At 41.4% G+C, this 70,063-nt stretch overlaps 12 protein-coding genes and 1 pseudogene across 13 annotated transcripts in view; all 13 read left to right on the top strand.

Annotated features, from left to right (window-relative positions):
* The first annotated feature begins 2,242 nt into the window (after positions 1 to 2,242).
* On the top strand, positions 2,243 to 2,752 carry LOC126062379 (keratin-associated protein 4-11-like). Its single transcript, XM_049859885.1, has one exon. The coding sequence runs from the start codon at positions 2,243 to 2,245 to the stop codon at positions 2,750 to 2,752; it is 510 nt and encodes a 169-aa protein (XP_049715842.1).
* Positions 2,753 to 7,059: 4,307 nt separating this feature from the next.
* On the top strand, positions 7,060 to 7,644 carry LOC126063168 (keratin-associated protein 4-7-like). The gene has a single exon (XM_049861354.1). The coding sequence runs from the start codon at positions 7,060 to 7,062 to the stop codon at positions 7,642 to 7,644; it is 585 nt and encodes a 194-aa protein (XP_049717311.1).
* A 4,556-nt stretch (positions 7,645 to 12,200) lies between these two features.
* Positions 12,201 to 12,680, top strand: LOC126062382 (keratin-associated protein 4-11-like). Of its 2 annotated transcripts, XM_049859889.1 has the most exons (2): positions 12,201 to 12,490; positions 12,551 to 12,680. In XM_049859889.1, the coding sequence occupies exons 1-2, from the start codon at positions 12,201 to 12,203 to the stop codon at positions 12,678 to 12,680; spliced, it is 420 nt and encodes a 139-aa protein (XP_049715846.1). The 2 variants fall into 2 exon arrangements, with proteins under 2 accessions (XP_049715846.1, XP_049715845.1); XM_049859888.1 differs by having other exon boundaries at positions 12,201 to 12,680.
* A 5,226-nt stretch (positions 12,681 to 17,906) lies between these two features.
* On the top strand, positions 17,907 to 18,293 carry LOC126062388 (keratin-associated protein 2-1-like). The gene has a single exon (XM_049859895.1). It carries the CDS (start codon positions 17,907 to 17,909, stop codon positions 18,291 to 18,293), a length of 387 nt encoding a protein of 128 aa, XP_049715852.1.
* A 5,192-nt stretch (positions 18,294 to 23,485) lies between these two features.
* On the top strand, positions 23,486 to 23,872 carry LOC126062387 (keratin-associated protein 2-1-like). Its single transcript, XM_049859894.1, has one exon. It carries the CDS (start codon positions 23,486 to 23,488, stop codon positions 23,870 to 23,872), a length of 387 nt encoding a protein of 128 aa, XP_049715851.1.
* A 4,220-nt stretch (positions 23,873 to 28,092) lies between these two features.
* Positions 28,093 to 28,479, top strand: LOC126062386 (keratin-associated protein 2-1-like). Its single transcript, XM_049859893.1, has one exon. The coding sequence runs from the start codon at positions 28,093 to 28,095 to the stop codon at positions 28,477 to 28,479; it is 387 nt and encodes a 128-aa protein (XP_049715850.1).
* Positions 28,480 to 34,185: 5,706 nt separating this feature from the next.
* LOC126062389 (keratin-associated protein 2-1-like) lies at positions 34,186 to 34,572 on the top strand. Its single transcript, XM_049859896.1, has one exon. It carries the CDS (start codon positions 34,186 to 34,188, stop codon positions 34,570 to 34,572), a length of 387 nt encoding a protein of 128 aa, XP_049715853.1.
* Positions 34,573 to 38,138: 3,566 nt separating this feature from the next.
* On the top strand, positions 38,139 to 38,597 carry LOC126062384 (keratin, high-sulfur matrix protein, B2A-like). Its single transcript, XM_049859892.1, has one exon. It carries the CDS (start codon positions 38,139 to 38,141, stop codon positions 38,595 to 38,597), a length of 459 nt encoding a protein of 152 aa, XP_049715849.1.
* Positions 38,598 to 39,909: 1,312 nt separating this feature from the next.
* Positions 39,910 to 40,317, top strand: LOC126062385 (pre-mRNA-splicing regulator WTAP-like; annotated as a pseudogene).
* Positions 40,318 to 47,463: 7,146 nt separating this feature from the next.
* On the top strand, positions 47,464 to 48,030 carry LOC126062378 (keratin-associated protein 1-1-like). Its single transcript, XM_049859884.1, has one exon. The coding sequence runs from the start codon at positions 47,464 to 47,466 to the stop codon at positions 48,028 to 48,030; it is 567 nt and encodes a 188-aa protein (XP_049715841.1).
* Positions 48,031 to 51,595: 3,565 nt separating this feature from the next.
* On the top strand, positions 51,596 to 52,054 carry LOC126062383 (keratin, high-sulfur matrix protein, B2A-like). The gene has a single exon (XM_049859890.1). It carries the CDS (start codon positions 51,596 to 51,598, stop codon positions 52,052 to 52,054), a length of 459 nt encoding a protein of 152 aa, XP_049715847.1.
* A 2,179-nt stretch (positions 52,055 to 54,233) lies between these two features.
* Positions 54,234 to 54,605, top strand: LOC126063167 (keratin-associated protein 1-1-like). Its single transcript, XM_049861353.1, has one exon. The coding sequence runs from the start codon at positions 54,234 to 54,236 to the stop codon at positions 54,603 to 54,605; it is 372 nt and encodes a 123-aa protein (XP_049717310.1).
* A 15,394-nt stretch (positions 54,606 to 69,999) lies between these two features.
* Positions 70,000 to 70,063, top strand: part of LOC126062390 (keratin-associated protein 3-1) — a 303-nt gene continuing 239 nt past the window's right edge. The window contains exon 1 of the mRNA XM_049859897.1: positions 70,000 to 70,063. This exon is cut by the window's right edge and continues 239 nt beyond it. Within this exon, the coding sequence (XP_049715854.1) occupies positions 70,000 to 70,063 (64 nt within the window).

Raw genomic sequence — 70,063 nt, 5'->3', positions numbered from 1 at the left:
AAAATCGAAAAGTGTCTCCCAAAACTTCCCACACAATTGATGCTTCATGTCACATGTTACCTTCCACATAACATAAATAATAGGCATGGTTTTCCTCTTAACATGATCCCTTTGTTTAAAATATTTTGTCCTCTTGTTTCCATCTGCTTAAAGACATGTACCGTTGAAAGGTCATCGCATGACCCTAATGTGTCAAAAAGCCATCACTCAACTCAATAAGCATTTATTGTCAGCGTCCTCTTCTCCAACTCTGTGCCTGTCACCATGGCAACAAGAATACAGAAGTGATGGCACATGCCTTCAGGGTATAAGCATTGCAGCTGGGCCAAGGACAGAAGACATAACTGCGGTACAGTCGAGTGTGCTCGGTTAGGAGCTCAGTACAGGGAAGAATTATATTTGAATAGTGTAGATGGTCAGGAAAGACATCACTAAGTAGAAAGCATGTCAGCTGAGCCTTGACATATGAGTTGGAGTTCACCGAGCTGACCAGAAAGAAGCAACATTTCAGGAAGATAAAACAGCTTCAACGATGGCCTTTAAGTTTCCTTAATCATTCTTCCTTGGCTATTCTAAACATAATGAGCTTACTTCCTGTTTCATTTTGGGAAAGTTTTTATTTTTAACCTGTCTATACTTTTTTTGACTCTTCTACCAAGAGAGTAGTAGGAATGCACACCACCTCATAGGGCGGAATTAAAGATTAAAAGCAAAATGAATACAGAATTTTCAGCACAATGCCTGAAGTCCCCACTTCACAAATGATAGCTGTTAGTATTTTCTCACCATTCACTGAGAGTGGGAAGAATTATATTTGAATAGTGTAGATGGTCAGGAAAGACATCACTAAGTAGAAAGCATGTCAGCTGGGCCTTGACATATGAGTTGGAGTTCACCGAGCTGACCAGAAAGAAGCAACATTTCAGGAAGATAAAACAGCTTCAACGATGGCCTTTAAGTTTCCTTAATCATTCTTCCTTGGCTATTCTAAACATAATGAGCTTACTTCCTGTTTCATTTTGGGAAAGTTTTTATTTTTAACCTGTCTATACTTTTTTTGACTCTTCTACCAAGAGAGTAGTAGGAATGCACACCACCTCATAGGGCGGAATTAAAGATTAAAAGCAAAATGAATACAGAATTTTCAGCACAATGCTTGAAGTCCCCACTTCACAAATGATAGCTGTTAGTATTTTCTCACCATTCACTGAGAGTATATGGACTTAACCACAGTTGATACTTGGGTTTTATTTTTTTAATTGCAATAATTGTAATTCTTTTAGTAGTTACTAAACTCTGTATCCTATGTATGTGTTTTATTCAAGTACCTACAGAAAAAAGATGAAGGCTTATCTGTTATAGTTCCATGGTACCCCACAGAATATCTTAGATACATGTTGTTGAATGCCATCATAATTCTAAATATAGTTATATATAATAAAAGCTTTTATAATTAAAAACATCCACCGTAAAATTTGACAATCAAAAGATTAACCAAAACTTCCCACTGTTAATGTCTATCCTAGAAGACATTCTTACAGTCAAAAATGTGATTTTACTATTTAAAAGCACAGAGTCATTGCCAAGTTCTTCAGCTTGAGACAGTGAAATAAGATCTGGCACAGAGCTTGGCATTTCCGTGGGGTCCCATCATGTCTCTGATCATCCGAGATGCCCACACAGGATCACAGTCAACTTCATTACAGATAGGGAGGCCATCCTCCCCATCATGGGCCTTTCCTTCTCTTTCCCCATCAGCATTCCATCTGATCAGGACACCCCGCCCCATCTTTGGCAACAGAATGTTTCTTAGCATCATGCGAGCCATTCTCCAGAATTTTCAGAGAACCATGTACAGATAGGAGGGAAGGTCACATTCAAAACCAAAGTGGCAGGAAGTCATGTGACAAATATGTATAGAACATACTGCATAGGCCAGTGACTGAGGTGACAGTGACTAAGGAAGAAGAGTGAGATATGTTTTAATTGGAAACACAGGAGCACACCAGGAAGAGGAAAACATAGCATTTTCTCCATTTTGGAGTGTTTAACTAGAAAAACATGATTATGTAATTAAATGATTAAGTTTTCCAGAAGAATAAATAACAACAAGGAAAAATGCTTGACATGGTGACAAAAGCCCCTCAGCAGGGTATAAAAGGGGACATGGGGTAAGGACACTTCCATATTTGGGAACTTCACTCTCCTATAGACACAGCCAGAACCTCCACCCTCTGACACCATGGTCAACTCCTGTCGTGGCTCCGTCTGCTCTGACCAGGGCTGTGGCCAAGACCTCTGCCAGGAGACTTGCTGCCACCCCAGCTGCTGCCAGACTACCTGCAGCAGGACCACATGCTGCCGCCCCAGCTGCTGTGTGTCTAGCTGCTGCCACCCCAGCAGCTGTGTGTCCAGCTGTTGCCGCCCAGTCTGCTGCCAGACCATCTGCCGCCCCAACTGCTGTGTGTCCAGCTGTTGCAAGCCCCAGTGCTGTCAGTCCCTGTGCAGCCAGCCCACCTGCTGCTGCCCCAGCTGTTGCATCTCCAGCTGCTGCCGCCCCTCCAGCTGTGGCTCCAGCTGTTGCCGCCCCTCCTGCTGTGGTTCTAGCTCCTGTGGCTCCAGCTGCTGCCGCCCCTGCTGCTGCTTCCGCCCAGTCTCTGGCCAAGTCTCCTGCCACACCACTTGCTATCGCCCAACCTGTGTCATCTCCACCTGTCCCCGCCCCACCTGCTGTACCTCTTCCTGTTGCTGAATCTCTGCTGTGAGCACACCACTTTTTCATCACCTCTCTCCCCACAGATGTAGACCCTCCTTTTTAAAAATATGGAGTGCTCAAGAGAATTGAGCTTCTGAGTCCCACAAGGAAACCCAGTCCCACTAATTCTGTGTTCGCATCTAGCTGCTGTCCAAACTCTCTCCCTTCCAAAAGAATTCGTTCAGAACCCGCAAATAAATTAACAAGTTCCCCCTAAATTTCTCCATTTGTCTATTGAACACCCATTCATCATGCCTAAGGAATTTGAAGATTGTCTCCATCCCGTCAGCCAGCGATTGTTAAGTCTGCTGATCTGAAAATCCAGTCCTTCTGACACTCCTTCTCAAAGATCTCTTGTAACTTCTAATCTCCATGTACCAAAATAAATTTCTATTTTACTGACACTGAAATTTGAATTGGATTGTGATTATTTTTTAAAAATGGGTTTTATATTTTGTCCTCGGTAACTGCATTTTGCCTACACCTGGAGAGTAGACAACACAATCCCTCAATAGAAGTCAAATGTCGTTGGACACTACCCAGTTTTCTTTAGCAAGTCTTTTTAGACTTAGGCAAATCAACTAACTCTTTTCTAGTCTTCAGAAAACAAAGAGTGAACCAGAAGTCGTGGCACATCCATGAATGTAGTAGCAGGAGAAAATTTTTCAAAAGATTGAAAACAACTCACGATCCTTTAAAGACAGCATCTTTCAGTTTTTTCCCCACCAACAAAAACAACCAGTAGATAGTTTAGCAAAGTCCATGTATTTTTACTCAGAGTCATACGCAGTGTACGAGCGTTATCCGTTTTCCCTCCTGCACGTGGTGTTCCTTCATTCTGACTGGTAGAGCTTTAGCGGGGATTTACTAGGCCACAAAGGAGGGTTGCCTTCAAGGCCAGGCAGGAGATATAAATGTATGAAGCCAACCTGGTGGAAGTTCATAGGTATTTGAGGGGACTATGATTTTTTTTGTCCAAGTTCATGTCCCCTTCCCAAGATGGACAGATAAAGATTCACATTTCTCTTCCAACTGGGAATGCCTCTGAAGGGTCACCCTTCTTCAGAACTCCCCATAGGTCAGCTGAGGCTTCCGCTGAGGCCACCTCACAACTTGATTTCTCCTGATTCTGCTTCTTTCTCTTCCCCTCCTCTAGTGTTAATCCCAAAAAGCCCTCCTCAATAGGCCTCCTCCCTGCTAATGTTCCTTCCAGAGTCTGCTTCCTGGCAAGTCCAACCTGCCATAAAATCTCATTTGGAATTCAAGATAACTAATTTGAGACAGCTGGAAAGGTTGACTGAAATATACTTTTAGTGCATGATGAGACAGGGTTCTAAACACTATAGCAGAGAAAATATTTAACTTAATCTATAGAGAAAATTATAGATTTTAAATAAATCGCATTTATTCCTTTCTAAGGATTTTTGTATGATTTGAACACAAATATATTACTTTTTAAAAACGTAAACAATGCAAAAGAACATGGCCTTTCATTAGTTGTTGTTAACCCCATTCAAGACCCACCGTTGCAAGCTGAGATACATGCTTCTTGAACGCATTTGTACCTCACGTATATTTAGTCGCAAACCTGGCTTTAGTTGTACATTTCTGCTTCTGATACTTATGCAAATATTATTTTATGTTCTCCAGAAAATGTTAATAGTTTCCTACATATACAAAAAAAATCATACGACGCCCATTGTCATCAAGTTGATTCCGACTCATAGTAACCCTACAGGATAGACTAGAACTGCCTCATAGAGTCTCCAAGGTGGATTTGAACTACTGACCTTTTGGTTAGCAGCTGTAGCACTTAACCACTACACCACCAGGGTTTCCTTCCTCCATACTGGCCAAGTATATTACTTGAAAGTTATATTTACTTATATATTTATTGTTCAGAATTGTATTTTTTTATCACTTTATGGAGGATTACTGCTACTGTATAAGAAACCTATCAGTATTTAAGTTAGTCTTTTACCTGACCTTGCTGTTAATTCTGATAATCACTTGTTTCTGTAGGATTTTCTGGGCATCCAGTTATGGTGGCTAACTGCCACAAGCCTGAGACATGTCCCCATGGATTCTCAGAGAGTCTCCTGAAGAATTGTTTTCCAGTCATCCACAATGGGGACCCGATCACTAACACACACTTTTTGAGTTTTTCTTCCTCTCCTGTCTTACTTTCCCAACTTGTTCACATGTGTCTCCTGGGATTACCTACCAAATAAACCATCTGCCCTCATGTCCTCATCTCCGGGTCTGCTTTGAGGGTAATTCAAGCTAAGACAGTAGATATTCAGCAAATATTTTTGGCTGACTGACAAAAAACTGATAATGCTGGTTATTTTTAACCACAAGAGTAAAATTGGGGAGTCAGAGGTGAGGGAAACCGGTGTTAGCACTGGGCGTGCACTATCTTCCTGTCTTTTTTTCAGTGAGAATATAGGCATGTGTGTTAAGCACACTATTCATGATTATTTCTAAAAACATCTCATTGTAAAAATTGCAACTTATCTTCCAAACTTCCTGCATAATCTGTGTTTCATGTCATGTGTTACCTACTACATGACATAAATAGGCATGGTTTTCTTCATAACATGATCTTTTTGTTTAGAATGTTTTTCCCCTTCTTTCAATTCATCTAAAAGATATGTGTTGTTGAAAGTCCATTGCATGTCCCCAAGGTGTCAAAAAGCCGTCACTCACTCAAAGAGCATTTATTGTCAGTGTCCTCTGTTCCAACTCTGCATCTGCCACCAGGGTAACAAGAAAACAGAAGTGATGGCACATGACTTCAGGGTATAAGCATTGCAGCTGGGGCAAGGACAGAAGACATAACGGTGATACAGTCGAGTGTGCTAGGTTAGGAGCACAGTACAGGGAAGAATTATATTTGAACGGTATAGTTGGTCAGGAAAGACATCACTGCAGAGAAAGCATGACAGCTAGGCCTTGACATATGAGCTGACAAGAAAGAAGAAACATTTCAGAAGGATACAATCTCTTCCACAAAGGCTTTTAAGTTTACTTATTCATTCTTCCTTGGTAATTCTAAACATATTGAGCTTACTTTCCGTTTACCTTGGAAAAGTTTTTGTTGTTAACCTGTCTATGCTTTTGTTGCCTCTTCTACTAAAGGAGTAGTAAGAATACACACTACCTCATAAGGCTGCACTAAAGATTAAAAAGAGAATGTTGAGCACAATGCCTGATACATGGTCAACACTGCACAAATGGTAGCTGTTAGTATTTTCTCTCCTTTCACTGAGGGTGTATGGACTTACCCACATACTACATATTTTGGTTGTATTTTTTTAATTAAAGTAATCATAAATATCTTCATGATTACCAAACTCTGTATCTTATATGTGTCTTACTCAAATGCCTGGAGGAAAGACATGAAGGCTTATCTGTCATACCCCCATAGTACCCAACAGAATGTCTTGGAGAGATGTCATTGAAAGGCTTGCTAATTCTAAAGATTCTTACATACAATAAAATCTTTTATAATTAAAAAAAAATCAGTAGTCATAAAAATTTGACACTCATAAGATTAACGAAAACTTCCCACTCTTAATGGCTATCCTAGAAGACATTCTTACAGTCAGAAATGTGATTTTACTATTTGAAAGCACCAAGTCATTGCCCAGTTCTTCAGCTTGAGACAGTGAAATAAGATCTGGCACAGAGCTTGGCACTTCCGTGGGGTCCCATCATCTCTCTGACCATCCAAGATGCCCACACAGGATCACGGTCATCTTCATTACAGTTGGAACATCCTCCCCATCATGGGTCTTTCCTTCTATTTCCCTATCAGCATCCCATCTGACCAGAACACCCTGCCCCATCTTTGACAACAAAAGGTTTCTTAGCATCATGAGAGACATTCTCCAGGGTTTTCAGAGAACAATATACAGATAGAAGGGAATGTCATATTCAAAAACAAAGTGGCAGAAAGTCACGTGACAAATATGTATAGAACATACTGTATTGGCCAGTGACTGAGGTGGTGTCTTCCAAGGAAGAAGAGGGAGAAATGTTTTAATTGGAAACACAGGATCACACCAGGAAGAGGAAAACATGGCATTTTCTCCATTTTGGAGTTCTTAACTAGAAAAACACAAGTATGTAATTAAATGATTAAGTTTTCCAGAAGGATGAATAATAACAAGGAAAAAATGCTTGACATGGTGACAGCAGCCCCTCAGCAGGGTATAAAAGGAGACATGGGGTAAGGAGACTTCCATATTTGGGAACTTCACTCTCCTGTAGCCACAGCCAGAACTCCACCCTCCGACACCATGGTCAACTCCTGTTGTGGCTCCGTCTGTTCTGACCAGGGCTGTGGCCAAGATCTCTGCCAGGAGACTTGCTGCCACCCCAGCTGCTGCCAGACCACCTGCTACAGGACCACCTGCTGCCGCCCTAGCTGCTGTGTGTCCAGCTGCTGCAGGCCACAGTGCTGCCAGTCCGTGTGCTGCCAGCCTACCTGCTGCAGGCCCAATTGCTGCATTTCTAGCTGCTGCCGCCCCAGTTGTTGCATTTCTAGCTGCCGCTCCAGCTGTTGTGTGTCCAGCTGTTGCCGCCCCAGCTGCTCTGTGTCCAGCTGCTACAGGCCCCAGTGCTGCCAGTCCACCTGCTGCCAGCCCACCTGCTGCCAACCCACCTGCTGCATCTCCAGCTGCTGCCACCCCTCCAGCTGTGGCTCCAGCTGTTGCCGCCCCTCCTGCTGTGGTTCTAGCTCCTGTGGCTCCAGCTGCTGCCGCCCCTGCTGCTGCTTCCGCCCAGTCTCTGGCCAAGTCTCCTGCCACACCACTTGCTATCGCCCAACCTGTGTCATCTCCACCTGCCCCCGTCCCACCTGCTGTGCCTCTTCCTGTGGCTGAATCTCTGCTGTCAGCACACAACTTCTTCATTGCCTCACTCCCCAGAGATGTAGACCCTCCTTTTGCAAAATGTGGAATACTGAAGAGAATTGAGCTTCTGAGTCCCACAAGGAAGCCCAGTCCCACTAATTCTGTGTCCACATCTAGCTGGTTTCCAAACTCTCTCCCTTCCAAAAGAGTTCATTGATAACCTGCGAATAAATTATCAAGTTACCCCCAAATTTCTCCATTTGTCTATAGGACACCCATTTATCATACCTAAGGATTCGCAGATTGTCTCCATCCCTTCAGGCTACCAATTTTTAACCCCGCTGACCTGAAAATCCAATCTCTGGCACTCCTTTTCAATGATCTTTTGTAACTTCTAATCCGTGTACTAAAATAAATTTCTATTCTACTGACACTGAAAATTGAATGTGATTGTGACTCTTTTTTTAAAAATGGGTTTTGTATTTTGTGCTTGGTAACTGTATTTTGCCTACACCTGTAGGATAGAAGACACAGTTTGGTTAACCTTCCAATAGAAGTCAAATTTCATTGGATACTACCCAGTGTTCTTGAGCAAGTCTTTTTCAACCCCAAAAAACCAAACCCATTGCCGTCGAGTCAATTCTAACTCATAGCGACCTTATAGGACAGAGTAGAACTGCCCCATAGGGTTTCCAAGGAGCACCTGGTGGATTCAAACTGCCAGCCTCTTGGTTAAGAGCCAGAACACTTAACAACAAAGCCACCAGGGTTATAGGCTTTGCCAAACCACCTAATCCTTTTCTAGTCTTCAGAAAATAAAGAGTAAAACAGAAGTCATAGCACATCCATGAATGTAATAGCAGGAGAAATTTTTTGAGAACCTTGAACACAACTCATGATCTTTTAAAAATACCATCTTTACGATTTTTTTTCCCACCAACAAAAGCAACTAATAGATAGTTTAGCAAAGTCCATGTATTTTTTACTCAGAGTCATATGCAATGTATGAAGGAAAGCGGAGCCATCCGTTTTCCTTCTGCACAGGTACAATGGTGTTCCTTCATTCTGACTGGCAGAGCTTTAGTGGGGATTCACTCTGCCACATAGGAGGGTTGCCTTCAAGGCGGGGCAGGTGATGAAGCCAACCTAATGGAAGTTCATAGGTATTTGCAGAGATGGTGATCTTTTTTTTGTCCAAGGTCATATCCCCTTCCCAAGATGGATAAATAAAGGTTCACATTTCTCTCCCAACTGGGGATGCCTCTGAAGGGTCACCCTTCTTCAGAAGTCCTCATAGGGTCAGCTGAGCCTTCCACTGAGACTGCCTCACAACTTGATTTTTCCCAATCCTGCTTCTCTCTCTTCCCTTCCTCAAGTGTTAATCCCAAAATCCCCCTCAATAGGCCTCCTGCATGCTAATCTCCATCTCAGCATCTGCTTCCTGGGGAGCCCAACCTGCCAGAAAATCCCATTTGGAATTCGCGATTCTTAGAGACAGTTGAAGTGGTTGGCTGAAATACACTTTTAGTGCGTGATGAGATAGGATTATAAACATTATAGTGGAGAAAATATTTAACTTAATCTATAGAGAAAATTATAAATTTTATATAAATCACATTTATTCCTTTCTAAGGATTTTTGTATAATTTGAACACAAATATATTGCTTTTTAAAAATTGAAGCAACACAAAAGAACATGGCCAGAAGCGAGTTTCCTCTCATTAGTTGTTCATCCCATTCAAGATCGAGTGTTACAAATTGAGATACATCTTCTCGAATCATTTGTATCTCATGTATAGTTATTCACAAACCTGGCTTTAGTTGTACATTTCTTCTTCTGATATTTGTGTCAATGCTATTTTGTGTTCTCCAGTAAATGTTAATACTTTCCTCCACATGCCAAAAAAAAAAAAACTAACTAAACCCATTTCCATCAAGTCAATTTCAACTCATAGCGACCCTATAGGACAGAGTAGAACCGCCCCACAGGGTTTCCATGGAGCAGCTGGAGGATTCAAACCGCCAACTTTTTGGTTAGCAACTGAGCTCTTAACCACTACACCATCAGAGTTTCCTTCCTCCATATATGCCACGTATATTCCTTGGAAGATTTATTTACGTATATATTTATTGTTGAGAATTACATTTTTTCTTTCATTGCGTTATGGAGGATTATTGCCAGTGTTCAAGAAATCTATCGATATTTATGTTAGACTTTTATCTGACCTCATTGTTCATTCTAATAATCACTCGTTTTGGTAGGATTTTCTGGACATCCGATTAAGGTGGCTAAAAGCCACCAGCCTGAGGCATGTCCCCATGGATTCTCAGAGGGTCTCCTGAGGAATTGTTTTCCTGTCACGCACAATGGTACCCTGCCATTGACACAGACTTTCTGGGCTTTTCTTCCTCTCCTGTCTTACTTTCCCCACTTGCTCACATGTGTCTCCTGGGACCACCTCCCAAATAAACCATCTGCCCTCATGTCCTCATCTCAGGGTCTGCTTTGGGGGCAATTCAAGCTAAGACAGTGGATGTTCAGCAAATATTTTTGGCTGACTGACAAAAAACTGGTAATGGTGGTTATTCTGAGCAACAAGAGTAAAACTGGGGAGTCAGAGGTGACGGAAATCAGTGTTAGCATTTGGTGATCACTGCGTTCCTGTCTTTTTTCTGTGAGAATATAAGCATATGTGTTAAGCACACTATTCATGATTATTTCTAAACACATCTCATTGTAAAAATTGTAATGTATGTTCCAAAACTTCCCACATAATTCATGCTTCATGTCACACGTTACCTTCCACATAATGTAAATAGGTGTGGTTTTTCTCCAAACACGATCCCTTTGTTTAAAATATTTTGTCCTCTTGTTTCCATCTGCCTAAAAGACATGTACTGTTGAAAGGTCAACGCATAACCCTAACGTGTCAAAAAGCCATCACTCAACTCAATAAGCATTTATTGTCAGCGTCCTCTCTTCCAGCTCTGTGCCTGCCACCATGGCAACAAGAATACAGAAGTGATAGCACATGCCTTCAGGGTATAAGCATTGCAGCTGGGCCAAGGACAGAAGACATAACTGTGATACAGTCAAGTGTGCTAGGTTAGGAGCTCAGTACGGGGAGGAATTATATTTGAATGTGTAGTTGGTCAGGAAAGACATCACTAAGTAGAAAGCATGTCAGCTGAGCCTTGACATATGAGTTGGAGTTCACCGAGCTGACCAAGAAAGAAGCAACATTTCAGGAAGATAAAATAGCTTCAGCAATGGCTTTTAAGTTTTCTTAATCATTCTTCCTTGGCTATTCTAAACATATTGAGCTTACTTCCTGTTACATTTTGGGAAAGTTTTTATTTTTAACCTGTCTATACTTTTTTTTGACTCTTCTACCAAGAGAGTGGTAAGAATTCACATCACCTCACAGACCGAATTAAAGATTAAAAGCAAAATAAATACAGAATTTTCAGCACAATGTTTGAAGTCCACGCTTCACAAGTGATAACTGTTAGTATTTTCACATCATTTACTGAGGGCGTATGGACTTAACCACAGTCGATATTTGGGTTTTATTTTTTTTAATTACAGTAATTGTAATTCTTTTAGTAGTTACTAAACTCTGTATCCTATGTATGTGTTTTATTCAAGTACCTACAGAAAAAAGATGAAGGCTTATCTCTTATACCCCCATAGTGCCCAACAGAATGTCTTAGATACATGTTGTTGAATGCCGTCATAATTCTAAATATCATTATATGTAATAAAAGCTTTTATAATTAAAAACATCCATCGTAAAAGTTTGACAATCAAAAGATTAACCAAAACTTCCCACCTTTAATGCCTATCCTAGAAGACATTCTTACAGCCAAAAATGTGATTTTACTATTTAAAAGCACTGAGTCATTGCCAAGTTCTTCAGCTTGAGACAGTGAAATAAGATCTGGCACAGAGCTTGGCACTTCCTTGGGGTTCCATTATCTCTGACCATCCGAGATGCCCACACAGGATCACGGTCATCATCATTACAGATGGGCCATCCTCCCCATAGTGGGTCTTTCCTTCTCTTTCCCCATCAGCATCCCATCTGACGAGGATACTCCATGCCATCTTTGACAACAGAATGTTTCTTAGCATCATGAGAGCCATTCTCCAGAATTTTCAGAGAACAACGTACGGATAGGAGGGAAGGTCACATTCAAAACCAAAGTGGCAGAAAGTCATGTGACAAATATGTATAGAACATACTGCATAGGCCAATGACTGAAGTGGCACCGTCTAAGGAAGAAGAGTGAGATATGTTTTAATTGGAAACACAGGAGCACACCAGGAAGAGGAAAACATAGCATTTTCTCCATTTTGGTGTGTTTAACTAGAAAAACATGATTATGTTTAACTACAAAAACATGATTATGTAATTAAATGATTAAGTTTTCCAGAAGAATAAATAACAACAAGGAAAAAATGCTTGACATTGTGACAGAAGCCCTTCAGCAGGGTATAAAAGGGGACCTGGGATAAGGAGATTTCCATACTTGGGAACTTCACTCTCCTATAGACACAGCCAGAACCTCCACCCTCTGACACCATGGTCAACTCCTGTTGTGGCTCCGTCTGCTCTGACCAGGGCTGTGGCCAAGACCTCTGCCAAGAGACCTGCTGCCACCCCAGCTGCTGCCAGACTACCTGCAGCAGGACCACATGCTGCCGCCCCAGCTGCTGTGTGTCTAGCTGCTGCCGCCCCAGTTGCTGTGTGTCCAGCTGCTGCCGCCCCAGTTGCTGTGTGTCCAGCTGTTGCCACCCAGTCTGCTGCCAGACCACCTGCCGTCCCAACTGCTGTGTGCCCAGCTGTTGCAAGCCCCAGTGCTGTCAGTCTGTGTGCAGCCAACCCACCTGCTGCCATCCCAGCTGCTGCCACCCCTCCAGCTGTGGCTCCAGCTGTTGCCGCCCCTCCTGTTGCTTCCGCCCAGTCTGCGGCCAAGTCTCCTGCCACACCACTTGCTATCGCCCAACCTGTGTCATCTCCACCTGCCCCCGTCCCACCTGCTGTGCCTCTTCCTGTTGCTGAGTCCCTGCCCCGTATCCTTTTACCTCTGTCCCCACAGAGGTAAATCCTTTTTGTGCTGAGCTTTAGGATCTACAGATGCTGGCTGACATAGCTCACTGGAGATGAGCTCATGATTCCGGTGAGCCAGCCTCTCATCCACTGACTGTGTGAGCACATTCTGGTTCAGTCTGAACTCTCCCTTGTTACCTTTTTCCTTCCATGGTATCACCAAATACAAATTAATTCGCCATCCACTAGCTAAGAAATTATCCCTATCCTTCACATTTCTCATTCTTCCTTTTTACTTCTGGGCTGTAGATTTTCTTTCTCAATGGATGGAAGTTGCCTGTAGGGTCACTGATTTTACTCCCTGGATCTCAGGGCCCAGTTATATCCCATATTTTATCCTAGAGTGAATTTCTCATGTTTTGTTGCTTCTCTGCTTTCTAATAAAATTTTCCTCACGAAGGAATTCATTGGTATGGTTCTCTGTGAATTTTATAATTATTTTACTCAGTAAGCAGGCAATTATATTTTATATGAAGATACAGGAAAAACTTCAAAGTGTTTGCCATTTTGAAAATAAATGTTATATCAAATATAGATAATTGAAGAAATTCTCTGCTCTGAGAAAATTAATTTCTCCCTTTGGGATTCTCACACGACTAGAAGTCTAAAATTGGATTCCAAACCCATTTATGTTGTAAGCTTTCAGTTCTGAATGTAGGCATTTGTTTTGTTTTGTTTCCATCAACATTCCCCAAAGAAGAAGATTCACTGGGGTTCTTTTGGTCAGTAGGCTAAAATTTCCAAGTTCCGTCTCAGAGAGGAAATCCCTTCCAGGGTCTCAGCTTTTCATGGTCCCAAACAATGTCTTTTGGCCCTGCGAGGGCATTAAAATCATAACCCCGAGCCATTAACCTATATCTCCAACAAGATGCAGCATATCCACTCAAAGACTAACCATCTGATCTTGAGTTTCCACTGCACTCTGGCACCTGGGGATTTTAATTTTCTTTCTTTTAAGCTCAAAAATATGTTACTTCAAAAAACTCTATCCCCCCAGAGGGAGAAATTCATATTAGCTTAGTATCTAAGTTGCTGAAGTCCCTCAATTATATTTTTCCCAATATAGAATTTCACCAGTCACTGGAATAATCTATATTTACATCAGGCAATGATTAGAATTTCTAATGAAATAGTTAATTATATCAATAGCTACTTTCATAAAATTAATGCTATTCCCAGGAGGTTTTTTTTTTTTTTTTTTTTTTTCTCTTTGAACACCTAATCAAATATCAATGTATAGGAGACAGTGGCATTTCCTGTTTAAAAGCAGCAATGACACTTTTTGGTTAACCAGGAAAAGGAGGAGGAAGGGGAGTAGAGTTACCCATTTGAATGAAGGAGACCCAGTGGATATAATCTAATTTGATGTTCTAAAAGTCTTAGTCCAAGCTTCACAAATAAAATTATTAAAATAATAGATTCCCTACACTGATAGATTAGATCATTTCTCATTAATATTTACTTACTTTCTCCCCTCCTACCTCCCTGGGAGAAGTATCCTCTCCTACCCCACGACTTTGGGCTTCGCCATGTGACTTGCTTTGGCCAGTGGGATGTTTGAGGACATGACCCAAGCAAAGATGTGAAATGTGTTTCTGTGATTGGAATTGCTCCCTTGCGCATCTATCATCAGAACTAGGGTTGCCAGCTAAAATACAGGACATATGCAATATTTGGAATATATCGCTATGGACTGAATGGTATCCCCCCAAAAATGTGTGTCAACTTGGCTAGGCAATGATTCCCAGGATTGTGTGATTGTTCACCATTTTGTCATCTGATGTGATCTTCCTATGTGTTGTAAATCCTACCTCTATGATGTTAATGAGACAGGATTACAGGCAGTTATTTTAATGAGGCAGGATTCAATCTACAAAATTAGGTTGTATCTTGAGTCAATCTCTTTTGAGATATAAAAGAGAGAAGCAAACAGAGAGGCAGGGGGACCTCATACTATCAAGAAAGTAGTGCCAGGAGCACAGCATGTCCTTTGGACCCAGGGTCCCTGCACTGAGAATCTCCTATACCAGGAGAAGATTGATGACAAGGATCTTTCCCTAGAACTGACTGAGAGAGAAGGCCTTCCCCTGGAGCTGGTGCCCTGAATTTGGACTTCCACCATCCTAAAATGTGACAGAATAATTTTATCTTTGGTAAAACCATCCACTTGTGGTATTTCTGTTTTAGCAGTACTAGATAACTAAGACACATACTTACACTAAAAAATTATTGGTTGTTTATCTGAATTCAAATTTAACTGGGTGACATGGGCTCGCCATGAGTCAGAATCAATTCTATACCAACAGGTTTGGGCTTTTCTTGTTGTTGTTCTTTTGAACGGTAATTTTATTTGCTAAATCTGGCAGCCCACATTCAGAAGGAACCACAAACTAATCCATGGCCAGAAGCTAGTCCCAGCCTTAATCAGTCAAATCCCAACTGACCTACAGACACATGATGAAGAACGAAATGCTTCTTGTGGTATGCCATTGATAGCTTGTGGTTGCTTGTTATGCAACAATAGCTGACTTATTCATCCAGGTGGCAATGAGGAACTAGCTTAAGATACTAATTAGTGCACAAAGGTACGCATATAGTTTTCTACAAAGAAAAGAAAAATAGGAGTACCCAAGAGTTTGTGCCAGGGTTGGATTTATTTTAAAATTTTAAAAAAATTTCCAGAAGCTATAGGTTTATAGATAAAATTAAGCTTTTGTGGATAATATACAAAGTCAACCTGTTTGTGTTAAAATGAAGGAGGATTTCACCAGGTTTTGTAAGCACAGTTGTTATAAACACAGGCTTCAGAGTCAGACATGCTTGAGTTTGAATCCTGATTTTATTATTTAAGAGCTGTGAGACCTTGGCAAATTACTTAACGTCTCTAAGCTTCAGATTCCTCATCTATAAAATGGGGAGAATATTAACTACCTCAACTGATTGCTATGATGGTTAATAAAATAAGGTAGGTAAAGTACCCATCTTGGAATGCATCGCATTTAATAAAAGCTAACTTAAAGTTCTTACGTAGAAGTAAAAAAAAAAAAGGGCAGCTGAGATCCAGCACCAACAACTAATGAGATAATACATTCAGAAGGAATTATTATAAACTGTTCTTAGAGAAAAAATGGGTATAAGCTTCCAGTAAGAGCTAGTTAGAAAAGAAGCTAGGATTCATTATGAAGCTATGATATAGAACATCAGCTCAAAGGACTGCTTAGATCAAAAATGTCCACAGAAAGTTGGCCACAAATAAAAAGGCTCTTTGTAAACAAATGAGAAATAATACATTTATACCAAATCATAATATGACTTTGCCTAGAATGTTGCATATAATTCTAGCGACGTTATCTCAGGGGATGATTTAGTCTTTACAGTAAAAATCAACTAAAATTATGAAGGAGCCAAGTAAGAATCTTGGCATGAAGAATGATGAAGAATAAATTTGATAAAATTCACATCTATGGAATCTTCTACGTTATCTGCAAAGCAAAAAAATGGGATTAATTCCCCTGCGATAACAACAAAAATTTGTCTTTTTGACAAACTTTTTGTTTGTCTTTCAAGATTACCTGTCATTAGGTGTCTTAGTTATCTAGTGCTGCTATAACAGAAATAACACAGTGGATGGCTTTAACAAAGAGAAGTTAATTCTCTCACAGTCCAGTAGGCTAGAAGTCTGAATTCAGGGCGCTGGATCCAGGAGAAGTCTTTCTTCTGCTGTCGGCTCTGTAGGAAGGTCCTTGTCATCAGTCTTTCCTTCCTCTGGGAGCATCTCAGCGCAGGAGCCTCAGGTCCAAAGGATACACTCTGCTCCTGGCACTGCTTTCTTGGTGGTATGAGCTCCCCTACTCCTTGCCTCCATCCTTTGCGGGCCATACCCCAGGAAAATTCCCTTTACATTGGGTCAGGGATATGACCTGGTAAGGGTGTTACAATCCCACCCTAATGCTCTTTAACATAAAATTACAATCACAAAATGGAGGACAGCCACAGAATACTGGGAATCATTGCCTAACCAAGTTGATATACACATTTTTGGGGGGACATAATTTAATCCATGGCATTGTGGTAAACAGTTCCCCTAATTCTCTCTCAGTATCACTTCTAATGATGCTGTTGAAATTAAAGAAACAATTTGCTACTTGCTTTAAGACTTCAGACATTCTCTCCCCTACCTAAAGAACATGGCTTACTGAGCCAGATAAACTCATAGTAGAAGCTGCTTGCTGATAAAAGAGAAGACCTGGACCCCACACCTCATTCTGTTACCTCAGTATGTGACCATGGGAACCCATATGTCCCTTTCTGTAAAATGAGAGGAAAGGACTATGTATTCTCTAGAGTCCCTTCCCAGATGCCACAAGTGCAATGACTAATCCCCCCCAAAATTACAAAGATAAAAATTGCAATGGATTCTTGAGGAGGGCTTTACAATCAAAGTATAAGTGGAATTTGGCTTGGAAGGATGAGGAGGGCATTCCCGGTGAGTGGGGAGATATAAACAATCAGGTCAGGAAAGCCCAGGTCCTCTTCAAGGGATAGTGACTAAACCAGTTTGGCAGGGAGACAGGGTTCCCATGTGGTCCCTCCTCACATGAAAAACCACAAACCTGCCTTTGAATGAGTCCTTGAAGGAGACTTCTGGAAAGCAAATGATTATTGGTCCACAATAGTGTGAAGCTATTAACATGTTACTGTCACGTACATGTATGTGTATGAATAAGGGGAGTCATTGCTTGGGGGTAATTACAAAAGTCTTTGAAGTCAAGGCATAAAAGTCTAACTTCAGGGCCAAAGGGCAGAATGATTAAATACTATTCTATTTTAGAAGACGCATTCTTTTCTCCTTCATAGGTTAGAAATATTTCAGGGATAAATTCATCAGAATCCAATCCAATGCCTAAATTTTGGTGAAAATGAACAATATAAGAAAAGGAAGGGATATTTGTGGTGTGTATGCTTATAAGTGTAGGAGGGGCGGTAATCAAAACACCATTAGTCAATGTGAAATCCTCACTTAATTGGCCAGATGTCGAACAAGGAATGGCCTGTCTTCTGGGTTGATCAGCCCCTGGCCAGGGTATATAAAGGACCCAGAGGGAGAGGAAGACATTCACACCTCAGAAAACCCACCTGCTCTCAACAGCCCTACTCAGACCAGCCCCACACTCCACCATGACCGGCTCCTGCTGTGGCTCCACCTTCTCCTCCCTGGGCTGTGGGGGAGGCAGCTGCCAGCCCTGCTGTCCCCAAGACCCCTGCTGCTGTCGCCCTGTGTCCTACCAGACCACCGTGTGCCGCCCCGTGACCTGCGTGCCACGCTACACACGTGCCATCTGTGAGCCCTGCCACAGGCCCGTCTGCTGTGACCCGTGCAGCCAGCAGGAAGGCTGCTGCCGGCCCATCACCTGCTGCCCCACGTCCTCCACGGCCGTGGTCTGCCGGCCCTGCTGCTGGGTCTCCACCTGCTGCCAGCCCATCTCTGTGCAGTCCCCCTGCTGCCGGACCCCCAGCTGCCAGCCTGCCCCCTGCAGCACCATCTGCAGGTCCTCCTGCTGCTGAGTCTCCACTGTCCCCACAGAGCAACATACTAGAGCTGAAGCACCTTTTCTGCATCATCGGGGGACAGTAGTCATTTTTACATTCTCCCATCTGGATACAGTCTAGCACCTAAGCAGATGGTCATCACCATCCTCAGACAAATTCCCTAGTGTCTACATCAGCAGAAATCATCATCAGTAGTAAGTCTACCTTTAGAAGTCCTTGGAGTGGACTTTGCCAACCCATCCTGAATTCCAGAGGCCACTCAAACCCTCACCATCATCCTTTGTAATCAGTTGCTCTCTTGTTTTCAATAAACTGATTTTTATTGGCATAGCAAACTACCCTCCTACCTGATTCATTCATCAGTGTGTATATATCGGTGTACACAGATGAGCAGGTTTTTAGAATGTGCACAAGGGAACCAAAGCTTATCCATAGACCTGGTGAAATTCCATTCATTCAGTAACTATATCTCAAGGGACCTTCAATGGACAGACTCTGCCTGATGACTTCTGGATAGGCCATGTCCCTTGCATGCAAGTAGCACACGGTCTAATTGGCTAGGCAAGTAAGTCAACACAGAATTAGTGAAGAGGGGGAAAGGGGTGGGAGTAGCATATGCCAAGCCCAGAAGAGAGAGTGTGGCCTCTGGTGGTAAGCAGGCAATGACAGTGCTTCTCTTGTCTTTTTACCTCATTTCCTAGAGCATCGTTTTTCGAAGTGTGGTCCACAGATCACCCATATCAGAGTCTCCTGGAATCCCTATTAAAAATACAAACTCTTAAGCCCCAACCCAAACCTGCTGAATCAAAATCTCCATGGTGAGGCCTAGGAATGTGCCTGTTTTGATATCACTTCCAGGAGTTTCTCATGCACACTAGAGTTTCAGAATCACTATCTTGGTGGAAGATATGGATCTGAGTTCCTTTGGGGCTTAACAAGCAGGGTCCTGAGAGCTGTCTCAGCATATAGGATACTGAATTTCATGTGTAAATCAGTACTTTTTCTTCCTGCCTCTACAGCAAGAATGGAAGGAATAACATTCACCCTAACAAGCCATCCTCCTGCCCTTTTTCCCTCAACTTTCCCCATTTCCATCTTTGACTCACCATTTAAGGATATTTCTAAAATCATTTCAGAGAATAAGTTATCCAGGGAATGCACATTGTGTTTTTAGAAGATTTTTGTATTTTCTGGAGCTGTGGTGGCACAGTGGTTAAGCGTTCGACTGCTAACCAAAAGGTCAGCAGTTTGAATCCAACAGCTGCTCCTTGGAAAGCCTGTGGGGCCGTTCTACTCTGTCCTGTAGGGTTGCTATGAGTTGAAATCAACTTGATGGCAATGGGTTGGGCTTTCTGGTTTAACATTCAGTGGTTCCCAGGCTGGTTCCTAACCAAACATGAAACTGTTGATGAGTGCATACCATGGCTCACCATCACAAGAGGTCACTATGTTCTTTTTCAATCTAACTGCAAAAATCCCACAATTTCTCACCACAAATGGTTTACTTTTATTTGTTCCCACTCTGGCGATTATGTTCTTACAGCACTTTTAGAATCTGAATAATATGACTAAAAATAAGCATGTGATAAAGACCAGGGGCAAACATCTAGTCCAACAAGCTCAGGTCTATTAATGTGCAACAGCAAGGGAAACCATACAGCAGAGGAATCATGGGACATCCCACCAAACAAGGGAAGAGAAAGGGTAGTCATAGGATTTTGAGAAATAATGGAATTTAGGCAAAATTACACCACATGGTATTTTGATAGGATGAAAGCAACACAGAGCTGTGTGCAAAAAAAAGATTAACATCAAGACTGGGCTGGGAACCAGACTCAGGGTCGTGTGTCCTGGAAAGCTACAAAGGTAAGAAAAATATGGAATATTGCCTCTGAAAATCTCTTACCTGAAATTCTGCACTTGGTTGGATATTGAGGGTGCTTCTCTTTTTCAAAGTGTCTAAGATCCTGTCCGGGCAAGATTGGGATGTTCCCTTCGTACTGATTTCAAGCAGCAAAAGTTCTGACAGTCTATGATTTTAGAAAACAAGATTTTTTTTTTAATAGTCTGTTCATTTATTAATAAACAAAAGCAGTGGGTTCACAGACATATTCCTATTCCTAATTTTAGCACTCCATATGTTTCTAAACAAACAAACAAAAAACCCATAAAGGAGGGGATCCTAGGGTGCAAATGGTTAAGTGCTTGACTACTAACAAAAAGTTTGATGGTTTGAATCCACCCAGAGGCACCTGGCCATCTGCTTCCAACAGGTCACACAGCGTTGAAAACCCTTTGGAGCACAGTCCTACTCTCAAACATATGGGGTCACTGTGAATGGAATCAACTTGAGGACAATTGGATTTTTGTGTTTAAATCATAAACCAAGCAAGTTCTTATTTTATTTCACTAAATGAGATTGAATTTTTAATAACTACTGCTACATGTTGACTATTTAAAGTGACTCAGAAAAGACTAGGGTCACTTAGTGTTTCTACTCAACAGAAGACCTGCGGTATTGTTCAAGCGTAGTCGCTCTTTTTTCTGTAAGACTTTGAAAAAATCGGTCACAAATCTGGTCTTCCAAAAACTGTGATAGGCTGTGATCTGTCAGAAAGTGAAATGCTTTCAAGGATCAGGACTAGGTGTGTAACAGGCTGCTCAGCCAGATCTTCAACAGTACCTGAGCTAATTTTTTTTTTTCTTCTTCTTTCTTCTTTCTCTCCTTTCCCTCCTCTAGCCCATCCCTGCCTCCAAATAAGATCGCGATGCTAGCTCTCCAAATAGTTAAGCGTTAACCAATGTTTCCCCTAAGACTGTGGAAAACAAGTGATATTGATCTAAGCCTGTCAAATAAGACGAAGGATGGCGCCAGCTACCCCCTGAGCTGATGGGATAATGGCGGGAAAAGATCAACATGTTTGAGATACGACCACCAAAACCAAACAGAAGAAAGAAAGCACACATTCCACAAGTCCCTAAACTTTATGGCCCCTTTTCCCTTAAAAACTCAAACCCATATGTAGTCTGGTGAGCCAGACGACTTTAGGAGGAGATCATTCCCCTCTGTCTCCATATACCAGTATGTCTAATAAAGCTCTTGCTACCCACCTCACCCCGTCTCTAGAATTGGCTATTTGCGGCAGGCGGCTCTAACTCGCGAAATTGCGGTAACAGGTGGGTTACAGAGTGTGTAAAAAATGATCACACAAAACAAAACACAACTCAGGGACAAATCTGGCCTGAAGGCTTTCAGCAGTCCTTGGACAATATTATCTTTAACGTACCTTCCAACTCTTTTCTTATCTGTGGCTAAAAAAAGAAAGGAAAAAGAAAAAAAAGCTATTTATCAGTCATCAGCTCATTTAACCTCCCTTTTTTTTTTCATAATTTCACCTTCATACCTCATAAGGAAACCCTGGTGGTGTAGTGGTTAAGTGCTATGACTGCTAACCAAAGGGTCGGCAGTTCGAATCTGCCAGGCAGTCCTTGGAAACTCTACGGGGCAGTTCTACTCTGTCCTATAGGGTCGCTATGAGTCGGAATCCACTGGATGGCACTGGGTTTTTTTTATATACCTCATAAGCATCAAAACCCTCAGCCAATAAACCAAAGCATCTACTTGGGAAAGATACTTTTTCCCTTTAAAAGTGTGACCCTAATACTCCCCAGTATGTCTTCTCCTTTTTCAAAATGGGTGACCAAGAGCTTGACATAACTAACGCCATGATGAACCTACAAGTTTTTCTCCTTCCTCTGCCTGCGTCCTCCTTGGCAAACCTGTTAAAGACTTTGTTTTGACCTAATGTTAATGGCTTTGTTCTTTGTTTTAATCTGAGGCAAATTACTTTGTTTTGTTCTGTCTGACTACCTGTGATTTACAATCCCCCACAGGAAAATCAGAGCATAGGTGTCTGGTATGTATATCTTTAGCCTGAGAAAGAGATGTCCTGCCTGTATCTCTTTAGTCTGATAAAGAGTCTTTTGTCACTATCTTGTAATGAATAACTCCTCCGGCCAGGCCTTCTGAGGACTACAAAGACACTTCCAACCCTAAAGTAAAATTGCTCTTTGGGACTCCATAGAGACAGCCTGTGTTGTTGTTGGGTCCCTAGTGATGCATACACCTCCTTAATAAACTTTCTCACTCTTTCTGACTTGGTGTGTGTTTTATTGGCTTGACTGCTTCAGGGCACGGACTCTAATTGGGTAACACAAGTATTTTCATTATATTTTGAATAACTCAATACAAAGTGCTATGTCATTCCTAGCAAGCAAGAAATACTCCAACTTCAATTTTATTTCCAAGGCCATACTCAGGGGAAGAGCATTAAAAAAATAATAAAAAATCCTCATTTAGTTTAACCTCTTTGTCCCATGAAAAGTTCTTCCCCCTTAATTGTTTTATCTGCCTTTGTCTTCCTAAAATTTGTGATTGCTGTGTAGATAAGAAATCATTCACAATTTATTTTTATTTCCTTCCTTCGCCTCTCCTCTTCCTTTGCCACTGTTTACATTGCAAGAGTGTCATAAATGACAGTGAGTTATGGGCCAAATCGGTTTACTAAATAAAACTCACTCCAGTGGCTTTGGTGGTTATTACCCTATAAACGAGGTGAAGAATAAGCTGTTTTACAGAAGCCCTGGGCCATTCTTTCCATAGCAGAATTAGTACGTATCTTTTTATGCGACTCGACGGCACTGGGGTTTGGGTTTTCTTTTTATGAGCTATTTTTGTTTTTTAGAAAATCTTTCATCTCAAAGTCAATCAGAAGCCAGACCTATGACTTCACGAACATGACAGCCTAACTCTTAGTCACGGAAGGCCAAGAGGAGGGAAGTGTGATGGTGTCAACACTGGAGTCTTCAAACTTTCAACCTGTCACATGGCATAGGATGAAAGGCTTGGCTTTTGGACGAGTAATTTTTCTGATGGTGTGAATCATCGAGTATTCATTTCCAGGGAAAAGGCAGACAGGAAGGAAAAGAAAGCATTCTTCATCAGCGTTGGAACTGCTGCCTCAGCAGCAGAATCCGCCAGTCCTGAGTCTCATTTCAAACACAACTCCAGGAAATGACCTTCTGTCCTGGGGTCATCAGCCCCTGGCCAGGGTATATAAAGGGCCCAGAGGGAAAAGAAGACATTCACACCTCAGAAAACCCACCTGCTCTCAACAGCCCTACCCAGACCAGCCCCACACTCCACCATGACCGGCTCCTGCTGTGGCTCCACCTTCTCCTCCCTGAGCTGTGGAGGAGGCAGCTCCCAGCCCTGCTGTCCCCAAGACCCCTGCTGCTGTCGCCCTGTGTCCTACCAGACCACCGTGTGCCGCCCAGTGACCTGCGTGCCACGCTACACACGTGCCATCTGTGAGCCCTGCCACAGGCCCGTCTGCTGTGACCCGTGCAGCCAGCAGGAAGGCTGCTGCCGGCCCATCACCTGCTGCCCCACGTCCTCCACGGCCGTGGTCTGCCGGCCCTGCTGCTGGGTCTCCACCTGCTGCCAGCCCATCTCTGTGCAGTCCCCCTGCTGCCGGACCCCCAGCTGCCAACCTGCCCCCTGCAGCACCATCTGCAGGCCCTCCTGCTGCTGAGCAGCCCAGCTCTGACATGCCAGGTGTGCAGAAACTTGTGCAAACACCACCGCTGTCGGATCAGATGAGAGAAACCATCTCTGCCACCTACATGCTCTTCAACAACTAACTCAACAGTAATTGCCTGTCCTTTTTCCACGTACTGGCGCAGCTAATCCTGACCCTCTTTTGACAATCTTTAGAAAATTTTGGCTTTCATCATTTGAATTCCTGGCTTGAAAGATATGAGTACACAAAGATCAAAGTTCCTCTTGAATGGAGCTCTATCACGCTGACTCTTCATTTCCTAACGATAAGGGTTCTTAGATTGGGCATTTTTCCAAGACAGTACTTTTTATGCTGTTCTTTGCATGTTAAAAAATAAAATTTTATTTCTGGGGGAAGCAAATGCACTTCTCATTATTATTTATTAATCTCTAAAAGCTCATTTTTTAATTTAAATTACAGTATACAGAAGCAATGTATATAGGCACTGCGTTTTTATACAGAAGCAGAAGAGCCAAAGGCAGGAGGATTTTCCAATGACCACTTTTGGAGATTTACAATAGGAAAAATTTGGGTGCAAGGTTTGTAATTTTAATAGCAATTCACGTAACTCAGGACATCTCATGTGAAGCATCTTCATATTTCAAGTTACAGGCTTTGTGGTGGTGCTGAGGAAATGCTGAGACTACAGGTCTCTGATCACGAACTTGACTCATGAATAATATACACCCACACTGATAAGCAGGGGGAAGCCTAGGTTGAGCCCCCTTGGTTCTCCAGTGTAGAAAACTGTGCAGTGATGAATGTCAAATTTGAATCTTGGTTTCCGTAGCTGCTGAATGCCCCATGCTGGAAGAACCACTACCCCATCTTCTCCACGGCTCCTTCCAGTACCACCGTGACCAATTCTGATTCTAGTAGAGCCACTGCTGCTGAGAGGGAGAAAGATAGTCCTGGTTAGAACCACTCTCATTTTGAACTCCAAACACATTGTACCTTTGAAACAATGCCGGTGTGGTGGAAATGGTGCTAGCGTTAATCTACATTGGATAAGTTTTTATTCTTGCTGTGGAACACTTTTCGGCTGGTCAGGAAAACTAACCACTGTTATTTCCCCGAGAAATGTGTTTGGCAATCCAAACACATGACTTACAAAGAGCTTTTTTGGAATGTGCTGCTTGTATGCTTGGCAATACTTACTTAGCCCCTGAGAAGAACCAGGTAAAGCAAGTTTTGCAAGGGCAGGGATCTTGACTGACTTTGTTCACTACTGGATTTCCCACTGATCTAGACCGTATTTGGCACATAGTAAATAATCAGTAATCATTTGTTGGGTGATTGAATGGATAAATTCTAAGGGGGCTGGGAGAGAGAAAGACATCATCATCCCAACTCAATTCCCTCCTTGCTCTGGACATGTGCATTCTTAAAATAAAACAATGAAAAGCACCATGAAGAAAAGTATTTTTTTTGAAACATGGTAAAAATTTCCCAACAAGAAGCCCATTAGCTTAAAAACTTTCAAGTTTTCAGTATGTGCACAATGGAGTGTTTTCTGTATTAAGGGTTTGATAGTTTATCAATTAATAGACTCACAAGTCCAATTTCTTTCCACATGCTCTTTTTTTTTTTTTTAATATTTATGTTTTTGGTGAAAGTTTACACAGCAAGTTAGGTTCTTATTTGACAATTTCCACACAAATTGGTCAATGACATTAGTTACATTTTTCACATTGTGTCAACTTTCTCTTTAATTGTGTTCTGGTTGTTTCCATTTTCAGTACTCTAGTTTCTCTGCCCCCTTATCTTCTCACCTTTGCTTCGGATTAAATGTTGACCTTTTGAACTCATTCAGATGGTTTTTTAGTAAAACACCAATCTAACAGGTGATAGCTTTTATTTTGTGTGTCACTCTGCTTTTCTGCTAAAAGGTGACCTCAGGGGATAATTTTGGTTCAAGGTTTAAAAAGTGACTCAGGGACTAGAAGTACCCCAGTGGTCATGGCCCCCAGACCTTCCGTTGGCCCAGGACAGGAATCATTCCCAAAGCCAACTCTTCAGACATGGATTGGACTGGACAATGGTTGGAGAGGGATGCTGGTGAGGAGTGAGCTTCTTGGATCAGGTGGACACTTGAGACTATGTTGGCATCTCCTGCCTGGAGGGGAGATGAGAGGGTGGAGGGGGTTAGAAGCTGGCGAAATGGACACAAAAAGAGAGAGTGGAGAGAGAGAGCGGGCTGTCTCCTTAGGGGGAGAGTAATCGGGAGTGTGTGGCAAGGTATATATGGGTTTTTGTGTGAGAGATTGACTTGATTTGTAAACTTTCACTTACAGCACAATAAAAATTAAAAAAAAAAAAAAGTGACTCAGAGCAGTAGTCTCAGGGAGTCCCTGGTGTCAAGTGGTCCAGTCAGTTGGGCAGTTTTTTTTTTTTTTGAGAATTTGAGTTTCCTTCTGCATTTTTCTCCCGTTATAACCAGGATTATTTACTGTGCCCCTGGTCAGGCCAGTGATGGTAGCCAGGTATCATCTAGTTCTTCCAGTCTCAGGGTAGTTGAGGTCTCTTTCCACATGTTCTTGATCACCACTTTTTTAAATTCTGTAGCTAATCTGTTTGCTTCCTCTCAGAATGTTCCTTCTTAGCCTTCTAGAGACTTCCTTGTCCTACACTATTTTCTCGGCTAGAGAATGCTTTGCTTTCTCCCAAGCTCATCATTGCTAATGGTTCTTGCTCATTTTCAAAGTAACTCCATGCCATGCCCTGGTTATCACCATGGCTGACACGGCTCTTCATAGGAATGCAAGGGACTGAGCAAGAGATATGATCAATAAAAAGACTTAAGCTTGAGCCTTCAACCACAGATCTAGAACAGACTTGGTTGTTTCAGGAGGACCATGTAAATCTGGATGCAGAAGCTACAAAATGGCTGAGTGACATGACTTCCTACAAACCCTGGCAGTCTGAAACAGGAAAATCACAATTAGTTTGGTAAGCAGGAATGGACTCAAGCATAACGTATGAGGAGCAGTTACAGCAAAAGACATCGAGGATATGAGCAAGGCAGGGCAAGAGACAGCTTCAGCTTGGATCACTACCTGGGCGTTTTGTTATGCTCATAGGCCACAACCTTGACTTCAAAGGTCCTTCTTCACCATATTGTTGGCTTTGTTCATTGTGCCCCATGACCACTCAATTATGTTCAATTGTGAGACTATCTCCTTCGGGTATGTTTTGGAATTTTCTGAAGGATGCGTGGGAACTAAGTCTTCCAATTCCTAAGGATATTGTTAGGATACAAAGTCCTTTCAGGTGACTCTAAAAACAAGCCTTTGCATAAATAACAATATTTTGTTTCAAAAATTAAATTCACTGATAAAATTCCTAAACAAAATAGACATTCTTTAAAGACAGGGAATATGATACAACCCCATTCTTTAGCTCCTGAGGCTTTCAAAATTGTAATGTTCCCACAGGTGTTTTTGGAATGAGCATTAGCTCCAAACACTATCTAGGAGTAGAAATTAATTCACTTCTTTCACTTAGCATGATGCTTAGAACATAGTAAGAGCTCAGTAATATTGGCCATTATGAAAATTATAAATAATGAAACGCATCTTGGTTTGGAAAAATACAACCATGGAAATCAAAGAGAATATATCTAAGGCAAACATTGCTGCAGATAGACGCCTACTAATTCCAAAAACTGGGCTGGAACACTCTTTGTTTACTGAAATTCCAAGTCTTTTAAACAACTTGTGTAGAATTATTCTCAACTTGTGTTTGCCCAGGAAGCTTAGCAGTGGAGAAAGACACTCACAACTTGGGGAATTTACTTCCACTCTTCCAAAGTGATTCTAACTGCGTGACAGCTACTTTGTGCTATCAAAACATAAACTTGCACAAGCACAGCTGAATTATAAAGGTAATTGGAGACTTTGAAGTTAGGGTCATTAAGTACATTTTCGAACCATAAATAGCAAAACATAATGAGTCTTCATTAAACAAGGGAAACAATGGCCTTTTATGAATACCTTAAAAATGTCTAGAGAACTTACTAAGCCGACAGTGTCATTTCCAAAGAAATAAACAAAAACAGGGAAATGACCTGCGTCCTGGGGTGATCAGCCCCTGGCCAGGGTATATAAAGGGCCCAGAGGGAGAGGAAGACATTCACACCTCAGAAAATCCACCTGCTCTCAACAGCCCTACCCAGACCAGCCCCACACTCCACCATGACCGGCTCCTGCTGTGGCTCCACCTTCTCCTCCCTGAGCTGTGGAGGAGGCAGCTCCCAGCCCTGCTGTCCCCAAGACCCCTGCTGCTGTCGCCCTGTGTCCTACCAGACCACCGTGTGCCGCCCCGTGACCTGCGTGCCACGCTACACACGTGCCATCTGTGAGCCCTGCCACAGGCCCGTCTGCTGTGACCCGTGCAGCCAGCAGGAAGGCTGCTGCCGGCCCATCACCTGCTGCCCCACGTCCTCCACGGCCGTGGTCTGCCGGCCCTGCTGCTGGGTCTCCACCTGCTGCCAGCCCATCTCTGTGCAGTCCCCCTGCTGCCGGACCCCCAGCTGCCAGCCTGCCCCCTGCAGCACCATCTGCAGGTCCTCCTGCTGCTGAGCGGCCCTTATTACTAATGGTCCCCTACTAGCTTGCCAGGCACATCCTGCTGTCCCTCTTGGCTTCGAGGCAGAATGACACGCATTTTCTTGAAGGCACCTATTCTCAGTAGCTATGAACGAAGAACGTGCTATCCTCAATATTGTCTCAGAATCCCAGTCTAACTCCCGTGTCATGTTGTCTGTTTTCTAATAAACTCAATACTCCCAGCATAAAAGTCATGGTCTTTGTGATTTTTCCTTTCATTCAATTCTGTCTTGCTGTTTGGTCCAGAGATATTCAAAGAAAGATGCAGAATAATCCTCTTAAGTTGTTACACTCTAAAATAATGTAAATCTGTGCATTGTCTCCCCACAGCTGTAAATGGCATTTATACAGCACGGTGGCAGAGGAAGGTGATCGTGACCACATCTTCATCTCAGAGACAAAGATGCGCGTGCCCACAATCCCGGGCACTTGTCACACACGGAGGAACGTCCTTTGACAAGGAGCACATTAGGAGGCTGCATCTGGGTTGACACTTATATTCCCACTCTGAGGGGTTGTTTCCTGAACTGCCACCTGTTAGCCCATCATAGAAAGCCCAGTGTGTTAGAGGTGGAAGCCTCCTTAGCTGAAATCTGGCCAATCACCTCTGCTTTTGAAGTTGAAGAAAAATGAGTAATGAAAGATTAAATAAGTTACAATGATTACTGATGTTCAGAAGAGGGCTGGCAGGAGAATGTGAGCCTCCCGACGGGCCTTTAAGTCAAACGTTTCCCTTCAGTATTGTAGGAGACATGTAATTGTGCCCTGTTCTCTTTTGGGGCCAACTATAACCACTAGCTCAGCTAGTACACTCCCTTTTATGTGTTATAGGTTTGGTTGTAGGTTAGAATGTCATTCACAACGCCAACTCTTGTGGATATTTAAACATTGGCTCTCGAGGGCTGCTTATATTTGTGTTTAGGGTTTGCACATTAATGGCATTTTCCAAGCAAATTAACCAACCATTGTCAATTTACACATGTTTATTGAATGCCTCCTATGAATAAGGCACTGAGCTGAACTCCCTGGGTAAGTAAGTATAAATGAATAAAAGTAAGTATAAATGAATAAAAGAGAGCCCTTGCTTCAAAGTGGATATAATCTACCTGGGGACATGAGGTGTGAATAAGAAAAATGTCAGATAGTACATAAGTGATACAAATGCAAAGGAAATATAAAAAACACTTAAAATACCTGAAGATCATAAACCTATTAGGAAAATATCATGTAATTTTTCCTGGCATATATTTAAGGAAAAAAAATAAGTACAATGTAAGTCATAAAATGTGAAACAATTTTGTGAGAAAAAAAAAATTTTTTTGCACGTACATGTGTGTTGATGCCTTAAAAAAAAAATCAAAGGACTATCTCAGGGGTATAAAACAAGGCATACTTTTTTTTTTTTTTTTTGAGTGTTGGGAGACACCAATAACATTTTTTTTTTAATTATTTTACTTTAGATGAAGGTTTACAGAACAAACTAGCTTCTCATTAAACAGTTAGTATACATATTGTTTTATGACATTGGTTAACAACCCCACAACATGTTAGCACTCTCCCTTCTCGACCTTGGGTTCCCTATTACCAGCTTTCCTGTCCCCTCCTGCCTTCTAGTCCTTGCCCCTGGGCTGGTGTGCTCCTTTAGTCTTGTTTTGTTTTATGGGCCTGTCTAATCTTTGGATGAAGGGTGAACTTCAGGAGTGACCTCATTACTGAGCTAAAAGGGTGTCCAGGGGCCATACTCTCGGGGTTTCTCCAGTCTCTGTCAGACCAGTAAGTCTGGTCTTTTTTGTGTGAGTTAGAATTTTGTTCTACATTTTTTTCCATCTCCGTCCAGGACCCTCTACTGTGATTCCTGTCAGAGCAGTCACTGATGGTAGCTGGGCTACCACCGGCAGTCAAGTTGTACTGGACTCAGTCTGATGGAGGCCATTGTAGCTGTGGTCCATTAGTCTTTTGGACTAATCTTTCCCTTGTGTCTTTAGTTTTCTTCATTCTCTCTTGCTCCCGAAGGGGTGAGACCAGTGGAGTATCTTAGATGGCCATTCACAGGTTTTTAAGACCCCAGATGCTACTCACCAAAGTAGAATGTAGAACATTTTCTTTGTAAACTGTGTTACGCCAACTGAGCTGGATGCTCCCCGAGAACAAGGCGTACTTTTGATATGCTCCAAATTAAGGATTATTTTAATTGCTAGCCATTTCATATTATATGTACAATTATTTTTCTTTATTTGTACCGATAATGAAGAACTGAACACACAAAAAGATAATTTTTTCACATTAATATTTTAATACTAAATCATATTAAAAACAATACTATTGTTAAGCAAAGACCCAGCATTTGTTACGCAAAATATGCTGGCCGTTACCACTAGGAACCTGTATAAATTAGTGGGAGGCTGGTTTTATGTTTTTAGGGTGGTTTTCTATGACCTCACTCTGTGTTGCATGCGCTGTTGGGTTCTCAGTAGGGTTCATGCCACTACCCACAATTCTGAGACAAATACTTCCCATGGGCTCAGCAATGGTTTGAAACCCCTTAACACAGATTCTTGGCTCAAGAGAGGGAGCACTACATTTTCCTTTCAGGTTTTTTTTTTTTTTTTTTTTTTCATGCTATGACTGAAACCTACCACTGAATAATCTTATTTAATGTGATTCTGTGGTAGCTGAGTGGAGAACTTGCCACTTGCCATACCAAATATGTTGGCCTTTCAAAAAATCAAAATTTAGAGTTTACAAGGCACCAATGTAACATGACCTTTTAATATAGATTTATTTACTTAACAAATACAAGTCACAAAGTGCCAGGCACCGTTCTTGGAGCTTGACAACTATTAGCTCATTTAATCTTAACAACAACCCTGAGAAATATGTACTATTATTATCTCCCATGGCCCAAGGTCACATAGCCAGTAAGTGACAAAGCTTTAAATGAGTGTTGTCTGGTTTTAGGATAAATGGCATCAGAAAATAACATATGACTTGTCACCAGTGTCAAACCACAGAGCCATGTTCTCACAACTGTGGCATGAATTACTGAGCATGACCCATATTTTCTCTTCCTGAAAATGAAGTTTGGATGTGGGGTGTTGATGAGTGTCTAAGAGTGAACAGACATTAGAAAAGCTTACTAAGGGGAATCACGGACTCTATCTTTGAGGATCTTTACAAAGGTGAGGGAAAAAAACTCTCTTTGAAATAACTTTAGTTAAGAAGTATTTGGAGTAGAAAACTTAACCTTGTTAACTTAAGAAGTTTGTCTTCCAAAGAGGCTCCCATTGCATAAAGCATGACCACAAAGACCCACATGACTGATCATAAGATAATGTGCCATGAAAAAAAGCACAATATACAACTTTTGGTCTAGGCTCCGATTACCACTTTGACAAATCACATGTGCCAGTGAACAAGGGAAAGGACATAAACCATGAGATAGTTGACATGTTTCAGTGATTAGACGGCCGTTGGTTTCCCTCTCCTCTATTTCCCTAATGGTGCCTAACAGATACAGCTTTTAGACATCATTGCATTTCATTCAGTGAATTTATCATTCCTTTTAATGTTTTGAAATGATGTTTGAAATTCCAGTGGGGGAGCTTTAGCTCTGGGAGCAGGAGGCACACTCTTTTGAAGGATAGGAGTGATCCAACAATGATCTAAAACCCAGCCAGGTGAGTAACAGGAGGGGTAAAGCTGAAAAGTAATGAGACTGTTTTCCTCATGTGATTCCTAAATCATCTCTGGCGATACTTCCTGCTGAGGAGAGGAGATGACATTTCCAGCGCAGGACAACTGTGTGGTCTTCCAAAGCACACCCTGACCAGGGTACTGTACGTATTTGCAATGTTGGTGAAAAAAACCCTCCATCTTGTCACTTCATAAGCATAGCACCCAAGTCTAGGTATGATGGAAAAACACTCATTATACAGCCTTCATCATATCCACAAGAAAGGCAAGTATAAGGACAAAGCAGCAGAGGCAGGGGTCTGGCGACCATGGTTTTGGGGGACATCTAGGTCAACTGGCATAATAAAGTTTATTAGGAAAATGTTCTGTGTCCCACTTTGGTGAGTGGTGTCTGGGGTCTCAAAAGCTTGCGAGCAGCCATCTAAGATTCATCAATTGGTCCCAGCCCACCTGGAGCAAAAGAGAATGAAGAACACCAAAGACACGAGGAAAATATTAGCCCAAGAGACAAAAGGGCCACATAAACTAGAGACTCCATCAGTCCGAGACCAGAAAAACTAGATAGTGCCCAGCTACCACCAGTGACCACCCTGACAGGGAACGCAACAGAGAGTCCCTGATGGAGCAGGAGAAAAGTGGGGTGCAGAACTCAAATTCTAGTAAAAAGACCAGAGTTAAGGGTCCGAATGAGATTGGAGGAACTCAGAAGAGATGGCCTCCAGACTCTCTGTTAACCCAGAACTAAGGCCATTCCCCACACCAACTCTTCAAAGATTAGACTGGACAATAAAACATAAAATGATATTCATGAGGAGTGTGCTTCTTAGTTTAAGTAGATACATGGGGCTAAATGGGTGGCTCCTGTCCAGAGGTGGGATGGGAGGGCAGAAGGAGATAGGAGCTGGTTGAATGGATATAGGAAACCGAGGGTAGAAAGGGGGTGTGCTGTCACATTGTGGGGATTGCAACTAGGGTCACATAACAATGTGCGTATAAATTTTTATATAAGAAATTAACTTGAGCTGTAAACTTTCACCTAAAAAAAAAAAATTTTTTTTTTTTTACCTAAAGCACAATAATAATTAAAAAAAAAAGGCAAAATGTCTTGTTAAAAATTTTTATACTGATAACATGTTGAGATGATTACATGTTGTACATATTGGCCTAAATAAAATATATTCTTAAAATTAAAAAAAAAAAAGTTATGTCTCAGAAATAAAATTGGCATCCTATGACCAAAGGAGCCAGAGTTGCACACAACCTGAGCTGGAGCAAATAAAAAGTCCATGACCACCTTGGATAAAACAAAAAAAAAAACCTAACCTGTTGCTGTCGTCGAGTGGTTTCCGACTCATAGTGACCCTATAGTGACCACATTGGATATTTATTCTAATACTTAGAAAAAAAATAAAGTTTTGTCCTTCCCTTACAAATAAATACATGAGCAGCTGTCCTAGTTGTGGCACATTATGAGAACATTCTACGATACCAAGTGATATGCAGACTCATACCCCTAACATCCACATGGAAAGGCATACCTAGTATCTGTCTGATTCACATGTAGGCTCTTCCAAGGGACTTGCTGGGGCCAAGGATTGGATCAGTCAGCACTCTAGGAATCCCTGTATCTTCAAAGATGGCAGTTCCTTTAGGACCATTTCGCCCAGGTGCTATCTGCTCAAAATAAGAATCAAGAGCTACTATACATCAATGACTATGCCTTCTTAGGTTTTGATGATGAGCTGCATGAATACATTCATGTTTGGGGATAAAACAAGGGTTATTTAATGAGACCATGAGTATGACATAAGCAATGTAACCATTAGTCAAAACAAAATTCTACTTAATTGGCTAAGAGAAAAACAAGGGGAGTGATTTGCACCTGGCCAGGGTATATAAAGGGCCCAGAGGGAGAAGAAGACATTCACACCTCAGAAAATCCACCTGCTCTCAACAGCCCCATCCAGACCAGCCCAACACTCCACCATGACCGGCTCCTGCTGTGGCTCCACCTTCTCCTCCCTGAGCTGTGGAGGAGGCAGCTCCCAGCCCTGCTGTCCCCAAGACCCCTGCTGCTGTCGCCCTGTGTCCTACCAGACCACCGTGTGCCGCCCCGTGACCTGCGTGCCACGCTACACACGTGCCATCTGTGAGCCCTGCCACAGGCCCGTCTGCTGTGACCCGTGCAGCCAGCAGGAAGGCTGCTGCCGGCCCATCACCTGCTGCCCCACGTCCTCCACGGCCGTGGTCTGCCGGCCCTGCTGCTGGGTCTCCACCTGCTGCCAGCCCATCTCTGTGCAGTCCCCCTGCTGCCGGACCCCCAGCTGCCAACCTGCCCCCTGCAGCACCATCTGTAGGTCCTCCTGCTGCTAAGGGGCCATTATTACTAATGGTCCCCAACTAGCTTGCCGGGGACATCCTGCTGTCCCTAGAGGCTTCAAGGCAGAACAACATGCATTTTCTTGAGAAGTCCATTCCTCGTCTCCTCAAACCAGTCCGTACTATATATTGAAGACACCTTTTCTTATTAACTACGAATGAAGAATTGCTATCCTGCTCCCAGTCCACCTCTGTGAAGCCCCTCTGCTGCCACTCCCTCCCTCCTCTGTTGCCAGTCTGCCCCCTGCCACACCCCCTGTAGGTCCTCTAGCTGCTGAACAGGGCACTGATTGCCTGGAGCAAGCAATATGCCTTTTGAAAAAGTCATGCTCCCATTTCTCTACCTAACAGAATTCCTGCCCTGACCCATCAAGACCCCTAACCAACCCAGCTGTGAATAAAGACCCAGGACTTACAACATCAGCTCAGCGATTAAGCCTCTAGCCTTAGTCTGTTCCCAGGTCTTCATAACAGAAGCGACTTCCTTCTTCTGATCTTAGGTCTTGTAGCATGTTTATTTTCTAATAAACAGTTTTTTGGCCTAGCAGACATGACTTTGGTTATATTTATTCATTCTAAGTTTTCTGTTAAATTTACACATAAGAAAAATATGCAGATTGGCTACCATCTGCAAGTCACAGGCTGCATGGTATATGGTGAGAAATTAAAATTGAGCTTAAAATACATCATCTTTAGGGAACTTCTGGGGGGATGAGTCAAATTCACAGTGACTCTACTAAAAAGTGGAATATAAGAAAAGAAAAACACAATCTGCTGTTGAGTGTCAACAGAGAAGTCACTATTGACAGGAAGAGTAACAAAGACTGAAGGGAGAAGCTAGCATGATATAAGGCTTAAGATATTGGCATACGGATCTGTGGGAAATGACATTCTTTGCAGCCAGCAAATGTATGGAGGGAGGGGACTATAACGGTTGTTCAGAGGACAGTTCGGCTGGGACCATTGGATATATGCAGAGTAATGATAAAAGATAAATTTGGAAAATGTGTGTGTCTTGAAGACTAGTTATTGGTGTAATAAGCACTAAGGACTAAAGAACTGCCGAAAGCTTTGGGGCTTGGGGATGGCATGACAAGAGTTGGACACTGGGATGATTCCTATGGCAGCTACATATAAAGACAGAAGGCCAAAGACTAGACATGTAAAAACTAACTAGGAAGCCATTGCCCTTCTCTGAGTTATACACAGTAAGAGCTAAATTAAGGTGGTGGTGAAGAAATAGAATAAAGAAGACAAAATAGGTAGGTATAGCAGACATAGAAGCTCGGAAAGTGATAGCTGATTCAAATGTGGGAAACAAGAAAAAGGAGGCAAATGTGACTTAATGCAGTTCTGGGGAAGTTCTTTTCCTCAAAAATAACTTTAAAAATTTTGATATATTTATGCTTATGTGCAGTATGTTTAAAATCACATTATTCCATACTATATTCTGCCCAGTACCTAACATTTCTGAGCTATTATAAAATATATTTTTTAAAAAATGAAAGAGATTCACTGACACTGATTTATCCTAGAAGGCAGTATGGTATAAAATAAAAAGCACTGGTCTAGGAATGAGGGATAGGAGTTTTATACCCAGATCTTCTAGAAAGATACTGTGTGATTGGAGCATATCACTTAACCTCAATGAAATATAGCCATTCCCAGACTCAAGCTTATTCTAATGGTAACCGACGCTGAGGGGAAGTTAAAAGTGGTTCACAGCATAACACTGATGTTCTAATTCAGAACTTTGAGGCTGAATGGTTCTATACTCAACTCTTTTCCTTGATTAATCCCTCATCTTGGTACCATATTGATTTGTGCACTAGAGCAAGATACGAGACAAGGAAAATGGATCTGGCTTTCTGTATAACTTTCAGTGCTTTGCATGTAGTAGAATTAAATAAATGTGTTTAACATTTATAATAAGAATGATTTCAGCTTCTACATCTATAAAATTAAATGGTTGGACAAGGTTCTTTGATTTTCAGTATTCGATGATTCCATACAACCCATTTTCAACTTCATACCTGCAGTCATGGTTGTTAAACCAAATAAAAAAAAACACCAAATCAGTTGCTGTCGAGTCAGTTCTGAGTCATAGCAACCCTACAGGACAGAGTAGAACCGCCTCATAGTTTCCAAGGCACACCTGGTGAATTAAAACTGCTGAACTTTTGGTTAACAGCTGTAGCTCTTAACCAATATACCACCAGGGTTTCTATGGTTGCTATAGGAACATCTTTATTGAAATTGGCATGAATCATTTTCCAGTTTAATTCCATCACTGTACAAACCAATACCTCAACTTCTTAAAAAGCTATGTGCTTCCATTCATGATTGGAAGGAAGGAAAGAATAAAACACCCTACCATAAAAATACATATGCAGCAATAATAAGGTCTTTTGGCCATCTTTTTTTTTAACTTCCCGCATGTAACCCCCAGCCCCCAGTGGAGAAACACATCCTTTCTTTCGGCAACCACCAGGAATTATTTCAATTTTATTTTACTGAAATTGACATTAATCTCTTTGCTTTTATACCCATTGAACTATATTTGATCATCCATTTCCTAACCTGCCTTTTAAGCACAGTGATCTAGAAAAAGTATTTCCTGATTCCTGCTTCTTTTCTTGTTCCTCTTTCATAATTTCCATTGTCATGCTCTTTGGTCTACCATCCCTTCATAGGACACACGGTATAGTAACATGAACATGACATATACTGACAATAAATTCCATTTCTGAGATATACTGTCCAGGTAATCCATACAGCAGGGATTTTTTTTTTTTTTCTCTTCAAAGAGAAATATCAGTTTCACTTAAAATTTGAGCGATTTTTTCCAATTATCGGATACGAATCTTCACCCTTCTTTTAAATACGTGGCAGTGGAATAGCCACAGTGAGTTGGGATGGCACAGGCCTTGCACTACTTTACTTCGTTCCAAGTGATAAATGCTTCCTCGAGTCTGAGTTTCTGAAGTTTGGGAGAAATCAAAGCAAGAAATCCTCAGAGTTTCTATAAATGTAGAATTTATCAAGAGTTTCTATCTGGCTGATAGTTGAGACTATAATCTTATCAATCTAGAAAATAAAAATAAGGACAGTCATACATGAAGGGCAGTTAGTGGTTGTTTTTCCACTGGAAGGAGGAGGCTTGAGGTTTGGTGCATATGACCTGTAAACCACAACATCTTAAGGGTGAGAGTCACCTCCTCAGGTGATATGACCACAGGTGCAGAACTGAGGTTGAGGCTTGAGTGAAATTACAGCATTGTTTGAAAATGAAACATTAACATTTTTCCAAGGAGGAACACATTTGGTGAGTATTAGCTGAGCAATAAAGAAAAGCCAATTGGTAGATATACTTAAAATCACTCAGTATTTGAACAATCAGAGGGCCCCAGAAAAGCTAAAGAGTAATAAGATAAAAATGTTGTTTGTCACAAACAGAGGAACTGGCCAAGGCCTATATATAAAAGGCCCGAGGTGGAAGTCACAGCCAAAACTCAGAAACTTCTCCAAGCAACTCAACTCTCAGCCCAACGCCTGACACCATGGCCTGCTGCCACACCAGCTTCTGCGGGTTTCCCAGCTGCTCCGTCGATAAGACCTGTGGCTCCAACAGCTGCCAGCCACGCTGCGGTGAGACCAGCTGCTGCCAGCCAAGCTGCTTTGAGACCAGCTGCCAGCCACGCTGCTCTGAAACCAGCAGCTGCCAGCCAACTTGCCTCCAGAGCAGCTACTGCGGGACTGGCAGTGGCATTGTCGGTGGCATCAGCTCTGGCCAGGAAGGTGGCAATGGAGCTGTGAGCTACCGTGTCAGGTGGTGCCGCCCAGACTGCCGGGTGGAGGGCACCTCCCTGCCCCCCTGCTGTGTGGTGAGCTGCATCCCCCCATCCTGCTGCCAGCTGTACCAGGCCCAGGCCTCCTGCTGCCGTCCATCCTACTGTGGACAGTCCAGCTGCCGCCAAACCTGCTGCTGCCAGCCCACCTGCTGCCAACCCACCTGTTGAAAGCCTCCTTTTGATGGGAATCCTAAGAAAACAACCCTTTGAAACTAACCACCCGTCCAATGTAAAGTCCCAACAAACTTCTGAGCTCCACTGCCCATAACCCTGCTTGCAGTCCTCTGTCAAACAACTACAAAGTTTCCCTAGGATGTAAATTCACGTAAACTAAGGACTAAAAGTCCTTCAGACAACTAGTATCAACAGAAGTCCCGCAATGTGAACGAGATGTGTAAGCTTTTACAATAAATATTATCAGAAATATTTCAACAGCTCATTGGGACTCGGCTTTAATGAAATTTTTTATCTGATCTTCAGTGAAGTCATTATTGAAGCTTTCTTTTCTTTGGATTTTCTTAATGATATTGGGGTACTGGGATTTTTAAAGTTCTTAATAAATGTGGCATTGTACTATGGTTTTTCTTTATTCTTTTTTTTGTTTTTTTTTTTTTTTTAGCAGTAGTTTTTAAAAGGTGGTATTTCTTTCTTTCACCAACATTCTTCAGCCAAAATAAAAGAGCCCATGGGTGCTTAGAAACTATTTCCTGAGGGCCTCTTCTGTGCAAGAGGGTGGGTTAGATCTTCCAGAAAATAATTTTGCAAAAGGAATTTGAAGTCCTTCATCTTCTTAACTGCATTGCCAAACCCATTCATTTTATTCATGTATCACTCTGTACACAATTGCTCCAGTTATCAAGGCGATACAAAGGCTGCTTTAGTCAACAATTAGAGAGACCTAAACATGTTAAGGAGCCCTGGTGGCATAATGGTTAAGAGCTCAGCTGCTAACCAAAGGGTCAGCAGTTTGAATCCACCAACCCCTCCTTGGAAATCCTATGGCGCAGTTCTACTCTGTCCTATAGGGTCGCTATGAGTTGGAATCAACTCAATGGCAGCAGGTTTGGTTTTTGGTAAAAATGATAAAATAATGGCAAAAGATGTAAAGGCATCCTAAATTCTAGTCCCAGCTTTGTAACTAACATTCCATGAATTCCTGAGTAAGTCCTTTCACCTGCCTGGGCACTATTTCTAACGTGTAAAATAAGAGAACTGAGTTTTATTACTTACAACGTCTCTTCCAGGCATATGACAGCAGAGCATTTCCTGAACAGGTGTTCCACTGACAATTAAAAAACACGTATTGCTGGGCCATAGTTCTCTGGGCAGGGCCGGGCAGGCCCGAGGGAGAGCTCTGCCATAGGTGCCCCCAGGCCCAGACTCCTGCTGGGTACCTCCAGTCTCCTCCTCGCCTGTCCTCTCGAGGGGGGTGCAGGTGGGGCTGGCAGTGCAGAGGCACTGGGAGGCAACTTGTGATTCCAGATGACCAACGAAGAACCTCTTCCCAAAAAGGTTCGACTGAGTGAAACAGACTTCAAAGTTATGGCATGAGATGAGTTAACTCTAGCTTTGGAGGACAAGTACACAGACATGAACTCTAACGATGTAACTGGCTTAAGGGAGTCTGAAGAGAAACTAAAGCAACAACAGCAAGAGTCTGCACATAGGGAAAACATCCTTGTAAACAAGAGACGCAAGAGTGTGCTACTCAAATCCAGTACCTCAAGCAAGTCCAACAGCCTAGCGTTGCCCAACTGACATCAACAATGGTAGACCCAGCGGTCAACTTGTTTTTCCTAAAAATGAAAGGTGAACTGAAAGAGACTAAAGACAAACTGGAACAAGCCCCAAAGCACTGAGTGCCTGGAAGTCTACACCTGATAGGTAAACAAGTTATACTCCCCAGTCAAGGCTTCCCTGACAGTCCCACTACGAGAACGCTGTGGTGGGACAGCCAAGCACTAGTTTTCACACCAAGACTCAGATTTTTTGAGCCAAAAAAGCCACGTTGTTATACTGTCCAGCTTGTAATGGTTAATGTGAAACTTCCCAGATGAACCTAGGGTTTCAGCTTTTTTCTCTTTCCCCTCCCCTTGCTTCAGAGGCTGAAGAAGTGGCTACCTCCGAAAAATTTCCCTTCTAAGAATTTTAGACACCTGAGAAATGTTTGTCTGAAGAAAATAGTGGGAAAGACAGAAGTCTTAAGTCTGTGGCACAGAAGTCTTAAGTCTTCAGATAGTTTGGAGGAGATTTTAAATCATGAATTGAACATATAAAATTCCAGTAAAATGTAAAAATGGAATATGCATCGCTCTTAACCTTGAGCATAGTGAGTTAGAGACTGTATATTAGTTTTGCCAATAAGACTGTGGACTTTATGATTGTTGTTGAACTTCTGGGTCAAAATTTAAATGAGGTAATTTTGCCTTTCAAGGGTTTATTTGCTAAGAAAAAACTTTTTCTTTGTTTGAATTTTTTTTTAATTGTACTTTAGATGAAGGCTAACAGAACAAACTAGTTTCTCATTAAACAGTTAGTATACATATTGTTTTACGTCATTGGTTAACAACCCCACCACGTGTCAACACTCTCCCTTCTCAACCTTGGGTTCCCTATTACCAGCTTTCCTGTCCCCTCCTGCCTTCTCCTCCTTGCCCCTGGCCTGGTGTGCCCCTTTAGTCTGGTTTTGTTTTATGGGCCTGCCCAATCTTTGGCTGAAGGATGAACCTTGGAAGTGACTTCATTACTGAGCTGAAAGGGTGTCATACTCTCAGGGTTTTCTCCAGCCTCTGTCAGGCCAGCAAGTCTGGTCTTTTCTTTTTTGGGGGCTAGAATTTGGTTCCACATTTTAAGAACCAACTTTTAAGAGTCATGAGAGAACAAGTAGTTCATACACTTAACCGTTTAGTTTGGGGCTCTATGTTAATTGACTGAGCCTTAAATCAATGGTTTTAATCAATGGTGTGTTCTTTGAATGGTTGCTGTTGCTATAGACAACCTTACCAAGGACTGTACAAACATGGAAGTGTGGTTTTCAAAATCAGGTTTAGAAGATTTGAAGCATTATAAACATTCATTTCACAACTCGGTTGTACAAGGACATTGGCTGTGACGAGACTCCTGAGTTATTTTAGAAGTGAAATTGATTAAACCCCATTCCGTTCAACAGGCGCATGTTGAAAGAACATTGTCATGGTGTTACTTGAGGATGTTTTCCTTTGTTGTATTTGGGCCTTTTGTATTGCACTCGTGATGGTAAATGTGCCTTGAAATAGTTGTTTTTTTAAAGTTCAAGGAATACTATGATGATTTTGTTGTACTTTAACATTTTAATTTGGGGGGCTATGGAGAGCAGGTTGATTTTGGAAAAACTGTCACTGAGCTCTTCAGAGTGAAGGAAAAGGCTCTCTAGGCCTCATTTTTAAAAGATTTTCCAGCTAGTATCATAACAGAGAAGGAAATTGGACACTTGTAACTTTTTGACTTTTTATCCCAAGAGATTACAGTAGATATTAATGTGGGTCAGCTTCATAGGGTGCCTGCCAGAAGACTGGGGAGATGCTGTGTTGAACTGTGGACTAGTCTGAGCGAGACACTGTGAATTGAAAAAGGTATTAGTGATTATTTCTAGCAAATTTATTTGCTCATTTAGATAAATGAGGTATTGTTTTCTGCACGCTTCCATCCATGAATAAGGTAAATTTTTTTGTCAGATCATTCTCTAAGTCACCAACTTGAATTTTCGCTTGTTGATAATAGAGTCTAAGATGAGTGGAAGATAAATGTTTCAGCTTGTCCCAGGATTTAAGTGCAGTTTTAACAAAGGTGACTTGTTGTTGTTGTGTGCCATCTAGCCAATTCTAGCACATCATGACCCTATGGAACAGAGTAGAACTGCCCCATAGGGTTTCCTAGGCTGTAATATTTACGGGAACAAATCAACAGGTCTTTCAACCGCAGAGCTGTTGGGTGGGTTCAAACCACCAAACTTTCGGTTAGCAGCTGGGTACTTAACCGTTGCACCACCAGTTCTCTCTTAATCATTCAAATCAGCTGTAATACATCTGTGCTTTAGGGAACTGATTTGTGGGGCAGAAGGTGTGTTGAAGAAGTGGTTTCTGTGACTTTTTAGCAAAAAGTCCATTTCTAAAATTCTGTTTGTGGGGGTTGGAGGGTTTTGTGGATTGAGCTGTGTCTCCCTAAAGTGTGTTGACTAGGCCATGATTCCCAGTATTGTGTGATTGTCCACCGCTTTGTCATCTGATGTGATTTTCCTGTGTGTTGTAAATCCTACCTCTATGATGTTAATGAGCAGGATCAGAGGCAGTTATGTTAATGAGGCAGGACTCAATCAAGAAGATTAGGATGTATCTTGAGTCAATCTCTTTTCAGATATAAAAGAGAGAAGCAAACAGAGACAAGAGGACCTCCTATCACCAAGAAAGTAGTGCCAGGAGCAGAGCGAATCCTTTGGGTCCAGGTTCCTTGCACTGAGAAGCTCCTAGACTAGGGGAAGATTGATGACAAAGACCTTCCCTCAGAGCCGACAGAGAGAGAAAGCTTTCCCCTGGAGCTAGCACCCTGAATTTGGACTTTTAGCCTACTAGACTGTGAGAGAACAAATTTGTTTCTGTTAAAGCCATCCACTTGTGGTATTTCTGTTATACGGCACTAGTTAACTAAGAGAGAGGGTACCTAACATCTGTTTGAAATGAGGTTACTGTGCCAGCATTTAGGTCACAGTGGAAACAGCCTAAGTATTAGTGAGTCGAGAAGTAATTCATAAAGTGTATTATTAGTATTATTAGCATGTACTCAAATTTAGCCAGCACCTTTCTTAGCCACTTAGGTAACAGTCATTTTGCAGTCTATTTCTTTTTTCTTTTTATTTATTTTTTAATTAATAAGGTAATATATGCTCATGTACAATATTGAAACAGTGGAGAAAAGTAGAGATGGCAAGTGAGAGTCACTCCTGGATATGACATTGACCTTCCCCATTCTATTCTGTAGGAGCAGTGACCACTGATAAATTTCTTGGGTATCATCAAGATAATTTATACACACACGCAATCGTTTTATGCATATTGGTTTTAAACAAATGTGACTATACCATACATACAGATGTTTTGGATCTGGCTTCTTCTTCTTTCTTTGTTTCACTTAATCCCTTGGACATTTCCCCATCTTGTTAGTACATCTAGATTATTTTAATAATTACATAAGATTTTCATTATATTAATGATCATAATTTATTTTAATCACCTACAGATGAATTTTTGTTCTGTAAAAAATAAGCTATAAACCAGAGTATATGGGGTACTATAAACGCATTGTTAATTTGGAACAAATGCTCAGTCAACACTCGGTCTGGAATAATTTGAATAGGATTGTTTTCTTTCACTTACCTTTTTTCAGCTTTAATTTTGACAGAGAAGACTCACTGAATTAATTATCCTTTCTACTTTAGTTAAAATATTTAATTCCTGTGACGCATACATTTTAGAGAGATATGTTTCAGGATTTTGGCAGTTTTCAGTTTGCATTTAATAATTTAGGTAATTGTATATATATCTCTCCAAAAGAGTCTGGATCTCTTCCCTTTAATAACTAAGGCAAATGTACAACATCCATTCTTTTTTATAAATTCTTCACTCAGAAGAGTTTCTAATTGCTTTGTGGGTTCTTTTATTTTAGAATTGGGTTGGGTTTTTTGTTCTAATTTAAAGTTACTCCAAAGATAGCTACTTTGAATTGAATTCTCATCTTTTATTTTTGTGATGTGATGTAAACGTAATGTGAATTTTACATGACATAGTTAATAAAATGAAGTAAAATTACAGAATGTTTAAAAAAAAAAAAAACAACCTATTGCTGTCGAGTTGATTCTGACTCATGGTGACCCTGTGTATTACAGAGTAGAACTGACCCATAGGGTTTTCTTGGCTGTCTTTACAGAAGCAGATCACCAGGTCTTTCTTCTGTGGCACTGTTGGGTATTTTTGAACCAACAACCTTTAGGTTAGAGGTTGAGTGCAAAAAAATTTGTGCCACCCAAGGACCTTCCACTGACAATCAGCTCCTTCGAATGACCAAAAAAGAAAAATATGCAATGATCAAATAATGTTGCATTTATTATCGCCATCTTGGGGGTTCACAAAGCACATTAGAATATTAAAAGGAATGAGAAGCCCTGAAATAAAGGAACCTCTATAACGATCACTCCCAAACTAATTTAACCAAGGGATCCTCTATTCACTTAATGCCTATTAACACCCCATAACAGTGTTCTTCAAAACATACTTTGGAAAATGATGAGAGGGAATAGCGACTGGTAATAATACCTTTAAAATCTTCTCATGTCTTATGAAGCAGCAAATAAGTGCTTATTGCAGGGATAGATTTAAATGAACATGAAATTGGCCATACACCATCCCCATTCTTACTGTAATCTCTAAAGAGAGTTCTAGAATGCATAAAGGATGAAACGAAAGACACGTGATGAGGTTTCCATTCCAAGGGATAAAATCTTAGGTCATAAAATTAAATGGTGGAGTCTCCACTGCTCCAACTTTATGAGAATTAGAAAAAGTCACCACTTTTGGGTAGGTGTAGCTCCAGGGGTGCACAGCTTCCTAAGTCTATGCATCTTTGCGTGAAGAATAAGGTTGGATCTACCTTTTACTTAGAAGCACCAAGAAGACCTATACTGGCAATCAGGAGAGAAGAGAAAGATAGTGTCACTTGGTTTAGGATAAAAAGTTGGGGGGTGAGAGGAGGTCTTTGAAGTTTACATGTGGTCCAGCCAAGGTCACTAGGATGGGAGCCAAGAACAGAAGCCCTAGGCAGGAATGGCGTGTACACTTGGCTCATGCATTGGCCATGTCTTATCTCTCAAAAATCTGAGTACAGCAGATGCAACTGGGTTAGAGAACTGATAGAGGTTAAGGAACTAGTGAACCTCCAAAACTTCTAACTAGAAAACAAGAACTTCTATCTTAAAGGAAAACGACTCAAAGCATTAATATCTTTAAACAGAAGTCAGATATTCAAGAATCACAAATACACCCTTTCTTCTTATGGTACTAGAACTTCTGATCACCATAACTTAAATGAAACCAAGGAGAACAGCACAGTGATAAAAACTTTTTAAAATCTAAAGGAACTAGTGCTTCCTTTCTACCAAGAAGACCAAGAATAGGGGTGCCCAACATTTGAAAAGGAAAGAAAATCTACACAGAGAAACATTATGAATAACTGGAACTTTTAACTCTCTTTTCATGGAAACCAATCAAGAAGAAATGGATTTAAGTGGTAGGAGGCAGGATTCTGCTTACATTTTATTTTCTTAGTTTATTTGGGAAGTAAGACGTTAGTTCTTTATTCTGTGGCAGAGGAGTAGCGTTCTCAAATTTTAGATGTCATACATTATTCTTAATTCTCTAAGGGCAACTAAGAGCATACAAGGAAGGTGTCAGAAACATTAAGATTGAATGAAGTTATGAGGGAAATGTTGAAAACAGCACCCCAAGAGGAAATCACAGAAACGGTGGTCCAATATGCTATGCTACGCTCTGCAGTGCTCTTGTCAGTATGTATTTTCAACTCCTTAAACATCTGACCCTTTTGGAAGGTGAGATAACAAATCTTTTTAGTATCAAAGACTCTGCTGAATTGAGCTGCAAATTTCATAGCTCCTGAGATTGTAAGAATGACACAGCCACATACTTTAAGCATCCATCAGTGAAAAATTAGCTAATCAAACAATCTGTGATATAGACTTTCTGAAGGACAAGAAGCAAGAAATTCACAGTGAGCCATACCTTTTTAAATTCAAATTTGATGTGGGATTTGAAAATATCTGATACACAGCCTTATTCACGGTAAGCCCTGCCTTTCTTCCCTTTACTGTCAAAAAAGTTAGTGGCTACCAGGGGTGGGTAGAAGGAAGGGGGAAAGGAAGATGGAATGCTTAGGGGACACTGAGCATCTCTGTTAAGGGTGACAGAAAAGTTCAGGAAAGATTAACGGTGATAGTTTAACATGAGGAACATAATTAATGTCACTGAACTGTACATGTGAAGAATGTAGAAATGGCAAATGTTTTGTTACTCATAATTTACCACAATTAAAAAAAAGGAGGGGGAGAAGAAATGTCCATAAAAAAGTGGGAAATTTTTCACATCTGGTTTTTTCTCTGATTTCCCCTAGAATGGCTGCTTATATAAAAAAGAGGGAGTTGACTATAGCAGTTAAAAGAGTTTACTCTGGAGACAGATGGTATGGATTCAAATCTCAGATTCGCCTCTTGTTAGTGTAAACTTGGACAAGTTACTTAAATCTGCTTGTGGCTCAGTTTCCTCACATGGATAATGGGAATACCACTAGTACATACATTTTAGGATTATTGTGAAAATTTGGTGAATTGATACGTGCAAAGTCTCAGAACCATTTAGGCACATAATAAGTGTTTAAAAAAAAAAAAGAAGAAGAAGTTACGGATAACAATTCAGCCACATTTCCCAGGCCCAAGAAGACATCCCTTCCTGGTCAGCTGAATCTAGTCAAAGTACGTCAGCATCAAAGTGAAGGAGAGAAAGGTAGAGTAGGGACAGCAGTCAACATCAGGGGCTATGCTGCAGAGAATTAATCTGTCATGGGAGAACCAAGAGCCCAATTATAAGAGTAAACATTGGGTAACACTGACACTCAAATGAAGTGTCAATTATTATTTGGGCAACAAGCAAATTTTAACAAATATGAATCCTAATGACTACTTGACCATGGAGAAGAATCCTAATTGAAGATCAAACAAAATCAACCTTCAAAGGCATTCAGAGGGTTGAACAACTAACTCAGGGGCAGACCAATCATCATTCGGAAGCAAATTATTTAAACATAAACAAGGAAGAGACTTTGGGAATTATGTAAACAGTAGCTGGCCAAGGCTTATAAAAGGCCCTCCATGGAAGTCACTAGCAAAAGCTCAGAAACTTCTCCAGACAACCCAACTCTCAATCCAACTTCTGACACCATGGCCTGCTGCCACACTAGCTTTTGTGGGTTTCCCAGCTGCTCCACCGGCGGGACCTGTGGCTCCAGCTGCAGTCAACCAAGCTGCTGTGAGACTAGCTGCTGCCAGCCCACCTGCTACCAAACCACCAGCTGCCAGCCCACCTGCTGCCAGACCACCAGCTGCCAGCCCACCTGCTACCCGACCACCAGCTGCCAGCCCACCTGCTGCCAGCCCACCAGCTGCCAGCCCACCTGCTGCCAGACCACCAGCTGCCAGCAGTTGACCTGCTTCCAGACTGGCTGCTGTGGGACTGGCGGTGGCATCAATAGTGGCATCGTCAGTGGCATCGGCTCTGGCCAGGAAGGTGGCAGTGGAGCTGTGAGCTACCGTGTCAGGTGGTGCCGCCCAGACTGCCGGGTGGAGGGCACCTCCCTGCCCCCCTGCTGTGTGGCGAGCTGCATCCCCCCATCCTGCTGCCAGCTGTACCAGGCCCAGGCCTCCTGCTGCCGTCCATCCTACTGTGGACAGTCCAGCTGCCGCCAAGTCTGCTGCTGCCAGCCCACCTGCTCTGAGCCCTCTTGCTAAAGGCCGGGTTGCTGATTTTCCATTTGCCCAGGACAGAGTATCTCTGAACTGATCTTCAGTCACCCCTGCACCACTAACAAGTTCTTGAACTTTGATTTGGCTTTTGTTGTGGGGCCTCACAGACCTATCTGTTTCCCTTCAACACTGAAAGATCTCTCCACTGAGGACGCCAAAACACAAATTTGACTCAAGAAACAGGAAAAGAAATTCTTCTGGGACTGGCCCTCAGCAGGTACTTGACCCCACCCTCTGAGGTTCATTGCTGCCAAACGCATGGGGAAACGGGGAACTTCCGTCTTTCTCAGATACCTTCGCCTCTCCTACCCACCGTCCTGCAAATTGCACTTCCTATGATATGGGAATGTTATACCAATATCTAATAAATTATATCAGTTTGATCTAGCAAACATATCTTGTTTTCTTCCTTGAGCGTGCTCCTGGTGCATATTTTATACAACGTGACATGAAAGATTTTAGTTTGTTTTTGATACCTGACATTGCTCATCTGATCCCACGCCAGGAAATTTGATTGGGTCCAGTGGAGGCTCATCTCCATAAAAGATACAGTAAGCGTGGTTAAGTGGCATATACTCCATTGCCATTTCCTGGCCTCACACAGTACTTTTCTCAACCAGAAAGTCAGAGAAGCCAGAGATCCTGAATCTTGTGACAGAATACTACTTAGGAGGAGTGGTCTCTCAGGCTGCCTTCATTGTATGCTAATAAATCACACCTTCCATTCACATGCAGCCTTCTGTGTAGAGCAAGAGAAATATAAGGAAATTTCTCTGAGGAAATATACTCTAAATCAGAGATTTTGCTCCAAACATTTTTTTTCCCCCGTTATCTTAAGAAGATATGGGCATAAAAAAGTTTTGCTCTATTTTTGCAGTAAATAAATCTATTTTAGTTTAAAATGCTCACTTAACAGACATACACACCTATTTATTACATGTAGATGTGCCTTTATATGCAATGTACACACACATTAAATGTATGCACATTTAAACACAAGTAAAAGGGAATGTTTTACAAATTTCCAGACAAGGTCAGGATTAATTCATGATTGTTTCAGCTCACAGAACTGAAGGTATTTTCTTACGAAAATATTACCTTGGTTAAAATTATACAATGCATTATTCATTCTAGGATTAATGAAAAGGGGGAGATTAGAAAGAATGAATAAAAGATAACATGTAAGCAAAGAATCAATTCTCCTGAAAATATCATCTAGAGTCCTGATTCAAGCCAGGAATTACTCTTGAACCAGAGTAGAAATGGAGACACATTCTGTCCTCGGGCCCCTTTGGTTCTAACTGCTGACCAATCTCAGGTATCACTACTTAGTTGCTCCTGCTAAAGAATAAAATAAAATAAAATGGCAAGTGCCTTTTGGTAAAATGCAAATTCATCTTTTCATCATTGCCATACACTGCTAAGCATTCATTCACTCTTTTATTCAACAAGCATTTGCTGAGGACCTTCAGGCAAGGTAGTGTGGGAGGTGCTCTGTGCTCTGTACCAAGGCGAATCAGACCTGGGCAGCTCATGCCTTCAGGGAATGAATGATCTGGTACAGCAATTACACACTCGAAGCCCTGGACAGTGTCTCAGAAATGATCTCTTTTTTACAGATGAACAAACCAACATTCCGAGGGATTAAGTGATTTGTCTCAGCTTGCACAGCCAATTAGTGATATAGCCAGTTTAAGAAGCCCATTAAGTTTAATTAAGTTAATTCTCGGTTAAGAGCTTAGTTCCCTAAGCCTTGTGACCGTGCCTAACTACCTAAGCCTGGACCTACTTAAGTCCCTTTCGGGTTAAAATTCTCTCTGTATATATTTAATTCAAGCCCACAAACTGAAAACTACAGGGGAGGATAGATTATGGTATGGTCATACTCTGGGATATCATACAGTTATTAAAAAGAATGAATACAATGTACAGTAGACCCAAACTTTATTGACATAAAGGTATATGTTTACACATGCTGGTTTATATTGGCAGAAGTGTGGAGTATGCGCCAAGCTGTTAATATTGATGATCTCCAGAGTACTGGTTTTGGAAGGGATGTATGTAGAAGCAGGGGAATAGTGATGTAACTTTATATGCCTCTGTAGTGTTTGACTTGCTACAACACATCCACTACTGTTGTTGTGTACGCATCGAGTTGATTTTGACCCATAGTGACCCTATATGACAGAGCAGAACTACCCAGTAGGGTTTCCTAGGCTGTAATCTTTACGGGGGCAGATCACCAGGTCTTTTCTCCTGCAGAATAGCTTGTGGGTTTGAACTACTGACCTTTTATTTAGCAGCCAAGTGCTTAACCATTGCACCACCATGACTCCTTCATCCACTACTAGTATATATTTTTAATTTAGCAGAGTCGAAAACATCTACAAGCAAAAGTCATTATGGGTTTCAGTTGACGAAAATATCTCTTGGGATATGTACATTGATGACTGAAGTTAAGAACACTGTTTAGAGTTCTAATGATCCTATAGCTGGCAAAACTGATCACAGAAAGGCATATTTCCTTTGGATACTGATGTTGGTAGCTCATGTTTTGATGACAATAATATTAATCTTTCCAAGTCTGGACAAATTGTTTATGAAGTCATGATCCTTAACTGAGTAACCACTTAGGAAGAATGTATTCCATTTAGATAAACTCTGCCCAGGGCTTCAAACCAGCTCATCCCAGTTCAGCCATGTCTGATGAAGTGAAACTGGAATGGACAAAATTTTGTAAAATGTGGGTGAACTGGAATGATGAATGGAATGGGAAAAATTATGGGTCAATGCCCTGCTGGAAACTAAATATCCCTCTTAGAAAACAAGGGCACTGCGTGCATTGCATAGCCCCAAAATCTCTTGAACAGCCAAGTGGGAAACAGCGGTGCCTTGCCCAAAGATGGTGACCAATCACGCTGCTTTGAATGCGTGTTGCTCTCCATAGTCCTGGCAATAATCCAATCTCCCTCATCAGTCTCCTGAAAGGGCTTGCTAGGCCTCTTTGGAGTGTCCCATTCCAGGGCTTCAACCCATAATTTTTCCGGTTCCATTTACTGTTCCTCTTCACCCAAAATTTGAAAATTTGGGTCTGTTCCAATTTCCCTTTGTCAGGCATGACCGAACTGGTTCAAACCAGTTTGAAGTCCTGACTCAGCCTAAAGGTTATCACAGGGCACACATGACAAACAGACACAGAGCAACGCTTGGTCTAGTGGTCTAGTCTGCCATGTGACTTGCATGAAGAGGCACTGTCATAGATTGGCTTCTGTGATGAGCATTCACTTAGTCCAGAGGGCATAGAAGAGACATAATGAGGCTTAATTGAGCAATGACCAAAGCAGGCAATTGAAAGGCTATTTATAACTTCCCTAAACAACTCATGTAAGCCAATCAGAGACCAACTTTGTAATTGGTATCAAGGAAAGAGGCCAACTGCTAGGGAAATACGCAGCTCTAGGAAATATATAAAAAGGCCCGGGGTGGAAGTCACAGCCAAAACTCAGAAATTTCTCCAAGCAACCCAACTCTCAACCCAACTCTTGACACCATGGCCTGCTGCCACACCAGCTTCTGTGGGTTTCCCAGCTGCTCCATCGATAAGACCTGTGGCTCCAACAGCTGCCAGCCACGCTGCGGTGAGACCAGCTGCTGCCAGCCAAGCTGCTTTGAGACCAGCTGCCAGCCACGCTGCTCTGAAACCAGCAGCTGCCAGCCAACTTGCCTCCAGAGCAGCTACTGCGGGACTGGCAGTGGCATTGTCGGTGGCATCAGCTCTGGCCAGGAAGGTGGCAGTGGAGCTGTGAGCTACCGTGTCAGGTGGTGCCGCCCAGACTGCCGGGTGGAGGGCACCTCCCTGCCCCCCTGCTGTGTGGCGAGCTGCACCCCCCCATCCTGCTGCCAGCTGTACCAGGCCCAGGCCTCCTGCTGCCGTCCATCCTACTGTGGACAGTCCAGCTGCCGCCAAACCTGCTGCTGCCAGCCCATCTGCTCTGAGCCCATCTGCTAAAGGCCAGGTTGCTGATCAGTTAAGAATGAAAGGAGGAGGGTAGGAAAACTGCACTCACCTGAAGTGTTCAATTTTCTCTTGAATGCTAGGTATCATCTATGAAAAATAACGAAATCTTAGGGACCCCTTAGATGTGCTTAACTCACTGAAAACAGGCATCAAGCAGAGTGTTCCATGTCATCTATCTGGCTTCAGCAGGGCACCAGCATGGCCAGTTCTTCATTCCAGTGACATCACTGGCCTCCTCCCTATTTCTTCATCTTCATGCATTTCCAGACCTGCTTTCTCCTTGAATGTCTTCTGTCAATTTCAAATAAAATGTTTAAATGTGCAAAGCAAACTGAGTTACTGTCCTCCTTCTACCTTTAAGCTTGACTAACTGTAGCTCGAATTCAAGAAGAGTGGATTTGTGTTTTGATGATACACATAAAATCTAAACTAGGAAGACCAAATATAAATTAAATTATGCTTGAGTCCATCAGTTAACCAAGTGCCCTGTGCATTAAATAGTCTTTATAGTTCCTCAAATGCTCACGTGCCCTAGCATATTACAATTAGGTCTAGACTGATAAGGCCACTTTCAGTTAAAATTTTCAGGTTGATCAAAGCTATGGTATTCCTATCTAGATGTTATGGATAACATCTTTAATCTCTTTCCATTTAGTACACTAAATGTTCTCTTCCATGCATGCCCAATATGTAAAGAAATTTTAAGACCTACGAAATAAGTTTTAAATGTACAGCTACCAGATACCATTTCTAAGAGCACTTAGCTTCTTCCTATGCCTTAGTCTATCACATTCTTCCCACTGGTCTCCAAATTGCTTTCTATATGTCACCTCTCGAAATTCACCTACCTTTACTATACGCACGTATGAGTTCTGTCTCTGGTCTAAACGATAGGAGAGCAAACACGGAGAGTACTGAGTTCACCCATCACCATTGGTGGGACAGATGCTGAAGAAATCTGAAACAGTTATATTTTGTACTTTGCAACCCAACTTGCGGAAAGTCTCTTAAGAAGTCAACACAAACGTAGAACAACGACAAAATAATGGCTTCTTGCATTTAATTTTTCAAGGCATCATTGAAATTGTGTGTGAAACGTACAAGGTACAAATGGGATACAAACATATGACACTTCTAAGTTATTTACCAGCTCCCAGCACTTACCTCTATCATTTAATTGTGGTAATAATGGATCACATACAAGAACAAGAACTTCAGAGAAGAATAAAGTAGACGGCAGTGTATTCTTCAAAGTGTTGTAACTCCTAGATGTTTTTTCCTAAGCCTTGATTCAACTACTAAGTCTAGAAAGAAATAATTCAACAGTTCCTAGACTTTTTAACAAGGACTCCTTCATAAGAGGTACTATAGCTTGGAAGTTCTGTTTAACTTCATAGCACTTATAAGTGGTACAGGTGTCCACGAATCATGCCTTTTACTCTACCCTTTCAAAAAGAGAGCCAATAAATATTTATTAAAGTTCTGCCATAAGCGAGGCCCTCTGCTGAATGTCTTCATATACTTTGCCATTTTATTCATATGAGAAGATTCCCGGCCTGAAACACGAGTTATATTTTACACATTCCAAATTAGTTGAAAGCAAGAAAGCTATAATAGTAATTTGCTTTGATGTTGGAATAAATAAGTTGGTAGCTTTTAATCATGCATGGCCAAAGGTACCCCTTAAATTCAGTGGACACCCTGATGTCCTAAATTCAAGAGAATTCAGTCTATATATCCAGAAGGAAGAAATGGTGATTAAAAATAAGAGCACAATTATTACCCTTAACTTTAGACACGTGGGCATACCGTCACATGGAATAACTACCTATACAAAATAAGGGTGGCGACTTGGATTAAAATGGAGGGAGTCTTTGAACATGGAAAACCACAAACATATTCCAAAGAGCAAAGGTTTGATGACAAATTCTAATGAAACTATAAAACAAGGCAATTTCCAAACTGCTACTAATAATGCATCATAAGTATTTCAACATACGCCGACCAGAGGACCACTGAGGAACAAATTTAAACAAAAACAAGGAAGATATGCTAAGAATTTTAATAAACAGCGTTCAGCTGAGGTATATAAAAGGCCCCATGTGGAAGTCACAGCCAAAACTCAGAAACTTCTCCAAAAAAACCCACTCTCAACCCAGCTCCTGACACCATGGCCTGCTGCCACACCAGCTTCTGTGGGTTTCCCAGCTGCTCCACCGGTGGGACCTGTGGCTCCAGCTGCTGCCAGCCAAGCTGCTTTGAGACCAGCTGCTTCGGGACTGGTGGCGGCATCGTCGGTGGCATCAGCTCTGGCCAGGAAGGTGGCAGTGGAGCTGTGAGCTACCGTGTCAGGTGGTGCCGCCCAGACTGCCGGGTGGAGGGCACCTCCCTGCCCCCCTGCTGTGTGGCGAGCTGCACCCCCCCATCCTGCTGCCAGCTGTACCAGGCCCAGGCCTCCTGCTGCCGTCCATCCTACTGTGGACAGTCCAGCTGCCGCCAAACCTGCTGCTGCCAGCCCATCTGCTCTGAGTCCATTTGCTAAAGGCCAGGTTGCTGATTTTCAATTTGCCCAGAACACAGTATCTCTGGACTGATCATCTCCTCAATCACCTCTGTTTTTAGACTTCTTTTTTTTGTGTGGCAGCTAGCAAGTATATGAGCCTCACAGTTCTACCTGATTCCATTCTGCAATGAATAGTTTTATCCTCCTCTGCAGACAAAGAAATGATGTGAGCCCACTTGCAGTTTCTCACGTTGCTTAAAAAAAAATTGCTTAGGATAGAGTATTTCTGATTTGCCTGTAGGGTTGAAAATGACTGACATGCTGTAGAATTTATCCTTGAGAACTGTCCACAAGGCTAATTTTTGCCTTCTTTGTGATCTACTTTTAGTTTCTATTTACCTACCTTTTTTTCCCGAACACCGAAGGCACCAGAGTTTAGCTAAGGGAAATCCCTCAGATGTCACCATGAAGAATGGAAGCAATTTACTCAACATTCAGCTTTTAAGAAGTAGGCTGGACATTTCCCTGTTTCAATATCTGATTTCATCCTTTGGATCATAATGATCTTACCTGTTGGTTGTTTCAATATCTGTGATACCGTGTCTTCTGTCATGCCCTAATAAATGTTATATACTGGGCAAAGAAACCATCGTCTTTGTTTTGACTTGTACATAAGGTGGGTTAAAAAAAAAAAAAAAGTTAGCCGCTTATAATTCGAGAATGTCTACTTGAAAGAAGTTCATTTGGTTCTGTTATTAAGGGACTGAAGTTATATACTGTATTCATTTGTTCACTCAATAAAAAATTGACCATCCATTTCTCAGGCAGGGACTATGGAGATCAGAATTATCAAAATAATTCTTATCTTTGAGGAGCTTAGTATCCAGAAAGAGAAAATATATGTGTGGAAGTAACTACTTAATGTGATGAGATAAACTGCATTCTCACAGCAGCTGGTAGAAGAATTCCTCTTAGAGGAATAGACGCCTTTTTGGTCGATATGCCTTCATAGACCAGCTTGTAGCAGGTCAATCCCCATGGGACACGCATGTTGGCACCCCAAAAGGCTATGACAAGGATGTGGAACAATTATACATAGAACAAAAGAAGGCATATTTTTACTTTAAAAAGGAAATGGGGAGGAAAGAGAAGACACAAAAGATCTAGTCAGGAGGCCAGGAATTTTCCTGTATAACCTTCCCCCTCTCCCTGCAATTAAGTTATCAGACTCACAAAACCCTTTGCAGGGGTGAACTTTCTTGTGAAAACCAGTGAAGGGGCTGAGTTTTATGGCTGGATTGATTCAATGGAAAACAGAGACAGCCCAGGAGCCAGAGAGAGCAGTAACCACAAGGAAATAATTCCTCAGGAACTTGCAGAAATTATGAGCAGGCTTTGCACTGCCACTCGCTGTGGAAAGTAATATATTGGTTGTGTAGACTGCAAAGAAGACAGAACTCCATAAACATAAGTTCAAGAAGGAAGACACCACTTCAGGACCAGCAGGGGCTGTGTAGTGGGAGCAGGATCAGGGAAGTCTTCATAGGGGAGGTAATTTTTGAGGTGGGTCTTGAAGGTCATTTTAAGTGGAAGGAAAAGAGTGAGTATAAAAGAGCCCAAAAGACCACAAAGAACTTTGGGCCTTTCTCTACCTATCAGCTGTGGACAAATTTGGAAAAACATATTTCAATTGATATGGATTAAGATATATCAGACAATATTCCATTGCTATCCCTAAGGTTTTCACTAGCCAATCTTTTCAGAAGTCGATCTTCAGGTCTGTCTTAATCTGAAATCTGTCCACCATGGGTGACCCTGCTGACATTTGAAATACCAGTGGCATAGCTTCCAGCATCACAGCAACATGCAACCCACCACAGTACCGCAAACTGACAGACAAGTGTATGTCATACGGATTCAATTTATATGCTGAGCAAATAATCCGAGAAGTTGGACTATGTGAAGAAGAATGTGGCATCAAGATTGGAAAATGACACATTAGCAATCTGCTATATGCAGATGACACAACCTTGCTTGCTGAAAGTGATGAGGACTTGATGATAAAGATCAAAGACTAGAACCAGAACATAAAGAAAACAAAAATCCTTACAACTGGAACAATAAGCAACATCATGATAAATGGAGAAAATATTGAAATGCCAAGGATTTCATTTTACTTGTATCCACAATCAACATCCGTGGAAGCAGCAGACAAGAAATAAAACAACATATTGCATTGAACAAATCCCCTAAAAAAGACCTCGTTTAAGTGTTAAAAAGCAAAGAAGTCACCTTGAGGATTAAAGTGCACCTGAGCCAAGCCGTAGAATTTTCAATTGCCTCATATGCATTTGAAATCAGGACAATAAACAAGAAAGACTGAAAAAGAATTGATGCATTTGAATTATTGTTTTGGTGAAGAGTATTAAATATGCTATGGACTGACAGAAGAATGAACAAATCTGCCTTGGAAAAAGTACAGCCAGCATGCTCCTAAGAAGCGAGGATGGCAAGACTTCATCTCACATACCTTGGACACATTAATCAGGAGGGACCAGTGCCTGGAGAAGAACATCATGCCTGGTAAAGTAGAGGGTCAGGAAAAAGATGAGAACGCTCAGCAGGATGGATTGACACAGTACTGCAACCAACATAGCAACAATTGTAAGGATGGCGTAAGACCAAGCAGTGTTTTGTTCTGTTGTACATCGCGTTGCTACGAGTCGGAACCTACTTGACAGCACCTAACAGCAACAACAACATACCACTGAACCACAGGTAAAGAAGGGAGTTACTGGCTTGTGTAAATGATTCTGATTACCAAAAGGACATTGGGTTACAAGCGCACCATGAGGACAGACGGAACTATATTTGGAATCTAGTGGACTTTCTTGGTTCTTCCAAGTCCAATTATAAAAGTTAATTGAAGACTACTGCAACCAAAAAGACAGGGTCTCCATGGATTTAGAACCTTCAGGAATAAAGCTTTAAATCACCCCACCGGGCAAAGAACCATAACAAGCTGAGGAAGTGGCTGAGGGAAAAGGAAACATGAAATGGATAGTGGAAGAAGAAAGTTATAAATACAGACTATAACATTATGGCCCAATTATAGAAACAAGAAATATAGAAACTACATACATTTTCTTCCTTGTTTGTTCTTCTCTTTCCTCCTTCCCTTGCTTAGTACCAAATGCAGTACCACAGGCTAATATACCTCACATGAACTTTATTTCATTTAATACTTGCAACAATCCAATGAAATAATATTGTTATCTTAGTTTTGTAGATGAAGAAATTAAGTCTAAAAGAGTTTTAAATAGCATGCTCACAGTCACACAACTTGTAAGTAAAAACTGAAATCTGAACCCAACTCTAACTCCAAACTCATGAAGAGTCAATGACATTAAGAAGTTGGAAGTAAAGAAAGATGTGGGGAGGTTCAGCCGATTTAAAGACAGCTATTTTGGAAGCTGTGGACTTGAGAATAAGTTACTCTTTGCTCCAGTTGTTAAGTTATTGTCTTTCAGCTCCATGCCCTTCCTTCTAAACTCGGCTTTATGGTGCTGGTAACTGGACTTTAAAAACCACATTATTGCTTTGCCAGCAGCTCTACTGGGCTCTGCCACTAGGGGGTGATAGAGGAAAACCACAAAGCTGGAGGTGGAGGAAGGAACTTGTTCGTCCGTTTTTGCTTCCTTCTGCTTAACTGAGGCTTCCTGTCTGCTAGAGGCTGGCAAGAGTGTGGCCCCAGCAACACTTCTTCACTCCAGGAGCCGCACAGCCTTTCCGCAGCAGCACCTGGATTCAATTTGCAGTTTTCCCACCACTGGCAGAACTAGCCTTATTGTACCGCCCTCAGAGCCAAGAGCTCCAGCCAGCCAGCCCTCACTAAGAGATCTGAGTTTCAGCTCTGTACAGCAACTCCCTCTCTAAGTTTCTAAGTTTTATTATTCAACTTCTTTCCTCTTTCTTTTAAAACAGTTATCACTCCTAGAGCTTTCTGCAGTTGCTACAACTGTGAAACCACAGGGTCTTCTTTTTTATCCTTTCAGTTACCTAGCTAACAACTTAGTTAAAAATTCTTCGTATAAAAATCACTCTATTCAAATAATAGTGGTGCTTGTCCTTTGGCTGGACCCTGGTGTTTAGACTCTAATTGCCTTCTAAAATTCAGATGATTGAGTGAGCTGTTTGTTCACTTTTCACTCGCTCCCTTTAGTTAATCATGGTAGTAGATTATGGGAAGAGTTTGTCCCTGAGGTGAAAACCAGAGAATTACCGGGTTTTAGACCTGATAGAATCTAGCTGAGGAACTAGAAAGATTACTTAGTACCATTAGCTCTGTAGTTAAGAAAGTTCCACCGTTTCTATTAAAAGCTCCCCATGTAAAGTGGCCTGTGTCAGGGAGATGTGATGGCGGACAGCCCTTTGTTAATTACTGACTTAACTCCCAACCATAACTCTGCTTTCCATCATGATTATTCTATTAAATGTCAGTAGGCAAAATTAGTTTTAAAATCCCAAGGATACAAAGGGATTTTGAAAAACTTGAAGAGAGAAAACGATGAGTTGTCACATCAACTGAAGCAGGAAAGTCTTGGTTAAGACTAGGAATATGAGAGTTTAAGTAAAATGTTTTTTGTGAGGTTGAGAGATACCAATCCAAAACACCAAGCATTAGTCCATATTGGGCCTATTCATTTCTGAGCACATTCTGTTTTCTCTTTTTTGTTCCTGTGTTACAAATATAAAACAGAGAAACAGGATTGATATACTACATGACCCTAAAATGGAAATTTCTGGCTTTTAGTGGGTTAATCTTTAAAATACAAAATTTCAAAACTTTTGGTTCCTCAGTTTTTTAATATAGTATTTATTTTAGCTGGACAAGACAAAAATTCTCCCAAAAGGATCGGGGAAATTTTGGTCTGAATGGGTCAAGAGTAAAGAGTAAATTATGTTTTCTGGAAGGTAGTGTTTATTTATTAAAAGTATGAGACCCCTGAATCTGGAAATGAGATCATAGTGGATTGATGATATTGTGGGGTGAAGTGGTAAAGGAATTTAGGATTTTAAGAGCAAGTGAGGTCAGGGAGAATGAGGAAGTTGGAGAAGATCAGAGGTGACAGGTTTAGAGCATTGGCCATGCAGAGCTCAAAGCAGGAGAAAGTCAAGGTTCTCTACTCAGGAGGGAAGACCTCGACATAATAGAATCCTAAAAACAGAATTCAGGAAACTCCGAGGTTTGTGCTTTGAAACTTCACTGCAGCCCTAAATGTTTTCGTGATTAGAAGAGATTGAAATGAGAGAGAACTGTATAAAGGTTGGGAAGAGAAATTAAAGAGAACCAGGAGCTGAAACTGGAGGTAATACTGAACATTGCTTTATGTGTTAACATGTAATAAGCAAAACGAATAACCTGTTGTGCTGTGTTTGAGTACAGTGTGTACACTTTGATCACTCTAAAGATATTTGCAACTGTAGGGAGGGACAGAGAGTGGGATGAGAACAAGAACCAGAAGACTCAAGTTTAAAATCCCAAATTTATCTACTGACTGTGTGACCATAGACAAGTCTCGTAACTTCTCAGAAGCTCAGTCTTTATCTTGTCTGTCAAATGCAGGTTGTAATATCTGCCTCAGTGTTGCTGTATCACATGAGATTATCAATATTAATATGTCTGGCATATATAGTAAGTACTCAATAAATAATTTTTCTTTTTCTCCTTTCCTTCAAACTGTATGTATGTCTTTGGGAACAGGAAAACCTGTTGGACATTGGGAAGATAGCAACAGCCAGATACCCAAGTGTGGAAAAGAGATGGGAAAACTAGGAAGAGGGCTGCTCAGGGTGACATTTTATTCCATTTGGGTGGTTGGTCCTTCTTTATCCAACTTATCTGTACTCTTAAAAAATCAAAGCACTTATTTGTAGAAAATTTTCCTCATTTCATGCTCCCTCCTTTCTGTTCATTTTTCCCACAATTCTTCCCAGTTGACCAGGAAGCCAAATTTCCATTGAGGAATGTTGACCAACTATGATTACAAGCGGTCCCAATATATCTTATCCTCCAGCTAAAATTTCTAACTGCATTGGACTGTGAATTTCATCACAGCGTATAAATCACAGGTATTCGTGAGAAATACAGAATGAGGGAAAATTCAATGCTCAAGGTGATACAGACTTGCTGTGGTCCCACTGGTAACAAATCCTACCGGGGGGTTGTTATGACTGCTTAATGGTAATATGGTGAATCGTAGTTCAATCAAACAGGTTTTTAAAGAAGGCAGCATGAAGCTCTGACTCAAATGGCAAAAAGCAGTAGCGATGATTTTGTACTTAGCAATCAATGAAATGAAACGTTTCCTTAGAAAGAATTTTTTCCAAGGTTACTAAAGAGTTCAATGATGAGTTGTCAGTTATGGAAATAGGTATGACTAGGAGCCTAGAAAATACCCTATGATTGGAACCCACACCTCAATGGCAAATATGACACAATGATTACCAACTAGGCCTGTGGTACCATGTTAAGATCTTCTGGCTGCTGCAGCGTCCTCACAGACCCTGCCACCACCATCAGCTCCTCCGACAAATGCTGCCAGCACAAAGTCTGTCTGCTCAGCACCTGCCCACACAAGATTAGCCTTCTTCGGCCCACCTGCTATGACCCTTGTATCTTAGAAAAATAACACCAGAGTTAGGATCAAAGTCATGTTAATAGAAGGAAGGTACTTTCCTTGTAAGGAACTGGCCTATGTGATGTCAAGAAGGGCAATACTCACTTTAATGAAATATGTTTATTCTAAGTAATCATCTGGAGTTCTTGCTGATGGAGAGATTGACTATGCTGGAGTTAAAGCAACCCACATCTTCCCCACTCCAGAAGAGATCCCACCCCCTTTCCTTGAAAGCAGGTGATACTGGCCAGAGGGAAGTGTCCATTAGCATCCAGCCATAGTCTGGCTTTGCAATATGCAAGAAGGGACTGAAGCCAACTAGAAATTCTTTCTCCTGAAGAGAGAAATGGGGTTCAACAGAGAAATGGAGGATGAGGACACCTGATGGTTGATGAATACCTGCAAGGGAGAAGGTATGGAGAAGTAGACACTACTTCCTAATGGCCTTATAGGCTTCCAGCACAGCAAGGCTAAGGACACCAGTCGTCCCTTTGTGCACTATTAGGCAAGGATTCCACTAGTTACAAGAGTTATAGTGAAGACTATGCACAGGCTCCCATTCTGAGAGTCAAGGCCCTCTACAGCTAGCTTCAATCTCACATTATTGGCCTCTAGACACAGTGCACTATTCAGTGCTTCCTGACACGTTTGTTCTTTTCCACCTCATGCATGTCTGCTGCTGTTCCCTAGAGCTGGATTACCTCCCTACTTCAACTCTTTGTATCAGCCTAGTGTGCCCATGTGAACTCCAGTAGATTCTGAGATACTTGATAGTACACATGGGTCTTGCTCATCCTTGAATGTCTTATACATCCTAGCACCATGCAAGGAAAACAGCAAGTCTTCAATAAGGATTGATTTAAATAAACTGAATTATATATTTTCTCTTGAAATTCTAATGATAACAAATGAGAGATTGTAGACTAGCGTAGCAATTAAGAACACAGACTCTGGGGCCAGAGAGCCTAAGTTCAGACTCCAACTCCATCACTTTGCCAACTATGTGACCTTGGGCAGCTTATGTAACATTCCTGTGCCTCAGTTTCCCTTATCTGTAATATAGATGATATCTTTAATACTTATCTCACAGGGTTGTTGTAAGAATTATGTGTCAAGCACTTAGAACCGTAACTGATACAATGTAAATGATGTATAAGGCTTTGCTGGTTTTATATAATCAACTATACGTTTAGTAAAAAGGAGTCCTGGTGGTGCAGCCGTTAAGTGCTCAGCTGCTAACCAAAAGGTTGGTGGTTTGAGCCTACTGGCCACTCCGTGGGAGAAGGATGTGGCAGTCTGCTTCCTTAAAGATTACTGCCTTGGAAACCTTGTGGCAGCAGTTCTCTTCTGTCCTATAGGGTCGCTACGAGTCAGAACCAACTCACTGGCAACAGGTTATATTTAGTAAACTAAGCCAACAATTTAAAATATACTTTAAAGTCATAATGACTGCTAATATTTAAATACAGAAACGTTTAAGTCTCTTAATTTCAAAAAACTTAAGTATTGCTGGAGCTCTTTGGAAAACCAGCAGTTATTTAATTAGATCCAGGCACCAGACTTGATTGTCTGATCAATGGACAAAAGTATCTGTGATCCAAAATCAAATTACAGGATACACCTATTGTTAGCAAATAATTCTGAGGATAAAAACATCCAAAGTTAACTATATAATAGTTATAGTTATAATATAGTAGTTATAATATTATGTATCACATAATTTTTTCAAAAAAAATTTTTTTATCACATAATAATAATAATAAAAAAATAACCCATTGCCGTCGAGTCTATTCTGACTCATAGCAACCCTAAAAAAAAAAAAAAAAAAAACCCTAATAGTCAGCTGAAAATTATATTTTCCCACTGACTGGCATAATTAAGTATTTGAATTTTATTGAACATCCATTTTCCCAACCAGATTAATTTTAGTTAACACATATACTTATAACTTACTTATTTGTGCCTAATTCTCTGTTTTTTCTTTATACTCTACAGACTAATAATGCATGAGAATTAAACTGAAAATCTAGAGTCATAAGAAAAATAAACAACAGTTCCAACCAGCAGTAGCTGGGCTAAGCAACAACTTGTAAGAATATTGCATGCGCCATGTCACTGCGTGCTGTGAGATTTGCCATGGCAGGTTGCAATGGGATTATATATGTCCACGTAAAACAGGGTGAAGAGTCACCCACTTTTGGTCATACACACCTACACAGCTATAAAAAAAAAAAAAAAGTATCAACTATCCTCAAGTGGCAAAAACCACACAACTTCCATTTAAAAAGAAATCCAACTCAAGGGTAATTTTCAGTTCAGGCTAATGAGTTGGCAGGAGTTATATCAGGTGTGACTATAACCAGAAACTGGAAAAATTCTTTTGGTGCAACTAGAAAAGTCCCTAAATTCTGCCATTTAACCCAAACCCAGAATCTTTTGCCTGTGTGCTCAGAAAAAAGCAAAGTGGAAATTCAGCAATGAATGGATTGAAATCAATGGTAGCTCAGCCACCAGCCATTAATTCTTCCAATATATATTACAAAGGGGTTCATCAGAAATTTAAAATATCATGCAACTCAGGAAATAAAGACCAAATGTTTTTACTTACAGCCATTTTTATTAGGATGACAAACTGAAAAGGTTCCCATATCCTGCTTTTGTGAAGGAATGAAGTGTTCCATCAGGCTTAAAGAAAGCTGAGTGTCTCGGGAGCATGATGTCTCCCTACGCTGACATTCCTGCTGACTCAGGAGGTGCCGCAGTGGGAGGATTTTCCACCAGCAACCCAGAACTCCACCGAGTTGTTGGGAGATGGATGTCAGTAAGGCACAAGGAGGCTCACAAAAACCGTGACTAATGCACATAAAAGACATCATTTTATTCTCAATCCAGGAACTTCGTCGTAAGCAAATTTTTCATCTGTGTACTGGAGCCTCCCAAATTTCACCTCCAGCCCTGCTCCCTCTCATAGGCTTCAGAGCTGTGTATTAAACTGTCTGCTGGGCCGCCTCAGGCTGCTCACTCTCTGTAGATCCCAAACTGAACTCATCATCAACACCCTCTCTACCACCCTAGACAACAGCTTTTTTGCTCAGGTCCCCTCTCACCTATGAATAAATCAGAGATCTCAGCATATTCCTTGGCCCTTGGGATCGGTCTCTCTCTCTCCCACACTCCCTCTGCATACTTTCCCTCAATCAGTATATCCTACCATCTCTACTTTCAAAATGTCTCCCAAACATTTCCACTTCTCACTGGCTCATCCGCCACTGGTGTCACTGCTCATTCTCTCACCTGGACCACATATTGTCCTTCCTGTCTCCACTTTGGCCCTGTGGCAGTTCATTTTCCACAGAACATAAACCACATTTTATCACTCCCTCCTTTAAACCATCCAGTGGATTCTCTGTGCCCTTAGGATAAAATCTAAACTCCATAGTACAACCGACAAAATCCTTTATGGCCTGGCCCCTCTCGTTTTGACCTCATCTATCTCACTCCTCCTGTTTCACTACACTCCAGCCACCCTGGCAAAGATCTTCCCTGAACACCCTTTTTAAAGTAACTACACTCTCTGCACTCCCTCCTCAATCACTCTATCACATTGCCCTGTTTTATTTTCTTCCAGCACCTGTCACTGCCTGAAATTCTTATTTATTTGTTTGTTTATTATTGTCCGTCTCCCCTACCAGAATAAACATCTGACTACGAGGACCTTATCTGACTTGTTTATTGCTCCAGCAGCATACTGAGCATTTTGTTGATTGAATAAATGAACGAATGAACAAACGAGCGAGTGAATGAATATTATCCATAATTATATAAAATTTAATTCCACAAAAATATTGATTTCATTAATAAGTCTTAACTGCTGCTGTTAGATGGGCCCTGTCATTCCTTAGCTGTTGTGACTTTAGCATCATTATTTAGTATCCTTATTCTCCATTACATCATCTGGGATGATGTATATTAATAGTCCTGATCTTATAGAGGAAACCCTGGTGCATAGTAGTTAAGTGCTACGGCTGCTAACCAAAAGGTCAGCAGTTCAAATCCACCAGGTGCTTCTTGGAAACTCTATGGGGCAGTTCTACTCTGTCTATAGGGTTGCTATGAGTTGGAATCAACTCAATGGCAACAGGTTTGTTTGTTTTTTGAGTCTTATAGGATTGTTAAGGATTAAGGAAGATATGCACAAAATACATAGCACAATGACTTAGCATATGGTATATATCTTAGTTATCTAGTGCTGCTATAACAGAAATACCACAGTGGATGGCTTTAACAAATCAAAATTTATTTTCTTACAGTTTCGAAGGCTAGAAGTCCGAATTCAGGGTGCAGGCCCTAGGGGAAGGCTTTTCTCTCTCTGTCAGCTCTGGGAGAAGGTCCTTATCTCTTCATCTTCTGTTTTCTGGTTCCTTGGGGATCTCCAGGTGGCTTAGCATCTATCTTCCCCCCATCTCTGCTTGCTTAATCTGCTCCTTTTAAGTTTTGTAAGAAGTTGACTTAAAACACCCCACACTAATCCTGTGTCATTAAAATAACAAAGACAACCCATTCCCAAATGGGATTATAACCGCAGGCAGAGAGGTTAGGATTCACAACCCATATTTTGGGAAGACATAATTCAATCTGTAACAGTATACATTCAATAAATAGTAGTTATTAGTGGAGGCTAAGATAACCATATTCTGATTATCTTACCAAGAATATTAGTTTTATTGTAGAAATTGATATGCCACCCAGATAGTGGCTTCCTGAAAACTTAATGATGTAATGAGAAATCCCAGTTATGTTGCCTCTTCTCCATTCCCATTGAATTATGATACCCTCTGAAACAAGTATCACTGCCCTCCTCATCACTCCCCTGAAAAAAAAAAGAAAGAAAACCTGTTGCCGTCAAGTCAATTCCTACTCATAGTGACCCTATAAGACAGTAGAATTGCTTCATAGGGTTTCCAAGGGTTTACAGAAGCAGACTGCCATATCTTTCTCCCACTGAGCGGATGGTGAGTTCCAACCCCGGACCCTTCAGTTAGCGGCCAATCGCTTTAATCCCTGCATCACTCCCTTAGAACACCAAGCTAGCTTCCTCACCATTGTCCCTGTCTTCAAATTATCTCCTCACAGTATTTTGGTTAGGAAAACAGGCTTTAAAATCAACTCCCATATGAGCTTAAGACCTTCAATAATCTGATTACATCCTCCCCAGGAATTTTACATGTACCTAATCTTGAGGGTAATATTTGCTCTAGACAGAACTACAGCGTCAAGTTGATCCCAACTCGTAGCAACCCTGTATGACAGAGTAGAACTGCAGCACAGGGTTTCTTAGGCTGTAGTCTTTATGCAAGCAGATCACCACGTTTGTTCTCCCCTGGAGCGGCTGGTGAATTCTAGTTACTGAACTTTCAGTTAGCAGCCAACCTTTTAACCACTACTTGGCTTCAAACGCCATCTCCATCAGATACTCACTTAGAAGCTACTTAGCCTGTCTGTGCCTCAGGCTCCTCATCTGTAAAATGGCAAGGATAATAGTGTCACATATATCATAAGTTTGCTGTGACATAATACACGCAGAGCATTCAGTACAACGCCTGATATCTAGTAAGTGATGATGATACCGGTCCTCCACTCAAAGCACAGCCATCTTTCCCCAATACAAATACAATCAGGCCGTTTATCTGTTCAAGTCTTTAAGTAATGTTCATTGCCTAGAGAATGAAGCTCAAAATCCTAAGTGTAAGATACTAATCACAGTACAAATTCTTCATATTGTGGCCCTAACCCACATTTTTAACATCATATCTCATCATTCACCTCCAAACTCTCCCTACAATCAGAGCCAGAATCTGTGCTTCAACCAACCAACATTTTTTATCATCCTGTGACTGCACCATGACAAATATGTGTCTCTATTTTACTTGCTGAAATATCCTTTCTACTCTCTTCTACCTGTTAAGCTCCTCTTCAACCCTCAAATGTTTCCTTTCCATGAAATGCTCCCCAAATCTTCCAGGTGAAGAGGTTAAAACTCATTGCCGTCAAGGTAACTCTGACTTAGTGACTCTATAGGACAGAGTAGAGTTTCCAAGGAGCACCTGGTGGATTCAAACTGCTGACCTTTTGATTAGCAGCCGTAGCAGCTGAAGCATTTAACCACTACACTACCAGGGTTCCCAAGTAAGTGGTTGGCACCTCTAACTTCCGCATTATTAAATACAAAACCTGAATATACAACGCTGTGCTGCCATTTGCAAGATTACTCCACTGTTTTTTCTTCTCTGTGATCACCCCAAGGGCAATAATCTATTTGCTCCTTTTTGCATTTGCTCCTTTGTGCATAATGCTTGGCGTTCCGGAGGTGCTCAATCTGTGAGTGTCCGATTGAAATAAGAGAAATCTATTTAGGCAATGTAGATTCCAGGCTAAGTTCTACCACAGGGATCCCAAACCACAAAACCATTCTAGTAAGAACATGGCTAAAATGAAAGCGGTTTTAACGTTAAGCATAGCCGGAGCCGTAATTTTGTTGATTTACATCTCTTTGGCTTCAGGCTCCTCTATGTTGTGCAATTTTCTACTTATTTTTAGAGGTTGAGCCATTATACAAGAAGATGGGTCCAAAAAAGATCTACGTGTCTTCAAACCTTTCCCCAAAGTAAGCTACTTCTAAAGGTTTTACCAGTTTACTATTTTTCCTATTCTAAAGGAATTTTAAAAATAATATCCAACTAAGTTTTATGCCTTCATTTATTTTAAAAATCTTATTATTATTCTAGATGTAATTTGGAATTTTCTTTTTTCTGCTGGACAACAGAGCCTGTTAAGTATTGCTAAATTTTCCAAAGTGTGTTCCATAGGACACTGATCCATGAAGCTAATCTGTAAAACAAATAGGATCTCATGGTCAAGTAAGTTTGTGGGAAATACATGCTGTATCTCTTTCTTGAAAAAGCAGGCAGCACTCTAGTGTATTAAAGGTTCTGAGAAGTCTACTAATAAATTACTCAGTATTTCCCAAACTTGTTTACCAGGGAACACTTCAGTGTCCCTTGGAACAGATGTGCATGGAATTCTGGGGAATACTGCACTGTTTAGCCTACATATGGCCCAATACAAATGGTCTTTTGGTTATAAATAATCTTAATTCATAACATGATTAGTTAGATGTTTGTTTGTTTTAATAATATTTCATTGTGTTTTCAGTGAAGGTTTACACAGCAGTTTAGGTTCCCATTCAAAAATTTCTACACAAATTATTCAGTAACATTGGTTACATTCTTCACAATGCATAAACATTTTCAATATTTCTGTTCTGGTTGTTCCATTTCTATTAATCTAGCTTCCCTGCCCCCTTACATTCCCATGTTTGTCTTAAAGTAATTGTTGGCTGTTTGGCCTCATATAGATGATTTTTTAAAGGAGCATAGTACTCATGGGTGATATTCCTTATTTTGAGAGCCAATCTGTTATTTAGCTAAAAGATGACTTCAAGGGCTAGTTTGGTTCAAGGTTTAAAGAGTATCTCAGGACAACAGCCTCAGGAAGTCCCCCCATCTCAACCAGTCCAGCAAGTCTAAGTTGTCTGTTTGGCTTTTGTTGTTTTGTTAGGAATTTGAGGTTCTGTTGCCCATTTTCTCCCATTCTGTCAGGGCCCATCTATTGTGCCCCTGATGAGAATGGTCAGTAGTGGTAGCCAGGCACCATCTAGTTCTTCTGATCTCAGGGTAGATGAGGCTGTGGTTATTGTAGACTATTAGTCTGTAGACTAGTTTCATCTTTGAATCTTTGGTTTCCTTCTTTCTCATTTGCTCTCAATGAGTAGAGACCAATAGTTGTATCTTAGATGTTTTTAAGACCCCAGACACTACTCACCAAACTAGGATGTAGAACATAAACTTTATGAACTATTTTATGCCAATTGACTGAGATAGCCCACAAGACTATGGCCCTAATTCTTCAAATCCAGGAAACCAATCCTTCAAAGTGTTTGGTTATGTCTAAGGAGTACCCGTAACAGTGTCCTATTAGATGGAGTTTTAAAGGTATCTACCACTGTCATCCATGCAGGCCTTGACTCCGTTCTACATGCTCAGTTATCATTCAGAGCATCAGTGAAGGTGATGGAGAAGAAATAATCATTTACAGCTCTGATAGAAAGTGCATCTTTATAAAGAACCAAGATCTATTTTTGTATAGATTCCATCTATTGATCTCAACTCTGCTTTTTGGATCCACAAAGAATAAATCTAAAATAGTATCACTTTTCAGCCAGGGGGCCTAAGTGATCACATAGAATCTTTGGTTGCTGGTAAGATTGTAGTCAAAGAGCCTACTTATCAGTTCATCTGAAAAGTAGACAAAAAATGGGGAAGATTTGCAGATACCTGGCATACCAAGCCATCATTAATGATGTTTCATGATCAGAAGATAATGACTCGGTGCCTTTGAAGACTGAAATGAAGCTTTCTGTGCAGTGACAAACAGCCATGGTGAAGAGTTCTAATTTGACAACAAAACAACCTAAACCCCTTTTATGAGGTGGGGAGTGTGTCTCAGGCAATAAACACTTAAGTAATTAGATGTTTTTATGGAGATTGCTATATTCTGAAACATAGGGAAAGAAATCTGGGTAATTGGCCAACACCCAGGGAGGTGGGTATATAAGAGCCAGTTTAGAAGAGAGAAGCATTGAGACACCAAGACACTTCTCCTGTCAACCAAACAAAATCCCAACTCTTGACACCATGGCTAGCTGTGGAATCAGCCAGAGCTGCTGCAGTGTCCCTACCGGTCCAGCCACCACCATCT

Source organism: Elephas maximus, chromosome 19 (assembly GCF_024166365.1).
Source record: "Elephas maximus indicus isolate mEleMax1 chromosome 19, mEleMax1 primary haplotype, whole genome shotgun sequence".
NCBI lineage: Eukaryota > Metazoa > Chordata > Mammalia > Proboscidea > Elephantidae > Elephas > Elephas maximus.
This window is presented reverse-complemented; position numbering and strand designations above follow the sequence as displayed.

Coding starts and splice junctions, on each gene's coding strand:
- LOC126062386 (XM_049859893.1), top strand. CDS start 28,093: ATGACCGGCTCCTGCTGTGGCTCCACCTTCTCCTCCCTGAGCTGTGGA.
- LOC126063167 (XM_049861353.1), top strand. CDS start 54,234: ATGGCCTGCTGCCACACCAGCTTCTGTGGGTTTCCCAGCTGCTCCACC.
- LOC126062389 (XM_049859896.1), top strand. CDS start 34,186: ATGACCGGCTCCTGCTGTGGCTCCACCTTCTCCTCCCTGAGCTGTGGA.
- LOC126062387 (XM_049859894.1), top strand. CDS start 23,486: ATGACCGGCTCCTGCTGTGGCTCCACCTTCTCCTCCCTGAGCTGTGGA.
- LOC126062388 (XM_049859895.1), top strand. CDS start 17,907: ATGACCGGCTCCTGCTGTGGCTCCACCTTCTCCTCCCTGGGCTGTGGG.
- LOC126062379 (XM_049859885.1), top strand. CDS start 2,243: ATGGTCAACTCCTGTCGTGGCTCCGTCTGCTCTGACCAGGGCTGTGGC.
- LOC126062378 (XM_049859884.1), top strand. CDS start 47,464: ATGGCCTGCTGCCACACTAGCTTTTGTGGGTTTCCCAGCTGCTCCACC.
- LOC126062384 (XM_049859892.1), top strand. CDS start 38,139: ATGGCCTGCTGCCACACCAGCTTCTGCGGGTTTCCCAGCTGCTCCGTC.
- LOC126063168 (XM_049861354.1), top strand. CDS start 7,060: ATGGTCAACTCCTGTTGTGGCTCCGTCTGTTCTGACCAGGGCTGTGGC.
- LOC126062382 (XM_049859888.1), top strand. CDS start 12,201: ATGGTCAACTCCTGTTGTGGCTCCGTCTGCTCTGACCAGGGCTGTGGC.
- LOC126062383 (XM_049859890.1), top strand. CDS start 51,596: ATGGCCTGCTGCCACACCAGCTTCTGTGGGTTTCCCAGCTGCTCCATC.